At 31.6% G+C, this 72,089-nt stretch overlaps 2 protein-coding genes across 3 annotated transcripts; one reads left to right on the top strand and one right to left on the bottom strand.

Moving 5' to 3' along the window:
* The first annotated feature begins 15,634 nt into the window (after positions 1 to 15,634).
* Positions 15,635 to 21,720, top strand: LOC110654834 (uncharacterized). Of its 2 annotated transcripts, none has more exons than XM_021810959.2 (16): positions 15,635 to 15,994; positions 16,169 to 16,373; positions 16,454 to 16,551; positions 16,627 to 16,727; positions 16,835 to 16,913; positions 17,093 to 17,153; positions 17,310 to 17,356; positions 17,530 to 17,622; positions 17,753 to 17,843; positions 18,624 to 18,672; positions 19,009 to 19,128; positions 19,217 to 19,364; positions 20,625 to 20,717; positions 20,804 to 20,872; positions 21,217 to 21,259; positions 21,345 to 21,720. In XM_021810959.2, exons 2-16 carry the CDS (start codon positions 16,196 to 16,198, stop codon positions 21,443 to 21,445), a joined length of 1,371 nt encoding a protein of 456 aa, XP_021666651.2. In that variant the 5' UTR covers positions 15,635 to 15,994; positions 16,169 to 16,195; the 3' UTR covers positions 21,446 to 21,720. The 2 variants fall into 2 exon arrangements, with proteins under 2 accessions (XP_021666651.2, XP_021666652.2); XM_021810960.2 differs by having other exon boundaries at positions 15,635 to 15,940.
* A 593-nt stretch (positions 21,721 to 22,313) lies between these two features.
* Positions 22,314 to 31,816, bottom strand: LOC110654833 (alpha-mannosidase 2). Its single transcript, XM_021810958.2, has 4 exons — positions 30,979 to 31,816; positions 26,700 to 26,849; positions 26,372 to 26,404; positions 22,314 to 25,426 (listed from the first exon to the last, which is right to left on the bottom strand). The coding sequence occupies exons 1-4, from the start codon at positions 31,570 to 31,572 to the stop codon at positions 22,685 to 22,687; spliced, it is 3,519 nt and encodes a 1,172-aa protein (XP_021666650.2). The 5' UTR covers positions 31,573 to 31,816; the 3' UTR covers positions 22,314 to 22,684.
* Positions 31,817 to 72,089: the final 40,273 nt, after the last annotated feature.

Consider the following 72,089-nt stretch of genomic DNA (forward strand, 5'->3'; position numbering starts at 1 on the left):
ATCATGGAGATGATTCACTTACCTATGAAGAAGCTATATCAGATATAGACTCCTCAAAATGGATTGATGCTATGAAATCCGAGATTGATTCCATGCATAAGAATCAAGTTTGGGATTTTGTTGACCCACCTGAAGGTATTGTACCTATAGGGAACAATGGATTTTTAAGAAGAAAATTGGTTCTGATGGAAAGGTAGAGACCTATAAAGCAAGGCTAGTAGCGAAAGGGTTTCGCCAAAGGTAAGGAATCGACTATGAGGAGACTTTCTCACCTGTTGCCATGCTTAAATCAATTAGGATTCTATTAGCAATAGCTGCATACTATGATTATGAGATTCGGCAGATGGATGTCAAAACAGCTTTTCTCAATGGAAACATTGAAGAAAACATTTTCATGGAACAACCTAGGGGTTTTGAATCCCAAGATGATTCTAAAGTATGCAAGATAAAGCGATCCATTTATGAGTTGAAGGAAGCTTCAAGGAGTTGGAACATCCGTTTTGATGAAGCCATTAAGTCATTTGATTTTATCAAAAATGAGGATGAGCCATGTGTATATAAGAAGGTTAGTAACAGTGCTATCACTTTTCTTGTCTTATATGTGGATGATATTCTATTGATGGGTAATGATATAGGTATGTTGACAACTGTAAAGGTATGGTTGTCAAATACATTCTCCATGAAATACTTATGGGAGGCAACCTATATTCTTGGGATTCGCATCTATAGTGATAGAGCAAAAAGAATAATTGGTTTATCCCAAAGTCTATACTTGGAAAAGATGTTAAAGAGATTTAACATGCTTGATTCCAAGAGAGGATTGTTACCAGTGAGACATGGTATCCACCTTTCTAAAAAGATGTCTCCAAAGACACCTAAAGAAAGAGATAAAATGGTCAGGACTCCATATGCTTCGGCTATTGGAAGTTTAATGCATGCAATATTGTGCACTAGGCCGGATATCGCATATGCTGTTAGTTTGACTAGCAGGTATCAATCCAATCCATGTTTAGAACACTGGATAGCTGTCAAGAATATCCTTAAGTACTTAAGAAGAACTAAGGATTATTCTTGATGTATGGAGGTGGAGACTTGCAATTGGATGGTTATACTAATTCTGATTTCCAATCAGATATCGATGATAAAAAGTCTACCTCTGGGTATGTGTTCATTTGTAATGGAGGTGCAGTCAGTTGGAAGAGTCCAAAACAGAGTATGACTGCAGACTCCACTACCGAGGCTAAGTATATTACTGCATCAGATGCTGCAAAGGTGTTTCCTAAAGGTGCCAATCATATCCATAGTGCATCAAAGAGGTTAGTGCTCTAACTCTTTCTTTTATGCTAGGGTTTAAATGAATTAATTTGTTAATTCACAATCTTGAATGACAAACATAGATCCTAATACATATTAAAAGTGTTTTAATATACAATTAAGCATTGAAATTAATTAGGCACATAAGAGATGTGGTATGATGCAAGTAACCCTAGAAGAAAAATTTTGAAATTCAATGCCCTAATGAACAACTTTCATGCCCATCACATCTCAGGTGAGGTTCAATCCTTTACCTAGCCCCTAATGCTCAAAATCTCAGGTACATCCATTATTAACTTATCTTGCATTAGTTAAGTTGATCCCATTGAGCCAGTAATTATGCAAATAATTTTAATGTCCTCAGGTACATCCAATATTTGCCACTAAACCATTTACATATTTACAACATCTCATGCTTAACAATTATTCTTAAGAAAATCTCTTAAATTAATTGCATCTCATGCAACTATTTAAAATTTCTTTAAATAATTGCCCCAATGGAGGGCCTATGTTATAATTACTTTAATTATAGCATTTCCAACTTAATCATTTGTTTGGAAGATTTTATGGTCATTCTAATTACTATTAAGGTCTCACTTTGCACATTATCCATTTAGCATGCATATATCATATAATAGCATACATTCCCATACATCTCATGCATTCATGGATAAAAGAAATATGGTATGATCATGGACTTTCTAAGGGATTCAATTCTAAGCCACCAAGAATTGAATCAGGGCATTCCTAGGTGCATTTCATTCATTCATTTTACAAGAGTTGCTGAAGGAGTACATAATCAACACTTGATCTTGAATTCCTCCCACTGGTCCCACCAATGCTCTTAACCTCCTTGAACTTCTTGCAATCCAATATTACATGGTAATCCTTGGCATACCAAGGCGAATTTACAAGAACTTAAATAAATGAAATTACAACCCAAAAATTATTACAAACTTAATAATACATGCCCAAAATAAATTAAAATAAATTAATTAATTTACAATCCCAAAGAAACATAAAAGAAATAAATCCAATCACATTGATCTTTTATAGTCCATGATCATCCATCATGCATATCACTATTTAACAATTAAATAAAACATACATACTTAAATTAAATTGAATATCTCATATTCAACTTAAAAATTCAGATTTGAATATGATTCAAATAAATTTAAAAATTCAGATTTGAATCTCATTCAAACAAATTTAAAAATTCAGATTTGAATCACATTCAAACAACTTTAAAAATTCAGATTTGAATCACATTCAAACATTTTTTAAAAAATCAGATTTGAATCACATTCAAATATTTTTTAAAAATCAGATCTGAATTTTATTCAATCAATTTTAAAAAATCATATTTAAATATGATTCAAACAACTTTAAAATTCATATTTGAATCACATTCAAACAACTTTTAAAATTCAGATTTGAATCACATTCAAACAATTTTTAAAATTCTGATTTGAATCATAATTTAATTGTGTGATAAAAATTCTAATTAAACAATTTAATTAGACATAAAATGGATCTTAAATCATACAACAATTGCACATTCACCATCCATTTACCTTTGCACACCATTGTGATGCATCAACCATGCGCACCATGGTGTTCATCATTTGTGCCGCCACTTTGACTTTGCAACCAGCAATAAACTCTTGATCTCATGATCAAACACACAATTAAATCATATAAACATCAATCTAAATGGCAAATATAGTGGCTCTGATACCAATTGAAGGAACGAAAGCGTGAAAAACACAAGTTTATACCATTGAATTCAAAAATTTTCACCTAGGGTCACATGCATCATGCAAGATTTATTTTTATCTATTTGATTTCAATGATAAACAACATATTAAAACTCTTTTAATATGTTTTTGGATATGTATTTGCCATTTAAGATTTTAAAATTAATCAGATTAATTTTAGAACCCTAGATTAAATCAAGAACGATTACACTAACCTCTTGATGAACTGCAGCGTGTCTGCGCCTTTGAGATTCATCTTCAGGACACTAGATGTTGTCCCTCTAGCTTGTCCACACCAAGAACACCTATGGCAGCCCTTGAATAGCTTCTAAAGCTTTTTCTATTAATTAGAAAATCAAGTTCTGCCTTTTAAGAGATTAAAGATGTAAACAGGACACTAGAAACAATTTCTAGTGTTCTTAATTCAAGAGATTGATGGCTAATCTCTTTGAATTGATGAGAGATGAAGAAGAAGAGAAGAAAACCCTCAAAGTGGCATGACAAAGGAGTGTGGCTGCTGGTTATATTTTATTTTTCTCATAACAACACTTATATAGCTAGGTTAACACATTAAACCCTTGCCACTTGTCACCCTTTGATTAGCTCTAGGTTTAAGTGACCCAATCGCATTGTGCCAAGTGTCAAACCTATATTTAATCTTGATTTTAATCATCTTACATGATTAAAAAACATTTGGCAAGCTTATGTGTAATCCCATGTGTCTTAATTTTGAGTTCTCAACCCAAAATAATTATTTTTCTTCTTCTAATTAATTTATATCAAATATAAATTAATTAATTAATCTCTATTAATTAATTTCTCATTAATTAAATTCATATTTAAACACTTTAAATATAAATTCAACTTATATTATACATCCAATAATCTAGATTTGGTTTCAAGTCATGCTAGGGACTTTGCAATTTAATTGCAAACCAAAACTATTTAATTAATCAATTAAACTCTTTAATTAATTAATTAAATCATATTTAAATAGGTGATTACTTGTGTATGTGTGTGACTTACTAGGCTCATCACTAATTGGTAATGAGACATGATATCAACTCTTAATATCATCAGAACTCTTTCTTACCATAAATGATTTCTCTAAATCATTTTATAAACCTCATAGACCATGGTTAACACCTAGCATAGCATGCCATGGCCACCCAATTAGTAATAAGGTTTACCTTAAATGAACCTATAATCATATGTTACCATGCACTAGAATCTCTCTGTTACAAAATCCCAACTCAAGCTGGAGTCATGGTTTATGTCAAACTCCATTTGCTATGAATATTATGTTCTCTTTTAATTCCAGTTCTTGATTAAAAATATTTTCTCATCAGAAACTCTTTTCTGAATAAATCTATCTGTCTCTGCCAGAACTTGAAACATCAAGAACAATTAAATGAACATAGGATTTTATCTCTATTTACTTAGAGAAACAGATTCCATCTTGATCAACACCTACCTCCATATATAACTAGTAGGAGCCAACAGATGCCCATATACCCATACATAGTACAAGTATGAAAGCAGTATCAAACTCAAACTACCTATATACAAGATAATTGTGCTATCTCAGGTCTAAAGATTATATGCACTGATATGATTTATGACAAAACATTGACAAGAGTAAACTCCATGTGCTTGTCATAAGTGTCACTGGTTCGGCCTACTTATCATTTATAAGTGCCTATCATGTTTGTTATATGGCATGAGACTCACCATTCCATCTTATTTATATCTCATATAAATAACTTGGGAACAAACATGAATACAATCTTTCTGGATAAGTCATGTCCTTATTATGAAGTATCCTTGATTGTGAACCTATTTATGATACTTTGTGCTAGAAATATTGTCACTCATATTCTTAACAACTTAAGAATAATATTTCTAACAAAATATCAATGGACCTTTTCTATTACACATAAATATATTATATAAATAGAAAAGTGGAAATGCCTTTTATTAATAAAAATATGTACAAGATACATACTAAATGATATGCTCTAAGGCATACTACTAACAACCACCGACTAAGAGATCTGCTCCAGCAGCCTAGAGGAGTAGACGACCCACGAGGCCAGAAGTGATGAGTACTTCACAGAGACTAGCTTCTAAGACTATTGAGCGGCCTGAGGCCCGAGTGGCACCTCGAACATATGCTATGGTTCAGGAGGAACTAGATCCAGCAAATGTTAGTAGAGGTATATTTTCTATTATAATGCTTTAGTATATGTATTGATAGACCCTGTAAATGAGATGAGAGAAGATAGGTTTAGAATTAGTTGAGAATAAGATCATAAAATCAGAACTAGTAAGACAAACTAAAGAAATAGTAATTCCTCAACTATTTACACTGGGTAAATTTCTAGGACGAAATTTTATTAAAAGGGGGAGAATTGTAATGCCCTCACTTTAGGTAGTTCGTACATTATACTATTCCGATAACTAATGTCTGTTTGGACAGCCAGGATATCTGGAACTACACTCAAATTAGAGTAAGGAAACATAAATTGACTGAATAAAGACCAAGTAAAATTAAAGAAAAGTAAAAGAAGCGAAGTACAACTCGGTTAAACGAGCCAGGGTCACGGCGATTGGTGACCGTACTGGAAAGCAACTGTGAAGACAGTTGTTGACTCTAGACCAGCGAGGAACCCTAGGAAATAATTTTTGGGACTTAATTAAAGGTTTATTGAGGTATAAATGACATAAAAAATGTTAAAGAAAATTAGGAGAATTTATTTATCAGTACAGGCCAAAAATAACCCGATAAGCCTAATAAAGGGCATTTTGGTCATTTCTATCTCAAAGTTGAATTTTGACCTAAATGTCAATTAAAATGAGAGAGATTAAAATATACGAAATAAATTAAATCATGAATTATGTGATGGAAAAATGAGAAAAGAAAAGAAAAGAAATAATATATATTGCACAAGCATGATGTCAAAATGACATCATAAAAAGTGGCAACCAATGGGAACATAACAAATTCTTATAAGAGATAAAGAAGAGCTTAAATGGAGACAAATTTCATTAAAAATCAATTTTCTTCTTCTTCTTCAAGAGTGGCCAAACCATACTTCTCATCTCCTCCATTGATACTCTTCCTTATAAGCTTCAAATTCCACCAATTCTCAACATAAAATTTCCTAATCCCTTCATTAAAACTTAATTTTATACCTTGGAGAGTCTACTAGTAGCAACAAGAAGTAGAAAATTTGAAGTTTTACAAGCTTGGATATCTCTTAAACAAGGTTAGTGCACTAAACAAGTTTCTTTCCTTCTTTAACTAGTATAAGCATGCAAAATTAAGTGTAAATTTCATGAAATTAAAAGAAAACCTTGAGTATATGGAAACTTGAATTTCAGCAACCCTAGGAAGTGAATGGAATTTATGGTCTTGATAGTTTGATTTGGTTAGTGAAGATGATTAATGAAGTTTAAAGTAGTAGAAATTGATTTGCATGGATGAATGCATGAGATTAAAAATTTGAAATTAGGGTTTGTGATCATAATTTGGGGATTTTGTCTTATTCTTGAAATTAACCTAATTGAGATGAATTATCGCTTATAGAAGTACCATGAATGCCATGTGTAGTTTGGGAGTTGGAGGAAATTGAAAATTGGGAGTGCTTTCTTATGGAGGTTGTGTGACTCAGTGAGTCCAGTTTGGTTTTTGACATATAACTGAAATTGTGTGGCTCCAATTGGTATGAGGTCGATTAGAGGTGAAACCAGACTCAAAACACTTCATTTTTCATGAAGAAACTATTCCCAAATTCTGTCCAAATCTTGACCAAATTACTGTTCCAATCCGACTGACCATACAATGACTCAAGAAAAATGATTAAATGAATAGTACACATTCATTTGGCCATAACTCCTTCTAGACAAGTCCAAATGACTTGAATTTTATACCATTGGAAAGCTTAGACATAGGACTACAACTTTCATGAAGAAAATAGAGCCAAGAAATGCCTCAAATCAAGCCAAATTGCTGGCCCAAATTGGGACACAAAACTGTCTAGAATCATATTGTCCAGAAATTACTGGACATAGGCTTACCTGACCAGTTTTGGCAAAAAGGCTATAACTTGGTCTACGAAAATCCAAATGCAATGAAACCAATGCCAAAATTTCCATAAGACATAAATCTACAATATTGATGTTTTGACCAAAACTCAAAAAACCAAGGGAACTAGGTCAAGTTAGCATGCAAATTTTGGAAATTGCCTAAGTGACTACTTGACCCCAGAACAATTTGTATAGTATATCTCCCACTAGAAAACTCTAATTGGCATGAACGAAATTGTTCTAGAAACCTGAGAAATAGGGCTTCAATTTTGATCAGAAACTTGCCTCAAATTGTGAATGTAAGAATCCTAAAAGTTGAGTCAAAGCCACTGACCTGAACTGGAATCCTGTTGGCACAAGGTATATGAGTCTAGGCCAATTAATTGGCTATAAACTAATTCTAAAAAACTTTAAAAATTGTAATTCAAAATTCTGAGTGATCATAAGATATAGGGTAATAACTTCTATGAAGAACATTAGGTCTAAAGGTGACTGTGACGTATCCAAATAATTAGGGAAATATGGACTCCAAAATCTGCCTGAATCTGGACCCAGAAAGAGACCATGAACCAGTTGTGATTTTTTTACCATAACTTGAGTTTTAAAACTTCAAATGACATGAATCAAAAAAGAAAAAAATACAAGACATAGAGGAACAACTTCCATTAAGGAAGTGTGGCCAAACAGTGGCCATACCTTGACCAATTTGTTAGGTGAACTTAAGACATTAAATCTGGACCTTGAGAAAGGTTTATAAAATGACTTGTTATATGATATGAAGTTAATCAAAATGAATTTTTAGACATAAAAGTGACATGAATATGCATATGGGACTTATGTTTCCCATCATAAGTAACATGAAAATATTATTAAATATAACTAGCACATAATATGAAACTATTAATACTTAATAACATTAAATTGCCCAAAATATACCTAGACTTATTTATATAGCATGGATCGATTGGTATACCAATTAGGGACTACAGATTGCAGTACTGCCCACAGAAATAATTATTGATAGACAGTATATGTCTAAGATGGTTGTTCTACTGGCTTTATGCCTGCCCATTGGCTATTATGCCTGATTTTATTTCTGGCTTTATGCCTGCCCGCTAGCCTTGTGCCTGACATGATAGATGTATACATATTTAACATACGGATGTTTAACTAGTATACTCCCGTGTATCCAGTCTTTATAGTTTGTTATAGGTTACTTAGGCACAGATATCAGTAATACACTTTAAATTTAAATAATTACATGAAGAGATCACAGATATGAGTAATAAGACTGAATATGGAATAAATGAATAGAAAAGACCCTGATTAACTTAATTTGCTTCCAAAGTTCTATAAACATGTAAAAGACTCTAAACTCATGAAATCTATATTTCCTTATAAAGTTATACGTGGAATAAATATTTCAGTTATTTAATTATTTTTATTTCAAATTATTGCACCATCAAGCATAAATGCTTAGTGGAATGGATTGTTTCCTTGCGTAGGTACAAGAGACCACCAGTAGTAGTAGTAGTAGCCGTAGAGCGCAGATAGAGAGCTTATCAGATCTGTTAGAGTGTCGGTCACCTAATTTGTTATTTTGGTAGGGCTTATGTATGTATTAGATGTTGCATTTTGATTATTGTATATAAGTAAATGTTGTAAATTGTTTTAGGACATATAATTAAATTTTTGGATTGTATATGAGTGTACATTATATTGTATGCAAACTTTATATGAATGAGATGAAATTCATTTCTTAAAAATGGACATAAGTAATGAGAAATGATGTGATGAATGGATATATGAAGTGGATATAAATAGTTTTTAACAGGTAAATAATGAAACTCGCCATGCACTAATAAAAATAGAAGAGACTCTGTCTGAATCTCCATATAAATGAAATGAGATAAAAAAAAAGAATTTATACACGTGATATAATATAATTAAATAGACATTAAATTAATATTATACACAACAAGATAGGATAGGGTACTCCGGCACCGAATGTACCACACCTTATTCAACTACACTGTAGACGGGTGAAGAGTGTTACAAATATTATCCAATCCGATCCATGAACTTTATGCTATGAAAATAGTTAGTTTGAACTAATTTCAATTTCATTTATTAATAATTCATTTAGATATTTAATAATTCACTATCATAATAGCTAAGGATAAAATTGACTAATTTAAATTACATTTTAATTTATTTAATTTATACTAATTTTTTTACACTCAAGTCATATTTGATTCACAAAAATTAGTATTTACTTAAAATTCATACATGATAAAATACATAATAAATAAATTGCAACATAATCAAATTCGATATTTATGGATTAATAAATTTTCTAATAATATAAAGGTTAATTATTAATTTAGACATTTTTGGACATGATACAAATTGTGACACCCCTTACCCGACTACAGTGTAGCCGAGCAAGTTATGCCACTCAGTGTGCCGGAGCACTCTATTTTATCTGATTTCATTACAGTCCTTGATTTATTTATTCAAAAACTTTATTGAAGATTTAGGCTATTTTTAATTTTATCAAAATCTAACTAAGTTGGAAATTTCAAAAATTTTAACGATAATCCGACAAAGTGTCGGCTGTAATTTGGACTAACAGTTCTTCTGAACCTGCCAAAGACAATTTCAATATATACTCAATTTCTCAAACTTAATAGTCTCAAAAATTTTCAAACATAATGTATCTCAATACAGTATCCAGATTTCTCAGAAATCTCATTAGATTTTCTATATCTCAATATTCACAAGTATAATCTCATTATAACTCAAATTCAATTCACATACTAAAATACTTACTTTGAATAGCTTCCATAATTCATAGGTTAATTACATGAGTTTATTTTGTACAAGATATACAAATAATTTACAATGTGCTAGGAATGAACAATATACATAACATGTATAAAATGAGCCCTATCTACATGCATTGCTGAGGAGGTGACAATCTTGAACTCTTCAGACACTTCGCAGATCTGACTCCAAAAATCTCAATGATACCATCTGTTTTTACCTTTAGTACCTGCGCGAGGAAGCAATTCCATCGCGCTAAGCATTTCTGCTTAGTGGTGCAATAATATAACAAGAAATAATATATACAAATAAAGAAAGAACAGAGCATAATTTGAATGCTTAAGAATCAATTTAATTTAATACAATGTGTCTAATGTTAATTATCTTTTGTTCTCATTTGTTTCGCTTTGGAAGCGTTTAATTCCGAAATGCACAATGATAATGTACGATATACAGAATTAATAAAAATACTCAATTTATATTCATATGGCAATAGAAGGTACATTTAAAATATTTAGTTAAGTTATACCTATTTTTGCAACTCTCTTATCATTTTACTTAACAATTTTTATGTGGTTTGGATCATTTCATAATTGTAACTAATTCTTTTGAAGTCTTATTAACTCATTTATTTGATCTCTAATGTTTTTAATTACTAATAGTCTTAATTTATTTCAATAAATTACACTGCCCAAGTGACCTACGACAGGCTGACTAAACTGGATAACGGGTCGTTGGCACTGGACACCGCGGTGCCTCGGGCCGTCATACCATGGGACGCAGAACGTCAACCATGTATGCAGTCAGTATGGCTAAAAAGTCATGATATCACATAATCGGGCATAAAAGCCATGAATACGGGCATAAAAGCCATGAATACAGGCATAAAGCCTTTCGCAGTACTGCTAAAACAATACCCTATTGGCATGCCAAACTATCCAAACCAATCTGACACACATGTCTAGGCAATACAAGGGCATATAATATCATCAAATATTAATATGTTGTGTTTTATGTCTTTATTATTTCACGATAAATTTCATAATTTGTACATTGATCATAATATTCATACATTCCTTACATCATTCCTATTGATCACAATTCACAATAATGGTATTCATATACCATTGTACTCAAAATATTTCTCCTCTCTACAATAATGAGAACTAATGTCTCATTCATACATTAATATGGTTCATTTATTCATTCATTATGTTATTCATATTGATCACAATTCTAAGCAATGGTTCACATGTACCATTGTATTCAAAACATTTTTCCTTTCTCATTTATACATTCAAGAATCTACTTATGTAATTACAAATTTTATATTTCAAGTTGAGTTACTAATATTTTATAAATTCCATTTGTGATGGGCATATATGCCCTAACTATCTATTCACATCAATTAGGTGACTTATTTTTCATGTTTCAAGTAATCCATGAATATTTCATGGATTTCAAATTTATGGCCTAAATTTCTTTTTAACAATTTTGACTAGGATGCATAGTCCATATTTGTCATACAATTCTAAGCATTTAAGCTTAGAATTGGTTCTAGGTCTTCATCTTAATTCACTAATCATTTTGATTACTATTCACCATACTAGTCAACCAAAATGTTGACCTTTTTATACTTAATGGATATATTAATTCTAATTACACCAAGATCTCACATTTTGAGTTTTACATTTACTAGTATTAATTGCCAATTGCAATTTAAAGTCCCCTAGATGCATTTCTAATTTCAAATTTTGAATTTCAAGTTTTGGTGTCACTATTCACCTCATTGGTCAACAAAAATATTGACTTTTGCATAGAAAATATGTACATTGACTTTGGCACTTCAAACATACCACATTTTGCATTCAAAACTTGTTGGCATTAAGCATTAATACCATTTCTAAGCTTAAACCAAGAGAAGCAAAATTTTTAATTTTGCTAACTCAACTTTACTATTCCATTGGGCACTATTGCAGTAGGAATTTGAGGAAATGGTAAACATGAAAGTTGTTCCTTATTTTGTCTAGTTGAATTTCCTTTTTTGAATCACTCCATTTGGAGTTTTGTAGCTCAAGTTATGGCCAAAATAAGTTTACTGTTCACGTGCACTGTTCATGCTGCACTTTTGGGTTTTGGCAGATTTTGGTCCAACTTTGGTCAGTAATTTGATCAAGTTAAGTTCATAATTTGGTCTAACTTTCTTCATATGAAATGTTCTACTATGCCTTAGGTTTTCATCGGTTCAAGAATCGCCTAAATCCGAGTTTTCTAGAGAGAGTTATAGCCATCCAAACATTACTGCTCAAATGAAAATCTGCAGAGTTGCAGGTTTGAACAGTAACTGTGACTGCCATTTGGATTAGGTTCTGGTCATAATTTGGGGTAGGTTTCTTCATGAAAGTTGTTTGTCTATGTCTTAACTTGTTGCTGTAAAAATTTCAGGTCAATTGACCAGATCTACAGTGAGTTATGGCCAAATGAACAGTTACTGTTCATTTGGTCATTTCTGCAGGGGCTGTTGCAGGGTGTCCGGATTGGGGCCAAGTTTTGGTCCACTTACTTTGGTCTTTTGGGCATGGTTTCTTCAGCAAAAATGTGCCATTATAAGCCTAGTTTCATTTCCAATTGGCCAAACATCAATTGGACCTACACAGCCAAAGTTATGGCTGTGCAAGTGGACTGAATTTTCAGTCCCTCTGCTGCACTAACAAGGCAGCCTACACATTCACTTGGCTATACTATTTTTCAGTCCAATTCATTGTCAACATACCTAAAATGGTCACTAATTGACCCTTATAATGTTCTTTCACAATTCCCTAAGCTAAATCCAAGTTTCACTTCTCAAAATCCTAATGTCCAATTTAAATTACCCATAAACCTCAATTAGCACACTAATTCAACATCCATGCATATTCATACCTTAAACATCATTTCTATCCATTCTAAATTCATTAAAACAATCAACCTCATCCTTCCTTAGGGCTGCCAAAAATTAAAGATGCCCTAACACATAATTTACTTCAAACTCTTACAATTTCTTAACTTAAAATGATGCTTTAACAAGGATTAAAGGAGTGAGAGTGAAAGGATAGCACTAACCTCACTTTAACCTCTTGTAGGGCAGATTTCTTCAAGCTAAAACTTCACTTTCCTTCCTTTTCTAGGCTGCCAAAAGCTTTGTCTAGGTGTGGGATTAATTTTTGATGAAGAGACTTATGGGTTTTAGTGAGTGGATGAAGAGAAAATCAAGTTCAAAGCTTGATAAAATGGTGGAGGGAGAGGGAGAGATTCACGTCCAAATGAAGAAGAAGAAACAGAAATTTTGTGTCTTCATTTGTCATTTTTTCTCTTTTTAATTTGGCTTATTAGGTTGTGATTGGTGGAAGCCCTCCAAATGACATCATGTGATGTCATATTTAGGTTTTTCTTTCATTTTCTTTTCTTCTTTTCTCTACTCATTTTCACATTAATTTTTAGTAATATTTATTCATATTTTATGTCATATTAATTATTTACTCAACTGGACAAGTCGGCCAAAAATCACCTCTGAAGACGAAATGACCAAAATGCCCTCCGTTTGGCTTAACGGGTCAAAATTGTCTGTACTGATTGAAAAATTTTTCTAAATATTTTCTTGGCATTCTAATGCCATAGGAACCTTAATGACCCTTCTCTGGAGTCCCAAAAATTATTTTATAATTTTTCCCCCGGGTCTAGGGCTCCTCGTTGCGAGAACCGCAACTTCCCTCTGGTTACCCATCGCTTGGGCACCGGCTCATTTGACTTGGTTGTATTTTATTTCTAAAATTTTTTCCTAAATTTTTCTTATTAATATTTGAGTTAATTATGGTTATTTACCTTAGTTTAAATATTTTTCCGGACGTTCTAGCTGTCCGGACCGACACTGGTCACCGGAACAGTAGACTGTGCGGAATTGCTACAGTGAGGGTGTTACACAAATAATTACAAACATCATTCAAAAAATGTTTAAATTTTGGATTAAAAAAAATTAAAATAACTGTTAACAAAAACATATTTTAAACTCAATAATTAAGAAAAGATTAGTAAAAATAAAATTATTTATGTTCAATACTTTAACAATACGTTTAATATTACAACTAAAAATAATTTAAACAACATCAATAATAAAAAATTATAATAACTTAATAATTGACATGCTTTAAATTTATTTTTTTTACCAATATATTTTAATTATTATAATTGTCAAATTAATATTTTATTAATATTTTTCATCAATAATTATGCAATAATATTTTAATAAAAATATTTTTATTATGTTTAATTCCAGTTAATAAATAATTTTATTATTTATGTTTAATTCAAAACAATATATAAATACACATGGCCAACAGTTATTAATTTAACTATTACACAATTATTACAATTTTTTTTTTCTAAATTCAAACCTCACTTTTACACCTCATTTTTTTTACCACAAATATGTAGTGTAATCGACAAATAAATACTATAAAGTAAAAAATAAATAAATAAAAAATTCTTTAAAATCAAGGTTACCCAAAATATTAACCACTAATTATTTCAAATTTTACTATTTTTCACCAAAATATCTTATTTGTGGTAATAAATATAAAAACTACTATTTAACTAATTTTCAACCCAAGCCTGTAGCCTATTCTTCTGTTTATTTTTATTTTTTAAAAAAAAACTATTTTTCATACACACAATAAACTCATTATTAATACAAATATTTGTGCTAATAAATATGAAAACTACTATTTTATTATTTTGCCCCCTATTCTGTTTTTTGCTACATTATTCTACGGTTAACTTTTTTATTTAAACTAAATAAATTTGGTATTTATTAGATAAATAATATATTTTTAATTATTAGACAAGTTAAGTGAAATAAATATTTTATTATTTTTTTGTAAAATTCTATTTTAATTATTTCTGAAATTATCTTGGTGTATTTACAATTTTTTTCATTACTTTTATATTTCTACATAAAAAATTTTTATAATCACTTTCATCAAATTTCACAGTATATCCTTAAACCCCAGTTAAATTTTCATAATAATAAAAATTACTAAAAATATTCTTACTAAAAAAATAGAAAATAATAAAAAGTACGCAAAATTATAATTACTTACCTTTCTTGGGACCATCGAGAGGTTAGGTGGGTGATATATATATCCAACTCAAAATCAAACCTACAAAAATTAAATTTTATATTTGTAAATTTTTCTTCTTTGAATTGTAGAGAATGATTGCCTCCAAATATCACGGTTATAATTTTTTTAAATTTAAAATTTAGTATTATTAATTAATGTTCATAATTTAACTCAATTTCATAAAAAAAAAAATTTATCACTAAATTTAAGATGATATTTAATAAAATAAATTATTAAATAATTAGCATACACTCTTATTATATTTTTAAATAAAAATAATATTTAATTATCAAAACGAATAAAGATAAACCTATTTAACCAAGTTAACCATCAAGCTAACGGTGGTAATTTCATATTTGTAACTGTTACATGCAAGTTGACACAAGCAATATTTGAAAAATGAAGAGATCAAGAACGATCTGTTGGTTTTTCTAACAAAAATGCTAGAGTTTTGGGGGAGGGAAGAAATTTGTTTTGGGGACAGCTTTGTGAGGGTGCTGAGGTAAGAGCAATTTTCTGGGCTAATGAACAAGTAAATATGCCAGCAATGGCAGTGGTGCTCAACGCAAGTCGCATTGTCTGGTCATTTCAAGCAGCCTCTTTCAGCTTTTTTCACATGCCGCTCCAGAGATTCTCACAAATAAAGAATGGTCGTGTTTATTAGGGTCGTCATTTTCATTGGCGCCCAACACCCGTGAGAATCTGACCTTCCGTGTAGTAGGACTCTGTCCTTCCATGGGAAAGTGGCGTTTGTCAGCCAAGTCGTGTATTTGATCCACGACTTGCATTCCCCCAGTAAGTCGCATTTTACAAGCAGATCTTTGTCTTTGAATGGCGCTCATGTCCCTGGTAGTTAAATGATCTCAGAGCTCCCCCTTTTTTTTTTCAAACTTCAATTCTAAGTGCTTCAAATGTTGTGATCAGAATTATTGGAAAAATAAAATGCAATTCTTACAATAGAAATTTATTTGAAAGATTTGAACTTTGAGATAACCAGTGGCTAGTGGCACATGCATGTTGCAGGGATTCTTACCATGAAAGCAAAGAGCTATGATGGATGAAAAACGACGTCGTTTGATCAGGCGTAGTCAACTATATAACTGTGTATGCCTTCTTCTCGTTTTGGGTAGTCATAAGCAGTTAGGTCTTTGGGTTTCAGTCAGGGTTTTGGCAATGGCGGATTCTGAGAAGGTGGTTGCCGTGATCATGGTCGGTGGACCTACCAAAGGTAATGGAGTTACACTTTCTTGTTATTCAGATTTCTTTGATTTTTATGTTAAAAAAAAGGAAAAAAAAATTCGTGGGCAGGTACTAGATTTAGGCCTCTCTCATTCAATACTCCAAAACCCTTGTTCCCTTTGGCTGGGCAGCCTATGGTTCACCATCACATTTCTGCTTGTAAAAGGGTTAGTTTCAGAATTTTTTCTCAACTTTTTTTTTCTTTTTTGTGGTTTTGATGATTGTTTTTGGGTTTGCATTAGATATCTAATTTGGCTCGGATTTTCCTAATTGGATTCTATGAGGAGCGGGAATTTACTTTATATGTGTCTTCAATCTCTAATGAACTCAAAGTACCTGTAAGGTACATCATCTTTAACTTCAATGTGCTATATTTAATATTATGTGGTGGTTTATGGAGTTTTTGGTGGGTAATCTTGTTTGGTTTCTTGTTGATTGGTGTTACCGTAGATACTTGAAGGAAGACAAACCGCATGGTTCTGCTGGTGGTCTTTATTATTTTAGAGACATAATCATTGAAGATAGTCCGGTTTGATCTTTGCACTTGTTCATTCTTGAGTGTTTTTGTTTTGGTTTGCATATTTTTGGGTTTGATTATAAGAATCCTAACGTTTTATGTAATAGTCAATTCAAGGAAAAATATTCTTTATTTTGGTGTTTTTCCATATTTTATCTCATATGTTTATTGCCTTCAATTTTGCTTTGCAGTCGCATATCTTTCTGTTGAACTGTGATGTTTGCTGTAGTTTTCCTTTGCCAGATATGCTTGGTAAGTTTTAAAGTTTAGCACTTTGTATGATTGTTTATGGATATGATTGTACTTTCTCTAAATAATGTGTCCCACTTGCTCCACAACTTTATACATTTATGGGATGTACACAAGTTATTATTTTGTTCACTTTTGGGTTTGTTTTGCCATTTTCAGAGGCACATCAAAAATACAGTGGGATGGGAACAATGTTAGTAATCAAGGTTGGTGAATGATCTGCAGACTTATTGCAATAGTGCACCTCTGTTGCATTTTTCTCCATCCTACATCATTATATCTCTCTCTCTCTCTCTTTTTTTTTTTTTTTAAAAAAAAAGTTCCTGTCATTTTCTGAATTTATTTTATTTGTTGATTTGTTTATTTTCATCTTGCTCAGGTTTCTGCTGAATCAGCCAACCAATTTGGTGAATTGGTTGCTGATCCTGCCACTAAAGAGCTGTTGCATTATATAGAGAAACCAGAGACTTTTGTGCGTGCTTTTTTTTTTTCCTATTAGCATAATGTGAACCACTTTAGATACTAGTAGTAGTAATGATTTACGTTAATGATCTTGTTCAGTTTCATACTTCCTCTGATGTAAATATATTTTTAAAATGCAGGTAAGTGATTTGATAAACTGTGGTGTCTATGTCTTCACCCCAGAGATCTTTACTGCCATTCAAGGTGTCTTCACTAATCGAGAAGACAGAGGTTGATCTTTACCTGTTACAGGCTTTAATATTTACCATTTCATGCTTGTTTATAAATTGATGCCTGTGACTTTGCATGAGAGAGAACTTGAGTTTCCCTTTTCTTAAGGCTGTGTTGGTGTTTCATGTTCGATTGTAATTGTCTCTCTTGAGCTGCACAAGACATATTGGATCAAAGATGTCAAATTTTGTAATTTGCAGAACTGGTTTCTGGTTACAGCCAATGGCTTTGCAGCAAGCAATTATTCCATTTTTTTTATTATACAGCTGTTATTTTCAAGCTTTTCTTTTATCTGAAATAAGTTGATATTGCACCAAGAGAAGAAATTGGTTTCTTTACGGTGCAAGTCTTTAGATTTCTCCTTTATGGCTGATCCATTATAAAGAGGATTATTAAAGAGAAAAGAGTCTCCCAAGTTCCGGTTTTAGTATTTGTTTTCCATTCTGCGGAATCCAGAATCTCTCCATTGTTCGCAAATAAACTCTAAACTTCCTAATTTTACAATAAAAGATTAAATCAAAACAATCCTAAATCTAGTCTTCTTGGATTGCATCACTTGATATGGTAAAAATGGTTGTATGCTTGAGATAATCTATTCTGTTCATCACTTGTGTTTTGATTGCTGCATGGCATTTAACTTTGTAATAGGTGTCATGTCATGTATAATTTAATCATAGGCAGCATCATATAGTTTGCTGGTTTTGATAGGTTTGAATGATGTGCCATATGGAGAGATTTTCATATCATGTTAGTAACTAACTTGTACTTCATTAATTTCAGCAAATCTATTACGTGTATCCAGCTTTGAGAGCCTTCAGTCTGTAACAAGGTTGGCTTCTTGTTATTGTTTTGAAATAAAATTTCTTCAATGCTTTGCGTTAGACTTCTGAACACATGGAATTGTAAGATATTTGTTGCAACTGTGAGATGCAAGTTTCGCTTTCTGGGATCCAAAGCTGTTGTACATGTTCTCTTATAATATTTTGAATTGTATCTGCCTGAGCTTCCATTTCTATCCTGGAAAATCATCATAATTCATTTATATTTTTTGTTCTTTTGTATTGTTCTTTTCCACTTTCTGACAGACACACCATACATCTGTTTTTCCATACATTTCTTGATGTTAAAAACTGCAGTTTACATTGAAACATATTTTTCTCTGCAGAACCAGTCTTCCTACAGATTTCGTAAGGTTAGATCAAGATATTTTGTCGCCTCTTGCTGGAAAGAAGCTATTGTATACATATGAGACCACTGATTTCTGGGAACAAATCAAGACTCCAGGGTAGAGTATTGTTTTATTCACTCTTTTGGCTTGTGAATATAAACCTTGGCCACTATCTGCCCATCTAAATTTGTTGTTAATGATGCAGAATGTCTTTGAAATGTTCTGCTTTATATCTTTCCCAATATCAATTTACCTCTCCTCATCTGTTGGCCACTGGGGATGGATCTAGGAATGCGAGCATTATCGGTGATGTTTATATTCATCCATCAGCAAAAGTGCACCCAACTGCAAAGGTCTTTTGTTTTCTTCCAACATACATTAGCATGGCAATATTCTGTGACAGTATGAAGTTATACTAAACAAGTATACAAATAGTCACGCCATGTTTTGCTCGATTTTTGGCTTTCAGCTCTTGTGATTTTATCTGTAACCACCTGTCAAAATCATGCTCCCTTAGAAAGGTGTGCCAGGCTTTCCATCTTGATTGCCAGACCTGGCCTCATTTATATTCAGTGACTTTGTTTAGTTTATATTCATGCCTAGGAATTGAAACCCTCAGCCCAAAGGGCTTTGTGTCGTGCACGGTATAACTGATCTTTACATAACTGTTATAAAATTCTCTTTTCACAGTTATATCTTTCTACCATGGTTTTTATTAATTGGGTTTCCCTATTGTTCTTATGGCTAATTAGCCTAATCACTTTGGTCACTGAACTTTATGAAATTTTTTACTTCTATCATACCATTGTTTATCATGGGTTGGAATTAATTGATCGAGTTTAGTTTTAATGATTTCAGTTTCAGATCAAGTTATTGGTGGCAAGAAAGTATTGAGATAGCTGTCAATGTTTAGGGTCATAGAAACACTATTTAGGATGTTTGAAGTTTGTTTCTAAGAGACTAATGCTTGACTAGAACTCTAAAACTAGTTTATAGTTGAATTTTCCTCAAGTTCCACTCATCCAACCCAATGGGAGAAAGAATGATGAGGGTGCTGCACAAAATTTTGATTAGCTTCTGGAGTAGAACAAGTAGTTTTGATAGATATGGCAGTTTTGTCACCTAATAAATTAAACATAGATGGACTGGCAGGAGCCAGGAGGAACAAAAACAAGTTGTTGAGCATCCTTATAGTGAGACGTAATGACCATCACCATATGCCAGAACATAATGGAAATTAAAATTGTCTTCTTACATAATGATCCAATTGTTTATAATGAGTAAAGAATTCTTATCTTACTTAAATGTTCCATTGAACATTCTAGTTTAACACAAAAATCACCTTTTGGGCCAGGCACTAGGGCGAGAGATTGTGGAATATGGATGGTGAAAGCAAGGTTTGGGACCTATGATTATATAGATTAATTGTCTGTTGAGTTTATTAATATAAAGCCAGTGTCTGTGGAGTGGAGGCGGGTTAGGAAATTGCACAAATAATAGAAATCACTCAAGGGACCATTTTTCAGCAATCTCCTTTCTTCATCCATCCTTTTGTTTTTTTTTGTTTTACTCTCTTTTATTACCATCTAACTAATTAGTTGCTTATGATACAGATTGGTCCCAATGTCTCTGTTTCAGCAAATGTTCGTGTAGGAGCAGGAGTGAGGCTTATAAGTTGCATTATTTTAGATGATGTTGAAATTCAGGTATGGAACTGAAACCCTGTAAAGAAATCGAAACGAGAGTTCTTTTTTGTAGAAACAGCTAAATTGTTGTATTTTTCTCCTGACAGGAAAATGCAGTTGTTATGCATTCTATTATTGGTTGGAAATCATCTCTAGGAAGATGGTCAAGAGTCCAGGCAAGTCCATTAATCAGATTTTAGTTTCATGTTGTGTATGTACTTAAGCCTCTCTCTATATATAGTAATTGATGAAATCATAGGTAATCTTGTAACAAATTAAAATTAGTTAAGGGCTGAAAACTTGCCAATGAATCAGACACTTGAGTCAGAAAATAAGAAGATATTTTCCTCTCTTTTTTAACCCTTCTTTACAAAATTTTATCTAAATCTGAATTCCTCCAAATTTGTGAAAAATTGTGGTTTTACCAATCTTATCTGACAATACTTGATTGCCATCAGCTAATATAAAGTAGAATTTTTTTTACTCATTGTGGCTGATTAAAGTTAAATTTACTGTTCAGGCTGATGGAGACTACAATACAAAGCTTGGAATAACCATTCTTGGTGCTTGTCCATACCTTCTAATTTTTATCTGTTCTAGGAAACCCCAGTGCTTTGGAACGAATCTCATTGTTCTTTTCTTGTGCAGGAGAAGCTGTGACAGTTGAAGATGAAGTTGTTGTTACTAACTGTATTGTTCTTCCAAATAAGATCATTAACGGTAGTGTGCAGGAGGAAATCATCTTATAACAAGAAGAGGCTATAAGAGGCTACCCAAATTGTAGCCGTTAATTTTTGGATTTTTGTTGATTTCCTTCATTGAGATTATCATGGAATTGAGATCTCCAAAGATGGGTAGGGAACTACCTTGTGTGACTCGGCCTTGGATTGTTGGGCCACGTTTGGTTTACTCTGAAAATAGAAATTGAATGTAAGTTTTGGAATATAATTTATTTTTCTTTGGGATATAATTTATTTTTCTTATTTGGTATATAAGCAATCCAGATTTTTATAGCGTTTTTATATTTACGTTGAATTTGGATAAAATTTTATTGCTTTAGTAGAATATATTTAATTATGTCAAAAATAAAAGGGACATCTATTTCAATTCTCATTCCATTTCCATAACAAATGAAAAAGGTGCTAAAGAACTTCATATGGTTAAATTTTGATTAGCAATCAACATAGTAGAAATTTCCCAAAAAGATGCAAAATATTTTCCGCAAATCTGCAACCCAATCTTCAATAAAACAATCATTGATTGCTTTGATCATCTGTACGAGCATTTTTTATTAGTAGTATATTAAGATATCAATATGCACAGATTTATGAAAGCAATGCTCCTCTATCTCCCTCAAGTGAAATATCTGACGGAATTTCCTCAATGAACCATTTCTCCTGAAACTATACATTCTCCTAAACAAATCGTCCTTGTCAATTTTCAGTACAATGGAATTGCTTAATGGCCTGGTAGCATCACTTTTCATCATCCTTTGTCGGAGTGATTCACTCCAAAGCATTATGAAAACGGTTTTTTTGGGACATCCTTCAACTGCCAAACTACAGTTCAGAATACTGGTGCACTTTAATGATCCAACTCGCAATCAAGCTAGCAAAATTCAAAAATCATAAAATATTAATCTATGATTCTGGCAGGACAACACAAGTTTCCCACACTAATGTCCACAAAAGTTCTCATGTAAAATATCAGCATTTGTATACAAAATATGTGCCAATTCGTTACATAGAACTCAATAGTGAAGTCTCCCATAAACAGTCTTGCCCTTCAACATTAAGTGTCAGCCCGAGCAGCTGCCATGTCCTTAACGTCATCAGATATCATATGAGTTTGCGTTAGACAGCTAATTACTCTTGAATTTTAAGCTTTGGTTATATTGACAAATGACAATGGGACATGGAAAATCACTGCTTTGCCACTAACCCATACCATCATCATCCACATAGAATAACCAAATTAACCTTTTCTGTTTACTGGTGCGGCCGCAACTCCAGCTTGTACGCTTGTATTTCCATAGGAGAAATTAGAACATGTCCCTCCTGAGCTGCATCTCCAACCTGCTCAGCGTACCCTAGCATTTCCACATCATCATGCAGAAGGTTCAATGAAGTTGCTCTTGCATTCAATACTGCAAGCCCCTTGAACATGTTGAAAAGACTTAAAGGCTCATTTGCAACAATAGCGCACTGCTGCAATCTGCCCTTCAGGCAATATGAAGTATCCCAATGGCGCCTCTGTAAGATTAAAACAAACCTAGAATCTTCTATCAGCTGCTGTGAATATTTTGATGGCCGGGGAACTTTGAAATTAACTATGTGCAAGTCACATGGTAATGGGGCAGCTAAAGGAGAGAAGGATCTTGCAAGTGGCTGCACAGATAATTCCTGAGGGTTCTTTGCAATAAATGCATGTAGAGGATAGTTCAAATGAGCTCCAACACAATGCGAAAGAAGAGAGGGGATCAGAGGAAGAGGATTGGAAACAGGATCTGAAGTGGAAGAAATGTTGGACTCAACAAGGATGTGGAAGATCACATTCATCGGACGGTTATCCATCACCCCTTGTCCAAGACCTCGTCCATCATCCCTTACCAAACGGCGGTCAAGCATAATCTCCAACCATCCATCTTTAAGGCTTGCCACACCCAACGACTGTCTAGAATGGACAGAAAACCTCTGGCCATTGGATCCTTGCAAGAAAGCTAGAGAGGGCATAGGATAGTAATTACCCTGCAGTGGAATCTTACCATAAGTTTCTCTCCTGCTCATCTGAAAGCCATTTAAATCAGAATAGAGGATCCTTTTATTATCAAGATCTGTCTTGTATCTAACTATCAATTCCCTGTCATTAAATTCCTTGCCTAGAAGCTCCACATGATATTCTTTCTCAATGAGAAACTCTTGAATAGTACCATCTCCGTTATAAATTCTAGTACTGTGGGAGATGGGCGTCTGTTCCCAAGCTGTTTTAGGATAAACGAACACTTCCTGCATTAGTGGGCCTTCGGAGATCACCATGTTCCCCCCTGCCTCAACAATAGGCTGAGCATCCCCCTCAGGTTTAAACAGGTAGGCCCCACTTCCTGGACTAGTGTACATACCTATTTCCTCACCCACAACAATCTTGGAACCATTGTTATGGCTAATTTTCTGTAACAAACCGAGCTTGACATCAAAGGTGAGAGTTTGATGTTGAGTCTGGATTTCAGCCATGTCACCTTCTACTTTAGAGCAAACATATGGAGTGGGGCACGAAAATGAATTTGACGTTGAGAAGTACTTCAATTTAGCTGGTATGGCTTTTTCACATCCGGCAAAACCATTGGCAATATAATATGTTTGCAACCCCAAGGCAGGAACAGAAGCCTTCCAATGGACACGATGCCTCCCAGTAAAAATCTTGTTTCTATCATGCTCCAGTTCAGGAGAAACCTGGCTTTGAACGCAAGTCCAGTTTGAGTCCAAAACAGCAACATCTAGCCTGTTAACTATAACCATCACAACCTCTTCTCTAGTTTGCTCCAAAGAATTAAAAAGGATCACTGATTGCCATGTCCCTTCATGTGCATTGATTGCTTTATGCACAGGCTGAACATCATATTTAGATCTCACCTGTTCTGGCTCAAACTGGGATGGGTTATGATCAGATTTTTCATGGCGGATACCAAGAAGTACTTCAGTAGCTTTAGACATGAAAATCTGCAAGTCTTGCAATGAAGTATGCATCCGAATTCCATAGTCGCGAACAACGTGATCCTTGGCAGTACCGGTGACCCCGTCATGGTGTTGAAAAAGAGCTAAATTCCTCCTGGCAGCAGTCAACTTATAGCCAAATCCTGTGGCCAACTTTTCACATTGTGCTCTCTGACAATAACCAAGTAACAAAGCCATCATCATTTCAGTAGCACGAAGAGTTTCCTCTAGTACCCGATCAACAGCCTTGAAGAAAGGCCTTGAAACATAATAGCCACTCCAGTAGTCTTGTTGCCTATCAGCATAAGTAAAGAAGTCACCGGATAGAGATGGAAAACCTACAATCTGACCGGAGCCAACCTCACCAGGAAGAGAATAATTTATTCTATCAGCCTCCTCACGAAGTGTTTGGAAGTAATCTTCCAGAGTACCAAATTTTGCCTCTGCATTTAAACTAGGATTAGAGTTTATATAATCAAATAACTTCTGGTAATTCCGAAACTGAGCCTCTGCTTCATCAACACTGATATAACGGAAATCATCTCCTAGAGGAACAAGGAGAGTATTAGTCCGGTACAGTGTTGATTTCTTCCTGTATTGATCTAGTAACTTTTGGGCCCTTTCCCGTACATTTTCCGGGGTGGTCTCCACTGGATGTTCCCCCCATGGGCACATCTCATAATAAAAGCCATGTACTCGAGCAAAATCAAACTGACAACAAATAGCAGGCTCTGGCCCACAAGTATGAGGAATATCATATGAATAGAAGGGCATCATGTGCACAAAAATATCAGTTGTTTCCTCAGCATCCCAGCTTTGACGCCATGCATATTCTAAATTCTTTTTCAGAGCAAGTTCCTTCTTTACCTCATAATGAGTCCTTTGAATAAGCATGTTCTCAAAACCCATACGACGGAGTAGATATGCCATTGTAGCTGAGTAGCCAAATGGATCTATTGCCCAAGAATTTTTAGGAACAAACCCAATGGTGTCATTCAACCACATATTCCCCTCTGCAATCTGACAGTGAAATTCCAAAAAAAGGTTCAAATACTTTACCAATGGCTAAAACTATATATACACACACATATATATATACACATATTTTTGCATATCCAAAACACATGAATAACTAACTTGCTAACCAGCTCAAAAATGAAATGCAAAAATATTTATCACAAGTAAAATCAAATGAATCGAATCACTAACTAAAAAATATGCAAGGCAATTTTTGATCAGTGGATAACATCATAAGATTCACACCAATATAAAGAGCCAAGTAAAAAAAGCAAAAAAGTGGCACTGTTTAGATTGAGGCTCATACTAAAGAAGATGCTGCATTCTAAAAGCTCCAGGGAAAGAAAAAAGAGTGGGGAGCGGAGGAGTTCATGAGGAGGAGCTAAGTTCATCCTATCCTTGCATGTAGAAGTAAAAGTCTAGCATCTATAAATAGCCACTTGTAATCTTTTCCTTAATAGTGAAAAATTGCAGGTGGCTCTCCATAAGCCATGACACATTGCTGAACCACATAAAATTCCTTATTTCTTGTTATTCTCTCTCTTTCTACATTTATTATTCTAATCTCTCAGTGTGTGTGCTGCATGGGTTATCATTCCACATGCCTAAGACTACAAAAGAAAATTAATCACACCCATAAACCCCTGTCGAATGTATCTATGAATGCACTGATTGAATCTTCCACAAGTCTATGTGTCTTCAATCTTCATGTTACTTGAAAAGTACAAGCCAAATTTATTGTGGAATTTAATTTGTTCATTAACTCCCACAGTTCCACCATAATCCTTTAATTCATTAGCAATCAAGAAAATAACACAATTGAATAATTATTTGACAAAGATCCAAAATCTAAAATCCATCACAGTTACTTATTAAGTTATGAGTGCACAACTTCATTAAAGTAACCACCAAATTCATCCAAGTAAAAGGAGAGATTCCAAAGTATACCTGTTCAATTATGGCAAAATAATGTGAATTGGCCTACATCAAGAAAAGAAAACAAATATTGATTATTAAATGATCTTAAAAGCCGTGCATTAAGTTGTTCAAAAATAAAAAGCCATGCATTAAGCAATATTGGAAAAACAATTTTAAAAACTGGGTGGCATATAGAATTACGACATAAATTTGAATCAAGATATCAGACCATAAGGATATCCATAGGACCCATACCCCAAAGGGTGTTGGAAAAAAAAAAGAACCAAGTTAAAAATGCATGAGCATTTTCACAACAATTAATATAGTGAGCTATGCAATTATGAGCTCATTAAAATACCTCATCATTCATAACCCAACCACCTCCAACAATTTCTAACTGGCCATTCTTCACTAAACTGGTAAACAATTCTCTTTTGTTAGCTGCTGCATCTCTCCACCATCTCTCCAGATAAGACATTTCTTCCCATATGAACTTCCGCCGAACATCCTACAAATCCAAACACAAGTAATCTTTATCATTATCGTAACTCAATACAATCTTCCAAATTTTAATCCAAACAAAACCACTCCAAATTTGTGTTATTTTCCCAAATAAACTGCGTAGATAAAAAATGAAATTTAAACAGCAAAAACACTCATAGACTATCCTCTTTAGGCTACACAAAGGTTGAAGGTTTGAAAGAAAAGGCAATTCAAGGAGCTCATAGACTCCCATTCCTTTGAGGGGGGGGGAAAAAAAAGACTCCCATTCCTTTAGTCTTGTTTTTCTATCCGAAACAGAAGTGACATACAAATGGACAGGATTCAAAAAGAGTTGCAGTTTAACATGAAAGAATGTGATAACTAGGAAAGGATGCTGACATGTCAAAAAAGGATATAAGTTTGAAGCTAGAAAGTTGAAAGAGAATGCGACATGAACCTGGCAGTTGTTGGGAATCTATACATGCAGAGATACATTATATATTATATTTCTAAACTGATACAAATATATTTAATTTCTAGCTACATTTTCATCAATATTTTGAGATATCTATATTTTTGCAAATATATATATATATATATATATATATATATATATATATATATATTGCGGCTCACAATTCAAATTTCAACAAGATTTTGGAAATCACAAGTTCGATGCACCAGGTGGAAAGTATGCAGCGTGAAGATGTATGAATAGCCCAGAAAGAGGAGAGCATTTAGCAACAAACGTTGCAAAGTTAATGTGGAAAAAAAGAAAAAGAAAGAAAAAGGAAAGCTCATTAAGACAGAGAAGAGCAAGCAATTGCATCTCAAGCTCAAGAAATTGACAGCTAAAATCCTAGCAAAAATTCCAGAAGGTAGCAATGCAGAATCCTATAAGGAAGATTGAAAGGAGCACAGAAAAGAAAAGGTAGTGTCGGAACACAATGGCAAGAATTGCTTGGCTGCAAGCAGATGACAAAACACTGCATTTTGCTTATCAATCGCAAACAATTCAACGTAGAAAGCAAGGTAAAAATTTATGTGCTAAAAATAGGGAGTGACTTTGGACTATTTTAAGATATTTACACAACCAGGAAATTCAGAGATGAGTTGAATGACAACCTGACATGAAGCACCAAAAATGTAGATAAAGCAGGCTGCCTTCCATTTTCACTCACCAAAGACTCCAGGCCAAAGGTACGGCCATGGTTTCAAATCGTGATCCCTCATGGTCGTGAATAACAGAAACAGGCCTGTAATGGCCATAACGTAATGATAACGGCCTAGTGCTTTTTTTCGAAAAATTTCCTAAGTTCATAAAATTACCATATATTGGCAGATACAAGTAAAACTAAGATACACGGTTATATAATAAGCACAAATACATCAAATATTAAATCTATTAGGTTTAGACATTATTAGTATTAAACAATTTATAGCTAGAATAGAGAATATATAATGATGATCTTAGCTTAGCAAACAACAAGAGAGAGAGAGAATTTGTAGAATAAAGGAGAAATTTGGGTGAAACTTTGAGAGAATATGAGAGATATAACAGCTGTGGAAGAGAGAATATGCAAACAAAGAAAAGAGAAGCAAAATAAAACTGTTTCCATGAGATTGCCATATAGAAAGTAACAGCCGTTATCGTTACATAACAGCAAACAACAGTCGTGATCGTTATGTAACGATCGTAACGGCCGTTACACCTGCAACTCCAGATTTGCCTATAAATAACGATGTATCGCATAACGGCTGATGGCTGCTACGTTACATAACAACTGTTATTTGAAACCATAGGTATGGCACCCTTTCCCCTAAAAGTTAACCATACATCATGAGCAAAGTAATGAGATATTAAAAAAAGCATAAATTATCAATACCACATTAGTTGCAAGAAAATTAATGGCCCTACGAAATTGGTTCACTTTTGCCTTCAATAGGGGTTAACAGATAGTAGAAATGGCGACTTGATCACATATCACTTGCAGTTTGGTCTTCAATAGGCAAGAAAGTGTATATGCATGGTACAAAGAAAACAAGAAGCAAGTACACAGGCACACTTTTGTTAGAATTGTACAATTTGATTCGATTCCCCATCCCAATGTGATAAAAGCAGCCCATTAGTGAATCATGAAGATTTGGGCCAAGATCAAGCACCAAAGCCCTTAAGGGTATATTACAGAAAGAAGTTGGGAAGGAAGAATGAGCTGGCAGGAATGGAAGGTTTCTGTCAATGAGCTGTCACCCGAGAATCATTGGGAGGTAAAGCAGTTAGAGGAAATTGCGGATGAAGAATCACATGGCAATTAGTACTGTTGAAGGGTTTTCTTTTGTATATAAATAAAGAAATTGCAGAGAGGAGAGGGAGGAGAAATTTATGTATTTAGTATTTTGCTAAGGGCTAGCTTGAAGCTGGTTCGGGAGAGTGCCCCCTGGTTTTGTTTTATTTTAAAGGAATTGAGTCTTGTATTTGCTGTTTGAGCATTCTATGTTTCATAATACTAACTCAGTTCCATTTCTATTCTGATTGTTTATAATTGCTGTTCTTCACTCTATCACAATGATTCAAGTCTATGGGGTAAATCCCAAATGTACCTGAATCGTGATCGAATCTTACAATTTGATAGTGAATCAGGAGAATCGATACAAATTGACCGATTCGGTCGATTCTTTTTCTAAAGGGTTGTTACTTGTTAGACCCTACAGCTTTAAAATTTAAGGATTTATTTTATTTTTACGATGAGAAGTGCACCTAATACTTCGCATAACTATTTTTCTTCCACCGGTCATTCTTTGTCTCCGTCCTTTTCTTTCTTTTTTCTTTTTTTTCTTTTTGGTTAATTTACTCCTCTTATTATAGTTGTCAGATTATGACATTTTATATTAATATATTCTAACCTTTTAATTTAACCCGCTACCCCTTTGTATTATTTAATTTTTTCATCAAATTTAAGTGAGTTTCAACACATGCACAATGATAATGATTGTCTACAAGTTCATAATTTATAACATAAAACTATACTATATAATAAGAATATATTGTTCAATTATAAAGAATATTTCTAATTAGTTAAATGATAATTTTATATTTATCAAAATATGTTATTGTGACATTTTTTTTACTTATTTTTTAGAACATATATCATTTTTAATTAATTTTGAGAATTTTTATTGAATCTTACAATTCGATTCGATTCAATTCTTGATTCACAAAATGAAGATTTTGATTCTCGATTCCAATCTTAATTTGACAACTATGCAAAGGCACTAGCTTAGGCAGCCTATTAAGCTTTTGAATTTACATAATTAATGTGATGGAGGACATTTGACAGCACACAAACATTATATTCAGCCGGTACTACAGGCACTAAAATTTTCTCTACCAGTCCAAAGTAATACTAAGGAAAATTTTGATGCTGCACCTGTAATGACATCAAAAAACAGGCAGTGTTGGTGTTATATCAGAAACAAGAACAAGTTTCTTCCTGGAAATAAAGGCTGTTGAGCTCTTGCCCAACTATGCATGAATTTGATTCAGTACGGATAGGATGACTACATATCTCCAATCAGGAAGTGGTTGATACTCTTTAGAGTGTTGGAAAAATTAGAATAGCCCTGGATTAACTGATTTTGGAAAATAAATATTAAGATGAAGATATGAGTTTTTGGCATGGAAACCGATTGGGTGAGAAGTAGAAATTAAAATCAAATATATTGAAGGCACATAAACTAGCAGATACTGGAGTGGGTGTAATGATAAATTAACTTTGGTGTATACCATCCAAATTGATAGGAACCAATCATTGGTGAGTATATGATTTGGTGTGCCTGGTTGGAGTCTTTCACATTTTAACAAAATAATTGTGCTATGTGTTGAAAAAAAAAAAAATCCTTCGTAACACAATGAGTTCATTTTAATAACAAAGAAGAAAGAAACAAACAAACAAAAAGTCTCCAATATTCTAAAAATGGCAGCTAAACATTCACATTTATATTACCAAAACATATCTATCGCATATTCCACTGCATTTAATAAGAAGTTTCCAAAATTCTCACTAAATCAAACCACTCCACCGCAGTCCAACCAACGAACAGCCACCAAAATTAATACCATATGAACGAAAAAACCACCAAAAAGAAAATCATACCTTAGAAAGTGTTTCCACAATTGTATCGAGTATGTGCCTAGATTGCCTCTCATAATACTCATCAACAGTCAATTTCCACCCAGGATCATTATGCGAATGAGGCACCACAAATACCTTCAACTTCTCAGTATCCCACTCATTTCCTCTATAGCTCACTCTCCACCCTTGCTTCCAAGGCCCGCCATCCACATCCAAGAATTCGATCTTATCATACAAACCCGTTGTGGTTATATCCACTACAGCGCCAAAAACGGCATCTTTGTTATCGTTATCGTTTTGGGGCTTCCTAGGAATCGTCTTGCGAGGCTTCGGAAGGCGAAAAGTGGGCTTGGGTCTAGATTTAAAGGGAGAGGAAAGAGGCTTAGGGACGCCAAAGTGGAGGATGGTGATGAGAAGGAAGATGAGAGAGATCGAGAGAGCTATAGTGAAGAAGTTAGTGAATAAGAAGTTGATCAGAGCCGTCCGCCTGCGAGACCTTCTTGGAGGAATCTTTGATTTAGCGGTGGAGGAGGGGAGGAGTGATTGAGCCCAGGTGGTGCCGGCTCCTCCACCTCCACGGCGAGTGTTGCCGCCAATGTAAGAGGAGAAGGGCATGTTTGGTTTCGTTCTCCTCAGTTATCGCTATGGCTGGGCATTGTTGAGGAAAGGTCGATGAGATCTATGCAGAAGGAAGGATATGAATGAAACAAATGAAATCAGACTTGAAAGTTTTGGGGTGGAGTCTTCTAAGTCAAGCTTAGAATTTTCATCAAATTTATTCGATTGGACCTCTTCAATTTACCTATTCTTGCTTAGCAAAGCTGCAATCCCTGTTGAATGTTTGTCTGTTTGTCTAATGCCCCTGGGGGCTTTTGAGGCTCTTTTAGCCATTAAAACCATTTTCATCTTTTTTTTATTCTTTATTTTTTAAAATATTTTTGGAGGTCTAAAATAAATATAAATTTTACACTAAAAATGATAAAATTGAAAAATAATTTTTTTTTAACATCTCTGATTTTTAAATAATTATATATATATATATATATTTTTTTTATTCTAATCTTGGTATTGTAGACTTCGCGTATGTACTTTCATTTCGTAGAAATTCAATCGTCGCTCGGATCTATAATTTCGGACCGAGCAGATAAGCTGCTAGAACCATTTTAGAACCAGATCAAGATTATAGGCTACCCACCATTTTCAGACGTTCTGGACGCGTTCCAGTTGTCAAATTTGGCAAAGGTAAACTCGAACTCTATATTACTCAATTTTTGTCTTGTACTGGGTTAGAATAAAATTTATAAAATATTTGTGGATGATAAAAAAATTACGATTCGTATTGCAATAGCCTTATAATATTGTTAAGGACCTCGGGGCAGGTTTATAGAATTTTTAAAGTTAGTTTAGATAGTTTTTAAAAAATATTAGTTTTAAAATCTTATAATTGAGTTATCTGATGTTGTGATTATTGTTTGATTTGGAGGGCCTAGGAGGGGCCATATAATGATGATGAGATATGGGTTGAGATATGGGTTGAGTTTAGAAATGTTATTTAAACCATTTTGCAGGTTAGGTAGGTCATAGGTATAGGGGAGACTGTCGGATTTTCGGCACGACTTAGGACATCTTTGATCTTTTCTTAGTTTTTATTGAGTCAAATATATTAAATAATTGCAATGAAATTGTCAGGTGAGCCGAGACAGCCTTCCTCCTCCGCCCAACCGCCGCAGTGACCTCGGTTCAAGTTTATGAGTAAAATATTAATTTTAATTGTAATTTCAATATTATTATATGTTCAAGCATGCCCATGCATCATTTATAAATATGTATCTACGTAGTTAAACACTAGGCACGTTTTATATCACATTCGTAATTGTTGAAGTGCCATGGATGTTGTTTGTGGTAATTTGTGAGTAAAATATTAATTTTAATTGTAATTTCAATATTATTATATGTTCAAGCATGCCCATGCATCATTTATAAATATGTATTATGTAGTTAAACACTAGGCACGTTTTATACTACATTCATAATTGTTGAAGTGCCATGGATGTTGTTTGTGGTAATTTGGAGTAGTGTATGTGTATTGGCATGCGTGTGGTATGGTATTGGATATGGACAAGATGGGTAGACACGGCTTGAGAGACACTCGCTGGGACCCGGTCCTTCGGGGTAGACACGGTTTGAAGACACTCGCTGGCAGAGGTTGGATTAAGAGGGTTGTATAGGGGATCAGCTCCCATATATGTATTGCTTGACAGTGTTGGGTGTGTGAGTGCTCTAAATTACCTTTTTGCTGTTATGATGTAAATTGTATGAAAATTATGATGATGTTGCATTTCATTCCACATGATGCATTAGCTTTAGATAGCTATAGAAATTGTACTTAAAATTGGTATTTTACTCTCTGAGTCGAACACTCACTCATGTTCATCTATTTTTTCAGGCTACAAGAGGATTATTTGTTGTCGCTAACCCGTTCTTCTTCTTCGTAGGTCCATTGATAGTATTTAATGTATTTTATACAATCGAGTTAAATTTTAGACTCCGTATGTGTTAGAAGTACTTGTTTTTATTTTCTGTCTGTATTATAAAAGTTATGTTGGACCTGTAAAATTATTAACTGTATGTATGACTGGATGGGATGAGGGAGCTGAGCTCCCATTGGACTTTTGATATTATACGCATGTAGAGGGTGAGCTGAGCTCCCCAATTTATTATATATTGTGTTCACAGGTCGGGCGAGTTAAAAACTCTCCGTTGAACGGTCCATTTTATGGCTGGACTATATCCAGTTGAATTCTTGAAATTGAGCCCAAATAGGCCTTAGGATTGGGTTCAGGAATAGTTAGGCTTACTACGGGCTTCGGGGGCTTTAGGCTGGCCCAGGTCCTAGTGCCGGTCCGGCCCATAGGCTGGGTCGTGACAAATGTGGTATCAGAGCTTAGGCTTTAGATTCATGGGAAAGTGTGCACCTAGTATTGTCACATACGGAGTATAGGATTATGTTTCGTCTTTTTTCTATAATTCTTCGTTTTTAGATTCTGCATTATTCCTCGGTTAATATAAGAGTGCTTCAGTTTACCTTAGTTTTGTGAAGTACATAGAAGTGTGAAATAGAGTTAGCAGACATGTTGAGGTCTGTCATGGAAATACGTTCTCCAAGAAACACTATATTTCTATCAGTATGGGTCTAAGTGTTGTGCCTATCTGGTGCTAGGCACGAGTACATAAATGTGAGTTTTGATAGTATAATTGCACTAGATAAGGGCGAGGATACCATTGCTGGCAATCGTCAGTGGATGACCCAGTCAGAGTAAGTTTATGATAATAGTAGATTCAAGAGAGATAAGAGATTAGGAGACCTAGTCTGTCAGGACGTATCATAGTAACTATACAATATTCTCGATGTCTGCTCTGTAAGCTGTAGATTACAGTACCGACTTGAGATTATTATGTAGTACTGCGTGCATCCTCGTGGTGCTCCATAATGAGGGTGTTTGCGGATAGCCTCTGTTTTGGTTCAATTATGCCAGAACAGAGTTCTATATCTGCAGAGGAGTTGGAAACTTCTGGTTAGGGATCTAGAGCTAGAATATCGAAAGGTCACAGTTAGGTGATAACTAGAGTCAGTAACTCGATTACCCTAACATGAGCTCGAGTTACATCAAGAGTTGCCATCAGACCAGAGGTTGCGGATTAGTTGCAAAGTAAAGGTGACATCTATAGAGTGAGACCATCTGGTCTTCGGTATGGAATTTTGGATGGTTTTTGCAGTACGACAGACGTTTTGCTTAGAGCTTAGTGAGAATAGTATACCTTGTATTTATCAGCAAGGTGTAAAGTACAACCCTACTACCTAGGAAGGTCGAAACTATGAATTGATGATTTACAAAGCTATGATATGATAAGAGAGTCATTAATTTGACATGGTTTTGGCAAGGTAGTAAATGTAGTACCTTTGTTGCAGTAAGTTAAGGTATAGTTCTATCTTTTCAGAAGGGATTGAAGGTTATTACTGATAATGATGACTTATGGAGTAGAGTCCCAGATGGGATTGTAGCATGAGATAGAGAGTTGTTAGCTCAGGTGTTCTAGAGAGGGTACAAGTTCCATGTAGGAATTATAAGATGTAAGATTAAGATGTATATAAGCCTTTAAATTGAATGACGGGTTTGGATACCTATTATTTTAAGTTTCAGCTAATTAAATGGATATACAAAAATTAGAGTTGCTACAAATCCCCTCCCTAAGGTAGTAGGGGGTAGTATGTAGTCCAAAAGGGTAAGAATAGAGATCACGCAGGATAAGTATGACTGTTATTCCCTAAGTTCATCCTTAGCTTCTTAATGCTTAAGACTAACGTATACTCCAAATAAAGTAAAAGAAAAAGGATAAAAGTTAGCATCGATAAATCATAATGGAAATTAGGTGAGGTGTGCGACCAAAGTAGGTAGTAACTGTTGAGCGTGCTGTGGCAACTTGAATTGTATTATCAGATAAAGAAGCAAGATCAGTAGGAGTAAGTTGGATAAAAGTCAACATAAGGGATATAAATATACAAGATGAGATATAATGTCATAGAGGCTTGATATTAAAATTTAGCGTGGTGAGACCTAGAGTCAAAAATTAGAGTTAGACATATATTTTCAGTGTGATCAATAGAATAATTATGTAAAAAAAAAAGAGTAATAATAAATAAATAAATAAATAATAGTATGATAATATGTAGCAGAATGCTAATAATGGTTGGAATAGGACAAGATAGGTATAGGTGTAATTATAAGATATTGAGAAGTACATGGATTAGAGGAGTGATTATTGGTAGGGTTGGAGTAGATATGAAAGAATCTGTGAGTGCTTTTATCTTCTAGAATATAACTAAGTATAAGGAGCATTGGATAAATAATTATAAGTATGGAAGATAAATGGAGAGTAAAAGGGAAATAGTAAATTCTAAGATGATATGTCAGTGAGGACAACAGTATAACAAATGGTAGATACAACTGATATCTTGTAATAACGCACAATAATTACAAAGAAATAATGAAACTAAAAAGGGAAACTAAGGGGTATGAGCTAAATCTTGCTTATCAAACAATGGTATACCACAAATGGTGGGTGAACATTTCTTTTTCTTTTCAAATTGACTCGTGTTTCGATTCTAGGAGATTATGTTAAGAAGAGAGGTCATGTCAAAGTGACCCAATTAATTGAAAATTTGATGGGCATTAGTACATATCCAATATTTTTGAGGCGAAAATGATGATAATGGTGTACCTAATGTTAAGTATGAAAGAATGATCAGAGAGGTGACAGGAATTAAATCGAGCTAGTTACTAGGGCTTACAACCCTTTTGAACTATAAGTTAGAGGAAGTGCCATTTGCTAATGAGTTACAGCGAATGAAATTATAGCTAATGGGAAAAGTTGAGGTTGAAGTTTGGAAAGCTATGGGCAATATACGTGATTATATTAAGGAGAATGAACACGTGAAGAATCTTGTTCAGACTTGAGGCATGGCACATATTTCCCAAAGCCGTGTTAGTTCAGATGAAACTTATAATTTCTGGGGTTCCTATCCATCCAGGATAAGCAATTTCCTACTAAGGCTGGTAGGGAATGATAATGTTCTGATAGGTAAGTTGGGAAAGGGGATACAAAAAGAATTTTCTATGGTTAATTATAAGTGTTACGTAATGTGAAAAATGTGCTGGTAGGAGTCAATCATAAAGTTAGAATTCTCGAAGTAATGGAACTAGTAATCAAGATAAGACTAAGAAATTAAAAAAAAAAAAGTTAAAGATGATGATGGGATGGACATCCTTGAAGGAAAAGGTGTAAGGGTGAGATAGGACTAAGATTAAGAAATAAGTACAGCATGTTGAAAAGATATCAACGATAAGCAGAAATAGGAAAAGAAAGTGGATAAGATCCAAAGGACAAGAAGAAAGCTAGGTAGAGCTAGTTATAATGATGAGGATAAGAAGGAATAGGTATGCTAGAAACACACTAAGAGATGTTTGAAATAAGTTATTATGAGATGATAAATTAAAGGAGTAGTAGAGCCTCGATCTAAGTGCTAATGTGTCAGAAGTGGGCCACATACTAAGAAGCTTTAGGAAGAAGTCTAGATATTTCCATTCCAGAGAAGGAGTGGGAAACGATAAAGTTGCATTAACTGGGTTGTCAAGGAATACAAATACATTTGTCCTATAAGAGAGGAGACCTAGTTCACGTTCCAATATTGATAAGTGGTGTAGGGTACACTTGACACTTGGATGGAGCTCTACATAACTAGTTACATAAGATGGATAGGAGTTGGTCTAAGGATCTTAGTAATGACACAAAAGAGATTGAAAATTTGAAGTATCATGGGAGAAAGAAGATTTATAGGTATTGACCATTGAGGTCATAGGACAAGTAAATGTTTCGAACGAGATGTATATGATAGGTGCTACAGGAAAGCATTTCATAGGATACTATAGGGTATGGAATATAAGTCATGTTTTTGGGGAACAGAGATTATTGAAACAAAGGAATGAGGACTGAAGTCACCAAGAGATACATTAGGGTGTAATAAAAGTGAGGTAAGCACCAAAGTTGATTAAAGTTATCAGATATCAAGTCAAGAGCAGTGGAGTTATAATGAGTACTAAAGATAACAAAAAAAAAAAAAAAGAGGGGTAAACGAGTAGTCAGATGTGATGGTTTAGACTCAGAAGGAGGATGGTAGCTGGCATACTACGACAGGGGCAGATAGACATAAAATTTTTTAACCATCCATGCAGATCCAAGGCGAAAAGATGTAAAATTTGCAATAGGTGACCATGTTCTTGAAGGTTTCTCCTATGAAAAGAGTTATGAGATTTAGAAAAAACAGGCAGATTGGCACTTTGTTATATAGGACCTTTTAAGATCATAGACCGAGTGGGAGCAGTTGCCTATCAGTTAGAGTTGCCACCAAACGTTTCTCATGTCCACCCAGCATTCCACATTTTCATGCTTAAAAAGCATGTTCCCGATCCTTCTCATGTGCTGCGACCAGACACAGTGAAGTTAAATGAAAATTTGATCTTTGAGGAGCAATTAGTAGCCATAGTAGACTATCAGATGAGACAACTTTGGTCAAGGCAAATCCCTATGGTTAGTCCTGTGGAGGAGTTAATCTATGGAGGAATGCACTTGGAAGTTAGAGCAGGATATGCGTAGCAAGTACTCATAAGTTTAATATGCAACTATGTGTCATTGTTTTGCCTTGTATAAAATTCGAGGACGAATTTTCTATAAGGGGGGAAGAATGTAACATCCCTAATTTTCAAATAATTATATATATATATATATACACACACACACATTATTCTAATCTTGGTATTGTGGACTTCGCGTATATACTTTCATTTCGTGGAAATTCGATCGTCGCCCGGATCTGTAATTTCGGACTGAGCAAATAAGCTGATGGAACTATTTTAGAACCGGGTCAAGATTATAGGCTACCCCACCATTTTCAGAAGTTCTGGACGCGTTCCACTTATCAGATTTGGCATAGGTAAACTTGAACTCTACATTACTCAATTTTTTCCTTATACTGGGTTAGAATAAAATTTATAAAATATTCATGGATGATAAGAAAATTACGATTCCTATTGCAATAGCCTTATAATATTGTTAAGGACCGCGGGACAGGTTTATAGAATTTTTAAAGTTAGTTTGGATAGTTTTTAAAAAATATTAGTTTTGAAGTCTTATAATTGAGTTGTCTGATGTTGTGATTATTGCTTGATTTGGAGGGCCCAGGAGAGGCCATATAATGATGATGAGATATGGGTTGAGTTTAGAAGTGTTATTTGAACCATTTTGCAGGTTGGGTAGGTCATAGGTATAGGGAAGACTCTGCCGGATTTTCAACACGACTTAGGACATCTTTGGTCTTTTCTTAGTTTTTATTGAGTCAAATATATTAAATAATTGCAATGAAATTGTCAGATGAGCCGGGATAGCCTTCCTCTTCCGCCCAGCCGCCGCAGTGACCTCGGTTCAAATTTGTGAGTAAAATATTAATTTTAATTGTAATTTCGATATTATTATATATTCAAGCATGCCCATGCATCACTTAGAAATATGTATCTATGTAGTTAAATACTAGGCACATTTTATATTGCATTCATAATTATTAAAGTGCCATGGATGTTGTTTGTGGTAATTTGGAGCAGTGTATGTGCGTTAGCGTGCGTGTGGTATGGTATTGGATATGGACAGGACGGGTAAACACAGCTTGAGAGACACTCGCTGGGACCCAGTCCTTCGGGGTAGACACGGCTTGAGAGACACTCGCTGGGACCCCGCATTTGGTTTATTAAGCAAAAGTTCGGCTTGAGAGACACTCGCTGGCAGAGATTGGATTAAGAGGGTTGTATAGGGGATCAGCTCCCATATATGTATTGCTTGACATTGTTGTGTGTGTGAGTGCTCTAAATTGCCTTTTTGCTGTTATGATGTAAATTGTATGAAAATTATGATAATGTTGCATTTTATTCCACATGGTGCATTAGCTTTAGATAGCTATAAAAATTGTACTTAAAATTGGTATTTTACTCTTTGAGTCGAACGCTCACTCCTATTCATTTATTTTTCCAGGCTACAGGAGGATTATTTGTTGTGGCTAACCTGTTTTTCTTCTTTGCAAGTCCATTGATAGTATTTAATGTATTTTGTACAATCGAGTTAAATTTTAGACTCTGCATGTGTTAGAAATATTTATTTTTATTTTGAGCCTGTATTATAAAAGTTATGTTGGACCTGTAAAATTTTAACTGTATGTATGACTGGATGGGATGAGGGAGCCGAGTTCTCATTGGACTTTTGATATTATGAGCATGTAGAGGGTGAGTTGAGCTCCCCAATTTGTTATATATTGTGTTTATAGATCAGGTGAGTTAAAAACTCTCTGTTGAACTATCCATTTTATGGCCGGACTATGTCCGGTTGAATTCTTGAAATTGGGCTCAAATGGGCCTTAGGATTGGATTGAGGAATAGTAAGACTTACTACGGGCCTCGGGGGTTTTAGGCTGGCCCAAGTCCTAGTGGCGGTCCTGCCCATAGGTTGGGTCGTAACATTTTTCTTCAATGGTTAGATAATTAAAAAAATTGTTTATTATTTAATTAAAAAATAAAATTAATAATATATAACTTATTAGATAAAAATTTTGACTATATTCACCATTGTAGTTAAAATTTTAAATTGTGTGTAATATAATTAAATTTTAGATAATTTTCAAAATTATACTCAAAGGGATTAAATTAAATTTAAAAAATTTTATCGTCAATTTTTTTAACATAATAATAAATTTTATTAATTTAAATTGTAAAATTTTTTTAGTTAATAATTATGTAAAGTAATTACGTAAATTTTCAAATATATTAATATTTTTAAATTAATAAGTACTTAATATGATTTTAGAAAGATTGACGATTTTTTTTTTACAAGAATATAGATAACTGTAATGATTGATTTTATGCCTTATACTCGATCTAAAATTTTAATTTTTATTTTAATATAATATAATTATTTTGTGTAATTGACAATAAAAAAAATTTTAAAGCATAATTATTTTGTGATTATTTTATTATTATATAATTTTTTAATTGTTTATTATATTAAATATATTTTAATAAATAAAAATAATTTTTAGTATAAATTTCAATTAAAAATAAATATAAAATATATTTTATATTATAAATAAAAAAATATTTAAATATAAATTTTAAATTAATTAATTATTTAGTAATTAAATAAAACTCCAAAGACTACATTATAATTTATCATCAATTTTCTTAAATTCAATTAATCTTTTAGCTATGATTGTTACCACTAATAAAATTCGGCTATAATATATATAATTTAAAGTTTTGATTATAATTATAAATGTCTTAAAATTTTAAATTTTTTTTTCCAACAGATTATAATATTTAAATCTTTTTAATTTATATGATATTTCAAATGTTCATTTTAATTAGAGTAATTAAATTAAAAAATATAAGCTATATAAAATTAATATATAACATCATCTTACTAATACAAACAATTTATTTTTTATGAAATTACAAAAATGAAACTAATATGATGCATACAAAAATCAACATGGGATATATATAATAATATAAGTAAGCTTTTCAAAAAAAAAAAATTAAAAGAAGTTATTGCAATTAAATTGCACATACGAACTTTTAAAATTAATAAAAAAAAGATTTCTAATTTTTTTACTAAGTTTGTCTTTTATTTAATTTAATAAAAATATATTAATAAAATTTAGTCAAGTAAGCCATGAATAAATGTAAAACTTCTATTTAGAAAATTTTTTATTAAATAGAGATAAAATATAAATTTAGAATACAAAATTTTATACTAATATAATATTGTATAAAAAAATTTAAAATAAACAACTTATAAAAAAAAACAATAGCAATTATATTGATTTAAATAATCTGATCATATTGATAGAGTATTTGAGTTAGCCATTCGATGAAAAGTATAACAATTTACAACTGTATAATTTTGAAATCTTTTTACGAGTTTAATCTAAAAATTATCAAACTTTAATCTCATCTTATAAAAAAAATATATACCTGCTATCATTATACGTTTACCCCAATAACAAAGCATTATACCTAACAATCTCATAATAATAATAATAAAAAATTCTCACATTGAAGAGAACAACAAATCCTCACGATCACAATGGAGAAAATATCAAATCCTCACTAAAGGAAGATACAATAAATTCTCACAAAAAATAAAACAAAAAGTCAAGATCTATTAATAATAGTATGTTTGAGAATAAATATAAATCTATTTAAAAAGAGTATAGATAAAAAAAATTATTAAAAAATATAAATATAAACAAATAAGAAAAAAAATTACAAATTAATTATTAAAAAATATAAATATAAACAAATAAGAAAAAAAAAATGCAAACTTAAGTTTTAACTTATTTTAGGGGCAAATGTCAATCACGTTTTTGTGGAATTTAGAGGCAAATGTCAGTCAAACTTTCGTGGAATTGGACTCATTCAAATGAGTTATTTTCGTAGTGGTAGATTCAATGGATCGGGTGAGTCTTACCCTAAGATATATACACTTTGATTATATATATATATATATATATATATATATATATATAATGAGGAAATTTTTAAATGGATAAAAATATCTTTATTTTTTTATATTATTTATAATTATATATTATTTTTTATTATTTAAATTAATATTAAAATTTTAATAAATTTAAAATTTCTAATCTTACTTATATTTTCTATTACAATCTAAAATAAAATCTTTTGAAAAAATTAATCATATATTTACATTAATTAAAATCATAAATTTACGTTTCTTTAAAATAATAGTAAATTATGTTTTCAAAAAATTGACAATTTAATTTCTAATTTTTATTTTATGGGCTTTTTATTTTAAAGTCAAAATTTCTTAATTAATTATTAAAATTATTGATTTTTTTTTATAATTTGTAATCTATCTATAATATATAAAAAATATGAATATAGAAATTTTAACACAATTTTTTTTAATTTTTTATTCTTAATCATTATACAAAAATCTTATTATTTTTTTTTAATATACTATTCAAATTTAAATAAGATAAATACTAAAATATAATTATAAAATTATCATTAATGAAACTTGTTCCTTATCCAATTTGGATGTTATAAAAACTATCATGTTTAATTACTATAAAATAAAATTTGATAAATTACATAAAAATATATTTATATAATAATTTTTAACAAAATGTTAATGTGCACTAATTAAATAAAAAATTGACATGTCATCACAGGGACTGTAACATTATAAAATCCCATGGTATAAATTTAATAAAAATTCAAATTGTATTCTTCAAATGATAATGCATTAAATTACATGGTACATTTTTTTAACTAATCCTACATATTATTTATAAGACTATATAATTTTGTTTTTAGAATTAGGAAATTATTGATATAGATGTAAGTTAACAAAGATGTGAGAATATCAATCAAACTATAAATTATATGTGAATGAAAATTTTAAACTAGTGGGTATATTTATGGTCTTACTACACACAAAAAAATTATTAATTTTAGGTAAACAAAACTTAAAAAAAAAGTTTAAACAAATTTAATAATTAAAAAAACTTGCATGGAATATTATTTATCATTTTGACTTTTAAATGACATTTTCACACTTTCATATTTTTCAAAGAGTTAATATTATATTATTTTTTATTTTATAATATTTAAATTAATAATTAATTTAATATTTTATGTTGTAATGAGATTAATTATAATATGTAACTTTTTTATAAAAAAATAATAATTTCTAAACCAATGAATATTTTTACTATTGAATTAATTAAATTAACATTAAAATTAATATTTTCTTTAAATAATTAAATTTAATATTTCTATAAATATTATAATTATAAATTATTTGATGCATGCATTTCAAAGACTAGTATGAATATAAGTGGGAAGAGGAATAATAAGATTGTCAAAAATATTTTTAATTTTTTTATCTTATTTATAATATATTATTTTATATATCTATAATCCAGTTTACTTCATAGCTACAAAGGTATTTCTTATAAATTTGAAAGTAATCACCACTCGAGGTTACTCAATTTTATGAATTATTTCATAAAAGTTACTCAAAATTTTTTTTTTCTTAAAACTCATTCATCTTTGCACAAGTCACTGTAACAAAATATTGTAAGTTTCTGATTTAATATGGGCTAATTTTCACTCTAGTCACATAAATTTAGGATTTTTGTTTTAGTACTGCTATTCAACTTTAACTTATTTATTAAAATTCAAAATTTCCTTAACTTCAATTTAAATAAACTTAAAGTTCCTATTATGTGTAACTGCAGGTTTAAAGTTTACCATAAATAAAAAATTTTCTCTCTACACATCTCTTTTAATTTAACCTTTTATAATCAAAATTGAGTAAATTTCAAATATTTATACTAACAACACTATATATAAAATAAATCTCAAAACATATTAAAAATATTACAATAATCAAATCAATAATTATATGTATTTTAAATTTTTAGGTATTACATGATGTCAATAATGTGTGTAAATATTTCAAAGTTATTAAATTTTGATTAGAAAATATGGAATTATAAGAGATATAAGAGATATAAGAGAAAAAAAAATATTTATGATAACTTGTAAAACTGCAATCACAGGCAATAGAAACTTTAAATTTACTTAAATTGAAGTTGAGAATGTTTTAAGTTTTAAGAGAGAATTTGATGTTGAATGGTGGTACTGAATAAAAAAAAAAAAAAAAAGAGTTGCTGCAAATGAAAAAGAATTAACCCGCAAACTTTGAATATTTGGTTGCAGCGACTTTAATGGAATTCAAATTTAAAATGGATGAATTTTAAGAAAAACATTGCCGTTGAATATTTTTATAAAATTTGTATAATATATAAACGGAGGGCATTTATTTCACTCAAAATGTCTTTTATTATTTATAATATTTATTTAATTTAATTTTAGAGTTTATATATATTTAAAATTCTTAGGACTTATAAATTCATGGGATTATCAAATTAATTTATCTACAGTTAAATATAATAATAACAAATTAACTTCTATTTTGATTGGCTAAAAAATAATATAATAATAATAATTATTATTATTTTAAAAATTTAAATTTAATTGATTAGATTGTTTTTATTTAAATTTAAATTAATTAAAATTTAATTATCTACATAAATTTAGAGTTATATAAATATAAAATTTATAATCCTACTTGTATTTAAATTATACTTAATTAATAATTGAAAATAAAATTTTATAAAACAATAATTATATTGTAAAATCAATTTTTTTGTCAAAATGGTTATTTTATTTTTTGTCTAAAAAAATTTGATCGCTTTTTTTTTTTTTAATAATTAACTAAACAAACAAAAATTTAAAATTTATATTTTTATAATAACTTGTGAATTTCCAACTGAAATTCAAAGTGTTTAACTTTACTTTTTATGGCAATTTTCCTTTAAGGCCAATTTCTAAATTAATTAATTGTAGAATTTATAATTTAATTTTTATTGATAAATTATTTTTTTTTAATAATAATAATAATAATAATAATAATAATAATAATAATAATAATAATAATAATAATAATAATAATAATAAGATTGACAAAAAAGGATATGGTTAAATTTGATAATAACAATTTGCCATTTATTTTGAGTAGTTTTATGTTCAATATGTGTTGCACATTATTATATATACTCATTAGACAAATACGTTATTATATATACTCTTTATATAGACTCATGATTTAATTTTTTTACATAATTTTCAATTAATTTTTTGCATATGATATAATATTATCATATTTTATAAATAATATATTAATTATTTAAATTAAAATATTAATTTTAATATATTTTAATAAATTATATAAATAAAAATTTTTATCAATTTAAGAATTATTATTTTTTTATTCGATCATTTTTTTTTATGAAAGTTATGTGTTATATTATTAACATATAATATTAACTTAATTATAAACTTAAATGTAATATGATAAAAAAGAAATAACTATAAGTTTTAAAAATATAAATGGTGAAAATGTTTAAAAACTAAAATTTTTGACTTATTAATTTTTTATTTTAGTTAATTATTTCTTATAAAATTTTATATTTAATTGAAGTTAAGCAAAGATAAGACTAAAAATTTTAGATTTATAGAAACTTTAAAGTTAAGAATTTCAAATTTATATAAATATTAAAATTATTTTAAATAGTAAAATATAATTATAATTAATTTAAAAAATAAAGGTTATTTTCGGCAAAGCAAATTTGTATTAATTGATATTTTTACAAATAATATAAATTTATAAGGATATTCTAATCAGTTCAAAGGCTCCCCCTTCTCATATAGATTAATTATATTTTTTATTTTTTACTTATTAATTTATTATTTTAATTAATTACTTCTTATAAAATTTTAAAAATTTTAAATTTATACGAATATTAAAATTATTTTAAATAATAAAATATAATTATAATTAATTTAAAAAATAAAGGGCATTTTCGACAAAGCAAATTTATATTAATTGATATTTTTATAAATAATATAAATTTATAAGGATATTCTAATCATTTCAAATGTTCATCCTCTCATTATAAATTAATTATATTTTTTATTTTTTACTTATTAATTTATTATTTTAGTTAATTACTTCTTATAAAACATTATATTTAGTTGAAGTTAAGTAACAGTGAGATTAAAAATTTTAAATTTATGTAAATATTAAAATTAATTTAAATAATAAACATATAATTATAATTAATTTGAAAATTGAAAGGCATTTTTTCAAAGCTAATGTCCCCTCTCCCCTCCCCTTCCACATTTATATACACATTAATATATATAGTATAGATTGACTAAAAATTAAGATAAAAATTTATTATTATTTAAAAATTCTTTAATTTAATTATTAGACTGATTTCCCATTTAAATTTAAATTCTATTCTATTTCCTACTTAATTTTCATAAAAAGTTAAATTAATTAATTTATATTATAAATATTTTCTTAGTATAGTTACACGATTAATAGTTACTTATTTTTATTTAATGTACTCAATTATTTCTTACCACTTCTCTTATTCAATTCATTCCACTCAATCACAAATTAATGGTAAAATACAAAATTTAATTTTATTACACTAATTATATATTAAAAAAAGGAAAAAAAAATAAATTTTGATAATATGTTAAATTAAATATTTGAGTTTGAAGTTTTTAATAAATTTTAAGATTTGTACACTTCTTTTAATAAGAAAAAGGTTGTTAATTTATTTTATTGCCATTTCATTAATTTTTAAAGAAAAATTGTTAATTTATAAAAGAATTTCAATAATTATCTTACTAATTTGAATAGAGAAAATATTATTCACATTAATCACTTCCTACTAATAATTAAACTAATGAAATGTAAATTATTTGACAATTTTACTATTAATATTATCACTTCAAAAAAATTTTAGAGATAAATTGTTAAATTTATAAAAAATTTCAATAATTATGTGTATAATTTGAATATAGAAAATGTTATTCATATTAGTCAGTTTCTAATAAAATAATTAAAAGTAATCATTTGAAGATTTTACTATTAGTATGAATTTCAGCTTTCATCTTTTAAAGGGGCTATATCCTAAATTTGGATATATGTTTGTGTAGATTGTAATTAACTACTCAAACATAATTTAGAAATTCCTAAAAAAGTATATAATTTAGACATTTATAAAAATATATAGGATTAAAAAATATATATATAATATATAATATATGTAAATGTAGGAAGAGGAGAGAATAATGGTATTGACAATAAAAATATCCTTGGTTAAATATTATAATGACAAATAGCCATCTATTTTGATTGGCTAAAAATAGTATAGGAATTTATTATTATTTAAAAAAAATTAATTTGATTGGTTAGATTAATTTTTTATTTAAATAAAAAAACTAAAAATCAAACAGATTTTCTTTAGGAGTAAAATACAACTATGATAATATATTATAACAGTGAATGACTAAATTTAATTGGCTATTAAAGTTAATATATTATATCAATATTATATTTTATATAAAAAGGTAACAAAAAATTGTATATAAAATAGTTAAATCATGAATACATATAAAGAGTATAACAACGTGTAACGCATATTGGAAAAAAAAAAAAAAAAAAACTCGTAACTCATAAAGTTAGTAACTTTTGGCAATAATTACTTGAGATTCACGCGTTCTACTTACTGATAAATCTCTTGTTAAGTTTTTAGTATATTAGAAAAAAATGCTAATCTTATGTCATTAATAATTACTGTCCAAAAGTAGTGAGACTTTAATGGGCTTTAAAGTTTCCTTAACGTTGTTTTAAATTACGGAGTAAAAATTATTGGGTAATTTTTATAGTTCGACTTCACTTTCATCCCTTAATTTTAATTTGTTATTAAAAAATCTCTCAATTTTAATTTTATTTCACAAAAATACTCTAACTTGCTATAGCAGGTTTTCAAGTTAAGAAAACAATGAATTTATCTTTTTACCTCATATTTTCTCATACTAAAAAAACATCGAGTATTTCAATCATTATCTAGACCTATTATAAAAACAGCAATATTATCACAATGATCTGCTTCCTGGAAAGTATGAGGATTTACCTTTCCCCAAAAATATTGAAACTAAATTTGTATACATTATAGTTTAGAGGGATTTAGTAATATGGAAACCTATTATGGCATATTAGAGGGATTTTTTGTGAAACAAAATTAAAGTTAGGAATTTTTTTAGTAACAAATCAAAGTTAAGGGATAGCAATGAAACATGAGGTGAAGTTCAGGGACAGACTATAAAAATTACTTAGTAATCATCTACATTTCAGCCTTTAAACATTAGTACATAACTTCAATTTGGAGAATAAAGATTCTTGACTTTTCCTTTATCTTACTAATATTGTTTTAGCCAAATATGTAATGCCCTTACTTTGGATAGTTTGTACATTCTACTGTTCTGGTAACTAATATCTGTTCGGACAGCCAGAATGTTTGGAACTATATCTAAACTAGAATGAGGAGTCATAAATAACCTAAATAATGATAAGAAAAATTTAAGCAATAAAATGCACTAAGGTTAAATGAGCTGTAGCTCCGACGATGGGTGACCTAACGGGAAGCGACTATAAAGGTAGTTAGTAACTCTAGATCCTTGGAAAACACTGTGAAATAATTTTTGGGACTCCAGTGAAGAGTTGCTAAGGTTTAGATGATAATAAAATACCAAGAAAATGCTAACAAAATTTTAATATCGGTACAGACAATTTTAGCTCAGTAAGCACAACGAAGGACATTTTGGTCATTTCACCTTCAGAGATAATTTTTTATCAACTTGTCCATTTAAGTAAGTGAGTTATGTGATATAAAATGTGAATAAATATTGATAAAAATTTAATTAAAAATTGGTAGAGAAGAGAGAAAAAGAAAATGAAATTTAAATCCAAATTATTATATGGGCATAAGGTCACCATGATGTAATTGAAATTTTCTACCCAATGGAAATCAAACAAGCAATCATAAAAAGAATAAAAGGGATAAAAATTAAACCAAAAATCCATTTCATCTTCTTCCCTTCACTTGGCCGAACCATTGCTCTCTCTCTCTCTCTCTCTCTCTCTCTCTTCCATTTTTGTCTTCAAAGCAACCCTAGATCCGTGAAAAATTCTGTGAAATAATTTTTGGGACTCCAATGAAGAGTTATTAACGTTTAGCTGATAATAGAATGCCAAGAAAATACTAAGAAAATTTTTAATATTGGTATAGACAATTTTAGCTCAGTAAGCACAGCGAATGACATTTTGGTCATTTCACCTTCAGAAATGATTTTTGACCAACTTGTTCATTTAAGTAAGTGAGTTATGTGATATAAAATATGAATAAATATTGATAAAATTTAAATTAAAAATTGATAGAGAAGAGAGAAAAAGAAAATGAAATTTAAATCCTAATTATTATATGGGCATGAGGTCACCATGATGTTATTGAAATTTTCTACCCAATGGAAATCAAACAAGCAATCATAAAAAGAATAAAAGGGATAAAAATTAAACCAAAAATCCATTTCATCTTCTTCCTTTCACTTGGCCGAACCATTGCTCTCTCTCTCTCTTCCATTTTTGTCTTCAACAAAGCTTAATTTTCCTTAGCTTTCCTTCATCAAAACACCAAATTTCCAACACTAAACCTTAATATTTCATCAAGGAGAAGGATTTGGTGGAAAAAGGAAAGAGAAAAAGTGAAGATTTGGAGCTCTTGAAAACTACTACAAGAGGTAAGTGCACTTAACTTCAAAATTCGGTGTTTAAATTGTGTGAACTAGTTGAATTGAGTTGCAATTATGAAGAAAAATTAAAGAAATAATGGGTAATGGCTGAAATAGAAATTCAGCCAGCTCGAAGGAAAGGGGAATTAATGTGTTTCATTAAGTTTAAACTTACTTACTAATGCTATTTAACATGTATATGTATGAATTTTTAATAGGAGTAGCATGTATTGCAAGATTAAGAGAATTGGAGAGTTAGGGTTTGAGACCAAATTGGGGATATGTTCAATTGTGGTGGAATGGATTATGTTAAGGTCAATTAGTGACCTTTTTGGCATGGTTGGATATTAAAATGGTGTTGGTTATAGAATTGGATTGTGAATTGGATAGGCTGCCCATTTGCTGGAAATTTTGAACCTTGAGTTCAGCAGGTTTAGGTAGCCATAAGTTAATTGGTGTAGCTTTAATTGGTGCAAGGCTAATTGGAGGTGAAACTAAGGACATAATGCCACATTTTTTATGAAGAGACCATGCCCAAAAAACCAACTTAAGATTACCTAAAATTTGCCTAAATCCGGATATCCCAATTCTGGACCTAGAAAATGATCAAATAAATAGTGTTTGTTCAAATGGCCATAACTTTGTGTAGAGAGGTTCAAATGACCTGATTTTTGAACCCATGGAAACATTAGACAATGTAGAACAATTTTCATGCAGAATAGAAACCCAAATTTTGACCATAAACCATTCGAATTGTTAGCCAAATTTAGGACACTAAAACTGCCAAAACCAAATTTGTCCAGAAATTCTGGAAAATGACTAATCTGGCCAGTTATGGTAAAAATGCCATAACTTGAGCTACAAAATTCCAAATATAACACCCCTAACTAGCCTACAGTGTAGCCTAGCAAGGCATATCATACTTGGTGCTGGAGCACCCTATCTTATCTTACTTTATTCCTTTAATCATTTTCAAGTTGTTATCTTTTAATATCAATTATTTTTTGACGGAGAAACTAACGGAGTTTCCCCTATTTTATTAACGTTTAACGTGTTTCACTATTCACCTGTTTGAAATTTTCAATAATATTATTTTAAAATAAAAATCTCATCATTTCATGCATCATCTATATATTTCAATTCCGTATTCAAATCCATACAATTTCATTCATATCTATTTCCATACATTCTCATTCATGCTCAACTCATATATGAAAATTTTCAATCTTCATTAATTTGCATGATATACAATTTAATACATATGAATTAACCGATTTATTAATTTACATCACATACCTATTAATTATATTTTCATAATTTACATTACAATACTATAACTAAGCATTTTATACAACATACAAATTATGAACTATATGGGCTCTATCTACATACATTGCTGAGGAGGTGACAACCTTGAATACTTCAGACACTTCTATAGATCATAACTTCAAAATCTCTATTTAATATTCGCTGGGTTTTACCTTCAGTACCTGTGCGAGGAAACAAATCTATCGCGCTAAGCATTTCTACTTAGTGGTGCAATAATATAACAAGAAAATAATATATACAAAATATAGATGGAAATAAAACCTAATTTGCGTAATCAAGAATTATTTTCATTTCATATGGAATTCCTAATATTAATTATCTTTTATCATATTATATTGTTTTTTGGAATCGCTTGTTTCCTAAATTTATTGTAGTCGTATACAAAATATGAAATATATTAGTATATTACATTTCTATTCATGTTATTTCAAAAGATGCAGTTGTAATTATTTATTTAAATGATATCTATTTTGCCAATATTTTTACCCTTTCACTCAACATTTCCTAGGTGTTTGGATTATTTCATAGTAAATAAAATTTTAAAACTAATTCTAGTTACTTTCTTATTCATTCATTTAATTCACATTATTCTTAACAAATTTCACTGCCCAAGTAACCTATGACAGGCTAACTAAACTGGATAATGGGTTGTTGGCACTGGACATCGCGGTGGCTCGGGCCGTCATACCATGGGACACGGAACGTCAACCACGTATGCAATCAAAATGGCTAAAAAGCCATGATAACACATAATCGGACATAAAAGCCATGAGTGCGGGCATAAAGCCATGAGTACAGGCATAAAGCCATGAATATAGGCATAAAGCCTTTCGCAGTACTGCTAAAATAATACCCTATTGGCATGCCAATCTATCCAATCTGACATACATATCTAGGCAATACATGGGAACATTAGTACCATTAAATGTTAATATATTGTGTTTTATGACTTCATTATTTCATGACAAATTCCAATTGTAATTTATACATTAATTTGATCATTCACATGATCGCAATTCACATCAATGATCCTTGTATACCATTGTACTCAAAGTACTTTTCCTTTCTACAATAATGAAAAATAATGTCTCATTCATACATTAACATGGTCCATTTATTCATTACACTATTATATAACTTATCATTTGAAATTTAAGTTTTGGTCCCTTGCATTAATATTATTGAGGTTACTATTTACTTGACCATTTCCCTTCAAAGGTTGACTTTTTAATTCATAACAGATTTGTTAAGCCTAAGTTCACCAAGATACCATATTTTGTATTTTATTTTTGTTGACATCGATTGCCAATACCATTTCAAAGCTTAGTGTTGATTATTTACAATTTTTAGATTTCAAGCACTAAGGTTACTGTTTCATTGGTCATTTGTACAGTAGGAATTTAATAAAATTCTCTTTATGAAAGTTGTTCATTTATGTGTCATATTTAGTTCTCTTTTTGAATCACTCCATTTGGAGTTTTGTAATTTAAGTTATGGCCTAAATACCATAACTGACCAGATAGGGCAGTACCCAGAATTTCTGGGCAGAATCTGTAACGCCTTCACTTTAGGTAGTCCGTGCATCCTACTGTTCCGACGACTAATTTCTGTTCGGACAGTTTGAATGTCTAGAACTACACTCAAACTAGAGTGAGGAAACATAAATTGGCTGAATATAGACTAACTAAAATTAAAGAAAAGTAAAAGAAAAAAAGTGCAACTCGGTTAAATGAGCCAGGGTCACAGCGATGAGTGACCGTGTGGGGAAGTATCAATAAAAACAGATACCGACCTCAGATCCGTAAAGAACCCTAGAAAATAATTTTTGAGATTTAATTGAAGGCTTTAGGAGGTTTAAAAGGCAATAAAAATGCTAAGAAAAATAAAAAAAAATTTAATCAATTAGTACAGATAATTATAACTCGATAAGTCTAATAAGGGGCATTTTGATCATTTCAATCCCAAAGTGAATTTTGACCTAAATGTCAATTAAAATAAGAAAGATTAAAAATATCAAAAATAAATTTAAAATTATGAATTAAGTAATGGAAAATTGGAAAAGAAAAAGAAAAGAAAAAAAAAGAAAGAATTAAAAGTATAATTATTTATAATGACAAAAAAAAAAAAAAACTTAGCCAATGGGAACATGACAAAGGATTATGAAGAGATAAGAACACTTAAAAGAAGAAAAGAATTAAAAATTTAAAGCATCTTCTTCATTTTTTTTCTCCCACGGCCGGCACACCACCAAACTTCCCTTCCTCCATTGTTATTTAAAAATCAAGCTTGATTCTCCCATTTTCTCCCCCTAAAACCCTAAACACCCTTCATGAAAATTTATCCCCACACCAAGAGAAACATTTTGATTATTAAAAAGTGAAGAAATTCCAAAGTTTCTACAAGCTCAAGAATTGTTTAAAGAGGTTAGTGCACTAATTTATTTCTATTTCTTTTCTAAGCATGACAAGCTTGCTAAATTAAGTTAGATTGATATAAAATTAAAAGAAATTTGTAGGGATAGGAAATTACTAAATTTCAACAGCCATTATATGAGTTGTGGTTTGATGGTTTTGAGGAAATTATTTATGTTTATTAGTGATATTGATGAGTAATTATGATGAACAAATTTATTGACATGTGTTTACATGAATTGAAGAATTGTGAGTTAGGGTTTTTGACCTAACTTTGAGGAAATTGATGTGTGTCTTGAAATGGATGATGTTGAGATGATTTAATGACCATTAGAAGTGCTATATATGTCAAATGAAGTTTGTGGAGTTGGGAGAATTGAATTTGGGAGTGTTGATGCTTATGCAGGAAAATCAGACCTTTGAGTCCAGTGCATTGTTTGAGTTATAACTGGAGTTGTGTTGCTCCAATTGGTGTGAGGCCAATTGGAGATGAAACCTAGGACAAAATGCCCCATTTTTCATGAAGAAACCATGCCCAAATTCTATCCATAAGTTGACCAATTTACTGTCCCAATCCGGATAGAAAATTGACCAAATGAACTACATGTTCATTTGGCCATAACTCCCTCTAGACAGGTCTAAATGACCTGAATTTTAACCATTGGAAAGATTAGACCTAGGAATACAACTTTCATTGAGAACACCAAGCCCAGAAATGCCTCTAACCAAATGAAATTGTTGACTCAATTTAGGACACCAAACTGACCTGCACCATTCTGCCCAGAATTTTCTAGACTAAAGCTCACCCGATCAGTTTTGGCAAAATGGCTATAACTTGGTCTATAAAAATCCAAATACAATGAAACCAATGGTAAAAGTTTTATAAGACATAGATATACAATATTGATCTTTTAACCAAAACCCAGAAACCTAGGGAACTAGGTCAGTTGATTAGGTTAAATTAACATATAAATTCTGGAAATTTTTAAAAGAACCATTTGACCTTAGAACACACATTTAGCTATATCTCTTACTATAAAACTCCAATTAGGTTGAGCCATACAGATCTGGAACCCTAAGAAACAGGGCTCCAACTTTGTTTTAGACTTGGTCCTCAAATTATGAACATAAGAACCCTAAAATGAGAGTCAAAGTTTCTAATCTAAACATGAGTCCTGGTAGAACAGGGTACATGAGTCTAGGCCAGTGATTTGACCATAATTAATTCTACAAAACTTGAAAAATTGTAATAAAAATTTTTGAGTGACTATAAGACATAGAGAAATAAATTCTATGAAGGGAGTGTGGCCAAACAGTGGCCACATCCTAGTCAATCTGCTATGTAAATACAGTGCACCAAATCTGGACCTAAAGAAAAGTCCATAAAACAATTAGGCATATGAGATGAAATGAATTAGAATAAATTGTTAAGCATAAAAATAACATGAATTAATGAAATTATAAATACTTAATAATATTATTCTGCCCAAAGTACACCTAGACTCATTTATAAAGCTTGGATCGATTGGTATACCAATTAAGGACTACATATTGCAGTACTGCCCACAGGGATAATCATTGACAAACAACATATGTCTAAGATGATTGTTCTACTGGCTTTATGCCTGCCCGATGGCCATAGTCCAATTTTTATTATTACTGGTTTATGCCTGCCCGTTGGCCTTGTGCCTGATATGACCGTTGTACGCTTGATAGACATACGGCTGTCTAATTTGTATACTCCCGTGTATCCAGTCTTTATAGTCAGTCGTAGGTTACTTGGGCACAGAAATGAGTAGAAATCTTTAATTGAAATAAAAACAGGAGAAGATTGTTAAGGTGAATTTCATTAAATTAAACATAAGATACATGATAAAAAGATTTCGATTAATTTATTTTATCCAAAGTTCTATAAACATGTAAAAGACCTAGAAATTCATAAAATTTTATATTTCCTTATAAGAATACACGTAGAATAATTATTTTAGTTATTTGTTTATTTCTATTTCAATATATGCACCACTAAGTATTATGCTTAGCGTGTTGGTTCTTACCACGCGTAGGTACAGGAGAGCCACAGCAGCAGTAGCAGTAGAGCCTAGACAGGACTTGAGCAGATCTGCTACAGTGTAGGTTGTCACCTCACCAGTTCATTTTGGTAGGGCTCATGTATAGTTAGATTTTGTATTTTGGTTATTGTATGTAATAAATCAAATTGAGATATGTAACTAAATTTTGGATTGTATATAAAATTGTATATTATTGTGAGTAATGTTATATGAATAAAATGCAAGTTTATTTTATTTGAAGATTTTATGAGTAATGTTATGATATGGTACATGAACAATTAACATGAGAAATGATGTGACAGAATGAGATAAAAAAATTTTTTTTCTACACATAATATAAAATAATTGAATTAATATTGTACATGACAAGACAGAATAGGGTGCTTCGGCACCGAATTTAGCACACTTTGCTCGGCTACACTATAGACCGGGTAAGGGGTGTTACAGAATCCATTCTGGTAGTTTTGGTGTCCTGAGTTTGGTGGGCAATTTCATTAAGTTCTAGTCAAAATTTGGAGTTGTGTCCTCCATAAAAATTGTCCTAAATTGTCTAAGCTTTCTATTGATATAAATTTCAGATTAATTGGACATTTTTACAGTGAGTTATGACCAAATGAATGAACATTGTTGATTTGGTCATTTTGCACATGCAAAATTGGTGCTACCCAGATTTGGTCAATTTTTTAGGGTATCCTAAGTTTGTTTCCTGGACAAGTTTCCTTCACCAAAGTTGGGCCATTATGTGTCTAATTTCATGTTCAATTAGCCTTGCACCAATTGAACCTACACAACTCAAGTTATAGCTGTCCAATCTTGTTGGACTCACACCCAGCCCTGCAGGTCACTCAAGGCAGCACACCCAACCTCAAATCCAAAGCTACAATTCACTTCAATTCCTCATCATACACAGCCAAATGGTCACTAATTGACCATTAGAACTCCCATTCACCAACACATGAGCAAATCCAAATTTTTTTGCCCAAACCCTAACTCTCAATTCTAGGTTCACCCAACACTTATCAAATTAAGCAAACTAATCAATTTCTAATTTATGTTTACACATTAATCACCATTGCTAAGCCTTTCAAATCCATCAAAACTATCAAACTACCATTCCCATAAAGCTGGCCAAAAAAAATCCAATTCTTCATTCATGCATCATTTATATCATTTTTCATGAATTTCTGTCACACCCTACCCCTCTGTAAGGCATAACATGATCCCGTAGTATACCTAATGAATTACCAACTTCGCCTACTGATAACCCATTAAATACACTACAAGGGATTTTCAAAAACTTTTCTTACTTTTTTTACAGTGGTGAGCACTATTTACAGGTGTTAAAAACCTTTTTGAACTGAGGTGAATTAACTAACACATTTAGACTATTAGTAATTTCTGTAAAAAAATTTTGGCAGAGTGCCCTCCGTAATTTGGATAAAACAGTTCTTCAAAAACCTGTAAAAAGCACTTCAATATTTTTCTCAATCTCAAACTCTAGCATAATTCAACACAAATCTACAATAATTTTTCAAAGACTGAGATACAAGAAATATAATACAATTTTTACAAGTCCAAATAACTCATAATTTATTTTACAACTTTAATGTACAATTTTAATTTACAACTGCTCAAAACCAAGAACACTATATACATACAGTGAATATACATTACAATATAAAATGCAGAATATGGTATACTCAATATACCCGATGATCTCTCAATGTAGTACTAGCAGCCTAGTCTGCTGCTCTGTCAGTCTGTCTACCTGCGGCAAAGAATGAAAGCTATCACGAGTAAAATTTACTCAGTGGTGCACAATAACAATTTGAATTGCGATACATAAATCTTTTATTAACAAATCACAAATCAAATAGTTCACAATTCCATTCACAATTTACAAAGTTCATATAACATAAATTTGATCAAATAACTGAATAATACAGTTTGCCAATTAATATTACCATTTGATCAAATAACTGAAGAATACAGTGTTGCCGATCAATATCACAATTTAAGCCATGACACAATTTTTCCGCACATGCCGTGTTGTACACCACGACAAGACACACTCACCCCAATAATCGAAATCAATGAGGGAGGAAGCTAGCTGAATAATGAGTACTCATCCACACTCACCTTAGACTGGGAAGTCAATGAGGGAGGAACATAATCACACTCACCCCAGACTGATAAGCCAAAGAGGGAGGAATATATCACACTCACCCCATAAATGGAGGAGGAACATAGTAACAGTGTCATGCCAAGTGTGAATCAAAACAATTTCAAATCACAATATTTCATACAAATCATAAATCACATTTTATCTTAAAATTTCCATTTGCAAAGTTGGCAACACAATAATTTCCAAATAATATTCCCAAAACCAAAGCAATAAAAAATTATTCATAACTCATTTCTCCAAATAAATTTGCTAGTAAAAGCAGTGAATATAAAAGTATTGTGCACGGACATAATTTAAAACAATAACATATAAATAACCGTAAATTATTTCAATTGAAAAATTCAAAAGAAATACTTATTATGCACAAACACAATTTAAAATAATACAAATAATCATAATTTATTCCAATTGAAAAATTCAAAAGAATTAATTATTGTGCACAAACCTCTGATAACTGTCTCTTGGCTCTGACTCAGTGTTTCCTTCCCCTCCCTAAGTTTTTGCTAACTGAGAAACACAATTTGAAGTGTTTCAGTACTCATTTAAACTGTCTCTAACGATAATGCTTGATAATTAATTCACTGAATTCATTTATTCGCTTAGTCAACCTACTATGTCGACCCTTGGTACATTCTAGGTAATTTAGGTTTTAATGTCATTAATATGTCACATTCAATAGTCTTTTAGGGTTGGTACATGTTACCAAATTCATTTCCGTGTATACTGCATTTTCTTGAGATTTGCTGGATTCCGGGATACTAGTTTGACCTAGCCGGACGACCTAGTTCCCTCGGTTTTCGGGTTTTGGTCAAAACTACAAACTTGTAGATCTATGTCTTATTGTACGCAGGGCAAAATTTCAGGTCATTCCAAGTTATGTAGACCAAGTTATGGTCATTTTACTATTGCTGGTCAAATTGCACCAAAATTGGTAATTTTAGGTCACTTTAGGTCATTTTAGGTTCGGCCAGTTTTTGGACCCGAACTTGTGCAAGCTGTTTGACTTGCTTATGGTCATTTCTGGGCTTTGGTGTCTTCATAAGACTTGTAGATATGGGTCTTAACTATTCATGGTTAAAATTTCAGGTCAATTGGACCTGTTTTGAGAGAGTTATGGCCTAAACACTAACTGCTGCCCAAATGGTCAATTTTCAGACCTCAATTGCACTTAATCCGGATTTGGTCATTTTTCAAGCTACCTTGCAAGCAGAATTTTAGCAAGCTTCCTTCATGAAAGTTGGCACATTTTGTGCTTAGTTTCACCTCCAATTGGTCTCATACCAATTGGAGCCACACACTTAAAGTTATAGGCCTAAAACTCAAACTGCCTTATTGAAATTCTTGCATACACATCAAGCATCACTTTTAACACTCACCAAACTTAATATTTAAACCAATTCTGGTTGTACCACAACCTAAACATAATTCACAACACATTATAGGTCATTTTGGAGGCTTACAATTGCATTCAATGTGCACCAACAAGTGCATAATTTTTCAAACCTAATTTACAACAATTCAATCACCAATTTACACTCATTTACATGTCCCATTTCACACCACCATACACACACTCAAACTGCCATAACAACCAACACATTTTAACATCATTATTCCATAAACCAAGCATGAATTCCAGCATTCCTTAAGGGTTAGCAAACTGCCACAATGGTACACTTACATTCCATTACTTTCCAAGCTTTAAACTTCATTTTACATTTACATATACTAAGTATACATTACCTAAACAATTTCCTACACAATATACATTTAATCAATCATTTAATTCACCATTTACAAGCACAAATAACCTGCCTTCAAGGTATTTCCATGGCTACCAAATTACACATTCCCATTCAACATCAAACCTTAAAAATTTCTTCATAATTCAAACACCCATAACATGCTTACAAACTTTAACAAAACAATAATAAAAAACTCAAACTTACCTATTGTTGGGACTTGCTAAACCTTGAAATTTCTTCTTTTTCTTGCTGCCCAAAGCTTTCCCATGGTGTGGAGACAAAGTTTGATGAAGGGAACCTTGAGTTTTAAGTTGAAAATGGGGGAGGATTGAAGCTTGCATGATGAGTTCTCATGGAGGAAAATGGAGACCCATATTCGGCCATGGAAGTGGAATTGAAGAAAATGAATGGTTTTCCTCATAAAATCTGTCCACTTAGTGCTTTTACACGTCCATAATGCTCCACTAATTAAGATTTATGAATATAATATATGCCACTCACTTTAGGTTAATATTAGTATAATTAAACTTTTAATTATTCCCATATTTTTCCACTTAGTTTCTCTTAATTATTCTACACATGGAATTTCATTTTTCATGGCATTTTCAAAATTTAATACCACTTATTTTTAATGGACATTAAGGTCAAAAGTCAACTCAGGGTGTCAAATGACCACAATGCCCCTGTTCGGGTTGCATTCCCGATTTTTCGGTAACACCGGGTTTTGTCCATTTTTCGATTTCCCACTTTTCTTTGTACTAATTATTTAATTTTTATTTAATATTTCTAATGATATTTATACTTCAATAGGGGTCTATTTACGTCCTAAAAATATTTTCCAGGGTTCCCCGCGGTCCAGGGCTAGTCAACGGTCCACGCCGTGACTTCCCGGTGCGGTCACCCATCGCTAGAGTTCTCGGCTCGCTTAACTTAGTTGCATTTCTTTGCTATTATTTTTCCTTTATTTTTTCTTGTATTTTCTTTTCTTGTATTTCATTATTTAATGTCTCCTCACTCATATCGAAGTGTAGTTCTAGGCATTCTAGCTGTCCGGATAACACTGGTCACCGGAACAGTATAACACACTACCGAACTTAGGGGTGTTACAATTTCACCTTCATTCAACTTAGTTTCAACATATGAAAAAGAAAAGAAGCAAAAGTAAGGCACTAACCTCTTTGAGCAGAATTCTTCCCAAGCTTAAACTTCACTTTTCTTGATTTTCTTGGCTGCCAAACACCTTCCCAAGAGGTAGGGACAATTTTTAATGAAGAAAACTTAGGGTTTAGTGGTGAAAAATCAAGGTTTGGAAAAGAGAGAGATGGAAGCTTCTTCAATGGAGGTGAGGAAAAGGGAGGCTGCCGGCTGGTTGAAGAAAACCATCTGTTTTCTTTTTATTTTTATCCCTATTTATTTAGTTTTTATCCTCTTTAAATGCTTTTCAAACTCCTAGTGTTTAGTAATTTTAATTACCTCATGCATGATGTCATTAATCTACTTATATTTCATTTTTCTTTTTCTTTCTTTTTTAATAATTTTTAATTAAATCTTTATCAATATTTATTCATATTTTATGTCATTTAATTTATTTACTTAAATAGACAAGTTGGTCAAAAATCATCTCTGAAGAAGAAATGACCAAAATGCCCTCCGTTTGGCTTATTGAGCCAAAATTATCTGTACCGATCGAAAAATTTTTCTAAACATTTTCTTGGAATTCTAATGCCATAGAAGCCTCAATGACTCTTCTCTGGAGTCCCAAAAATTATTTTATGAATTTTCTCCCGAGTTTAGGGCTCCTAGCTGCAAAGATAGCAACTTCCCACTAGGTTACTCATCGCTAGGGCACCGGCTCATTTAACTTGGTTGTATTTTATTTCTAAAATTTTTCCTAAATTTTTCTTATTGATATTTGGGTTATTTATGACTCCTCACTCTAGTCTAAATATTTTTTCAGACGTTCTAGCTGTCTGGACCAACATCGGTCACCGAAACAGTAGAATGTATGGAATTGCTACAGTGAGGGTGTTACAATTCTTCCCTTCTAACAAAAATTTCGTCCTCGAAATTTACCCGGTGTAAATTGTCGAGGAGTTGCTACTTCCTTATTTCTTCACCTTACCAAAGAAAACAGATCTACATTAGCGTCACCTCGATTCATATGAATGCAATGCATGTTATGCACACAATCTTATTCTATCTATCGATGCCTAGGAATGCCTAAATCATACTCTGATACCACTAAATGTGACCCCCTCACCCGTCTACAGTGTAGCCGAGCAAGGCATGTCACACTTAGTGCCGGAGCACCCTATCTTATCTTACTTTATTCCTTTAATCATTTTCAAGTTATTATCTTTTAATATCAATTATTTTTCGACGGAGAAACTAACGGAGTTTTCCCTATTTTATTAACGTTTGAGGTGTTTCACTATTCACCTGTTTGAAATTTTCAATAATATTATTTTAAAATAAAAATCTCATCATTTCATGCATCATCTATATATTTCAATTCCGTATTCAAATCCATATAATTTCATTCATATCCATTTCCATACATTTCCATTCATGCTCAACACATATATGAAAATGATATACAATTTAATCACATATGAATTAACCGATTTATTAAGTTACATCACATACCTATTAATTACATTTTCATAATTTACATTACAATACTATAACTAAGCATTTTATACAACATACAAATTATGACCTATATGGGCCCTATCTGTCACACTTTACCCCTCCGTAAGGCATAACATGATCCCATAGAATACTTAATGAACTACCGAACTTTACCTACCGATAACTCATTAAGTACCCTACAAGGGATTTTAAAACGATTTTCTTACATTTTGGAAGTGGTGAGCATTTTAGTGAGAATTAAAAAGTCATTTATTCAAGCTTAAATACTAGTAAAAATTTTGTCCATTTTAAATTTTGTCACAATTTTTATAAAAATTTTGACAGAGTTCCCTCTGTATTTTGAGAAACCAGTTCTTCAAAGACCTGTAAAAAGCACTTCCAAAAATATTTCACAACTCCCAACCTCCAATAAATCACAATTCAACTCCAATCAATTCATTTCAAAACAGTTCTACAATCCAAACCAAATTTATCAACTCAGAATAGTTAATAATTCCCCTCACAAAGCATAAAGTAGGAATTTCATATGTACAAATATTAAATTTACAGAAGAAAGTCCAAAATAATATCATTACAATTTATTTACAACTGCTCAACTTACATTGATACAAATAACATTTCTATATTTACATCAAGATTATCTACAAGGGTATAAAATAATACCCGTACAAAATGATCAGAGTAGTCCTCGATTTAACAGCAGCTCACTTTGCTGCTTTCTCCTTGCTCTTATCTACGACAGTAAAATAAGCTATCGCTGAGTATAAAAATACTCAGTGGTGCACAATAAAAGTTTAAAATGCAATAAATAAATCATTCATTGCCAAACACAATTTAAATGTTTCTCAATCATATTTCACAAATATTAAAGTTCATAATAACATCATTTTGTCAAATAATCTATTAAACACAGTTTAGTCAAACAATTTCATAAACACAGTGTTGCCAAAGTCATACACAACTTATGCAATGACACAAAATTTCCGATCAATGCCGTGTTGTACACCACGACAAAGCAATCTCAACCCCATTAATCGAAATCAATGAGGGAGGTGGCTAGCTAGCTAATGAGTACTCATTCGATCTACAACCTCAACTGGCAAGCCAGAGAGGGAGGAAAATAAACGATCTCAACCCCATAAATGGAGGAGGAATAATAAGTAACTGTCATGCTAAGTGTGAATCAAAAATCTATTTCAAACATTTCATTCAAATATTGCATACAAAAATCAAATCAATTTCCAAAGTTACAATTTGATCACAAGGTGGCAACACAAAAGTTCATAAATTCATAATGCGTACTAAATCAAATTTTTTTTCAAGGGTAAAATGCTTGAATAGGATTTATTGTGCACAAACCTGACTGGAGTCGCCTCTAGGCCTTGACTCAGTCTTTCAGGGCTTCCAAGTCTTTTTCAGCTGAAACACATAATTTCACAGTGTCTCAGTACCATAACTTAGCATAAATCCAAAAATAAATTTCACTTTATTTTAACTGACTCTATTGCGATAAATTCGACGTTCTCGAAGTTTTTGTGTTTCGGGTTACTATTCACTACACTATTCAAGTCAAATTGTTGACTTTTTAAGGCTTAATAGGTATGGGAACTCCAACTTCACCCACATACCACATTTTGGTCATTAAACTTGTTGGTTTTGGTCATTTTCTCAAAGCTTAGGTCATTTTGGCAATTTTCGGTTTTGGTGCTCTGAAGTTGCACTGTTCCATTGGTCAATCTACTGTTGGAATTTGGCAAAACTTCCTTCATAGAAAATGTTCCTTATTGTCTTAAGTGTATTCTCATTTTTGGATCACCCTAATTGGAGTTTTGTAGCTCAAGTTATAGCCAAAATACAATTACTGTTCACGTACACTGTTCATGCTGCAATTTTGGTTTTGGCAGATTTTTGGTCCAACTTCATTCCATAATTTGATCAAGTTAAGTCCATAATTTGGTCTAATTTCCTTCATACGAAATGTTCTACTATGTCTTAGGTTTCCATCGGTTCAAGAATCGCCTAAATCGGAGTTTTCTAGAGAGAGTTATAGCCATTGGAACTTTACTGCTCAATGGCAATTCTGCAGAGTTGCAGGTTCAATAATTCAACTTTGCTCAATAATTTGACTAGGTTAATAGCATAATTTGGGGTGGTATTTTTCATGAAAGTTTTAGGTCTATATCTAATCTAATTGCTGGTAAAATTTCAGGTCAATTTGACCTGTCTAGCTCGAATTATGACCAAATGAATAGTTACTGTTCATTTGGTCGGTTTAGTCTTGATGGCACTGCTCTCATTTCACTTTGGTCAATTGGTTCACCAAGTTTTAGTCAGTTTTTGGCCATGGTTCCTTAATGAAAATTGTGCTATTTTATGTCTATTTTCATCTCCAATTGGTGGCATATCAATTGGGCTTGTAAAATTCCCATTTTGGTCCTTCAAATTAGGTTTGGTCATCTTGCAGTGACATGACCAATTGACTAAGGAATTTGTCTTCCATTCTAACACTTCCCATACATTTCCTTTGGTCATTATTGACCATTTTTCAGTTCACAATTGGTCAAAGATATCAATTATGTATTTCTCCAAAATTTGGTTCACAAACCCTAACATTCAAACCCTAACTCACTCATTCAATCACAATTGGTGCATTTCTATCTTAACACCATACTAATGTAAGTTTATTAACATCTTTAATTCCCTTTAAACACATCAAACCATACCAATCATACTCCCATCAACCAGGCCAAAATTTCAGTTTAGTCCTTCTCCCATGATTTTATTTCATTTCATAATTTCTAAGCTCATTTCAATCATCACACATGCATTTAAATGGAAGAATAAGGAGTTTAACATACTAACCTCAATTTAAAGCTTCAAATATCTCTCTTAGCCCTTCTTTCTTCTTGTAGTCTTCTTCCCAAGTTACAATATCAAGCTCTAATGAAGTGTTTATGAGGGTTATTAAGGTTGGGTAAGGAGAAATTAAGCTTAGTGTAAGCTTAAGGGAAGGATTTTCATGGAGGAAGTGTGGGAAGAAAGTGGGCGGCACCAAGGAAGAAGAAAATAAGGTTTTTCTATTTTTTTTTCTTTTTTTTAATCTTATCCCTTTTAGAAGACCATAAATTCCCAATTAATAAATAACTTAATTAATTTCTTATTGACATCATTCATGATGTCATCACCTTTGACTTTTCCATCTTCTTCTTTTTCTTTTTTTTTTTCTATTTTTCTATTAGTTCTTTAATTTAATTCTCGATTCCGAAATTTTCTTTTCTTCGATTTTATTTAGCAGTTAGGTCAGGAGTCAGCTCTCGGGGTCAATTGACCAAATTGCCCCTCGCCGGTTCAACCCGGTTTGTAAATAATTCCATATTTCTTCTGGCTCCCTGACCTAATTATTTGACTGGTTTAACAGTTCTTTTTCGTGATTTTCTCTTTTCCACTGTGTTCATAAGGGTCCTAAGGACTGCAGCGTCACATTTTACGGTTCGAAATTTGAGTTTAAAATGACTTCATGATCGTTCAGGAAGGTCACTCATCATTTGTGACTCTCGGCTCGTTTAACCTCTTATGTTCTGTTTTTCTTATTATAGTTAAATAATTAAACATTACTAATTATTTGTGTTTATGGCTTCTCTAGTTGTCTTAAGTATGGTTCTAATCCCCTTAATTGTCCGGACCGACACCGGCCACCGGAACAGTGAAATATACCAGGCTATGCAAACGGGGTGTTACACTATCTATATGCATTGCTGAGGAGGTAGCAACCTTGAATACTTCAAACACTTCTACAGAGCATAACTCCAAAATCTCTATTTAATATTCGCTAGGCTTTACCTTCGGTACCTGCGCGAGGAAACAAATCTATCGCACTAAGCATTTCTGCTTAGTGGTGCAATAATATAACAAGAAAATAATATATACAAAATATAGATGGAAATAAAACATAATTTTCGTAATCAAGAATTACTTTCATTTCATATGGAATTCCTAATATTAATTATCTTTTGTTATATTATATTATTCTTTGGAATCGTTTGTTTCCTAAATTTACTGTAGTCGTATACAAAATACGAAATATATTAGTATATTATATTTCTATTCATGTTATTTCAAAAGATGCAGTTGTAATTATTTATTTAAATGATATCTATTTTGCTAATCTTTTTATCCTTTCACTCAACATTTCCTAGGTGTTTGGATCATTTCATAGTAAATAAAATTTTAAAACTAATTCTAGTTTCTTTCTTATTCATTCATTTAATTCACATTATTCTTAATAAATTTCACTATCCAAGTAACTTATGACAGGCTGACTAAACTGGATAATGGGTCGTTGGCATTGGACACCACGGTGCCTCGGGCCGTCATACCATGGGACACGGAACGTCAACCACGTATGCAATTAGAATGACTAAAAAGCCATGATAACACATAATCGGACATAAAAGCCATGAGTGCGGGCATAAAGCCATGAGTACGGGCATAAAGTAATGAATATAGGCATAAAGCCTTTCGCAGTACTGCTAAAATAATACCCTATTGGCATGCCAATCTATCCAATCTGACACACGTGTCTAGGCAATACATGGGCACATTAGTATCATTAAATGTTAATATATTGTGTTTTATGACTTCATTATTTCATGACAAATTCCAATTATAATTTATACATTAATTTGATCATTCATATGATCGCAATTTACATTAATTATCCTTGTATACCATTGTACTCAAAGTACTTTTCCTTTCTATAATAATAAGAACTAATGTCTCATTCATACATTAACATGGCCCAGTTATTCATTACACCATTTATATAACTTATTATTTGCAATTTAAGTTTTGGTCCCTTGCATTAATATTATTGAGGTTACTATTCACTTGACCATTTCCCTTAAAAGGTTAACTTTTTAATTCATAATAGATTTGTTAAAACTAAGTTCACCAAGATACCACATTTTGCATTTTATTTTTGTTGATATTGATTGCTAATACCATTTCAAAGCTTAGTGTTGATTATTTACAATTTTCAGATTTCAAGCACTAAGGTTATTATTCCATTGGTCATTTGTACAGTAGGAATTTGACAAAATTCTCTTCATGAAAGTTGTTCTTTTATGTGTCATATTTAGTTCTCTTTTTGAATCATGCCATTTGGAGTTTTGTAACTCAAGTTATGGCCTAAATACCATAACTGGCCGGATAGGGCAGTACCCAGAATTTCTGGGCAGAATCTATTCTGGCAGTTTTGGTGTCCTGAGTTTGGTGGGCAATTTTATTAAGTTCTGGTCAAAATTTGGAGTTGTGTCCTTCATGAAAATTGTCCTAAATTGTCTAAGATTTCTATTGATATAAATTTCAGGTTAATTGGACATTTCTACAGTGAGTTATGACCAAATGAATAAACACTGTTAATTTGGTCGTTTTGCACAGGCAGAATTGGTGCTACCCAGATTTGGTCAATTTTTTAGGGCATCCTAAGTTTATTTTCTGGACAGGTTTCCTTCACCAAAGTTGTGCCATTATATGTCTAATTTCATTTTCAATTGGCCTTGCACCAATTGAACCTACACAACTCAAGTTATAGCTATCCAATCTTGCTGGACTCACACCCAGCCCTGCAGGTCACTCAAGGCAGCACACCCAACCTCAAATCCAAAGCTACAATTCACTTCAATTCCTCATCATACATAGCCAAATGGTCACTAATTGACCATTAGAACTCCCGTTCACCAACACATGAGCAAATCCAAAATTTTTTGCCCAAACCCTAACTCTCAATTACCCAACACTTATCAAATTAAGCAAACTAATCAATTTTGAATTTATGTTTACACATCAATCACCATTTCTAAGCCTTTCAAATCCATCAAAACTATCAAACTACCATTCCCATAAAGCTGGCCAAAAAAATCCAATTCTTCATTCATGCATCATTTATATCATTTTTCATGAATTTCACCTTCATTCAACTTAGTTTCAGCATATGAAAAAGAAAAGAAGCAAAAGTAAGGCACTAACCTCTTTGAGCAGAATTTTTCCCAAGCTTAAACTTCACTTTTCTTGATTTTCTTAGCTGCCAAACACCTTCCCAAGAGGTAGGGACAATTTTTAATTAAGAGAACTTAGGGTTTAGTGGTAAAAAATCAAGGTTTGGAAAAGAGAGAGATGAAAGCTTCTTCAATGGAGGTGAGGAAAGGGAGGCTGCTGGCTGGTTGAAGAAGACCATCTATTTTTTTTTTATCCCTATTTATTTAGTTTTTATCCTCTTTAAATGCTTTTCAAACTCCCATTGGTTAGTAATTTTAATTACCTCATGCATAACGTCATTAATCTACTTATATTTCATTATTCTTTTTCTTTCTTTTCTAATACTTTTTAATTAAATATTTATCAATATTTATTCATATTTTATGTCATATAATTTATTTACTTAAATAGACAAGTTGGTCAAAAATCATCTCTGAAGATGAAATGACTAAAATGCCCTCCGTTTGGCTTATTGAGCCAAAATCGTCTATACTGATTGAAAATTTTTTCTAAACATTTTCTTAGCATTCTAATGCCATAGAAGCCTTAATGACTCTTCTCTGGAGTCCCAAAATTAGGGCTCCTAGCTGTGAAGACCGCAACTTCCCACTAGGTTACCCATCGCTAGGGCACCGACTCATTTAACTTAGTTGTATTTTATTTCTAAAATTTTTCCTAAATTTTTCTTATTCATATTTGGGTTATTTATGACTCCTCACTCTAATCTAAATATTTTTTTAGATGTTCTAGCTGTCCAGACCGATACCGGTCATCGGAACAGTATAATATATGAAATTGCTACAGTAAGGGTGTTACACCAAATGGAGTGATTCAAAATAAAATTAAAGTAGACACATTAAGGAACAACTTTGATGAAGAAAATTCCGCCAAATTCCCACTGTAGATTGGTCTAATGGAACAGTAAACCCAAGTGACCAAATATGAATTTTGAGAATTACTTCCAATGAGCTTTGATTTGAGATTGGCAACCAATGCCAACAAATGTAAAATTCAAAATGTGGTATTTTGGTGTATTTAGAACTAGCATGCCTATTAATTATGAAAAATTCAACATTTTTGCATGAATAGTAAGAAGAATAGTAACCACCAAACATCAAGTGCAAAGAACTAAACAATTAACTTTGTAACATGCCCTAGTATGCCTAGAATGTTTGATTTGGATAGGTTGGCATGCCAATAGGGTTTCGATAGCAGTACTGCATATGGCTTCATGCCATTCCGTGATTTATGGCATTTCGTGCCATTTTATGGTATTATGGCCTATGACCATTTTGCTATGCTTTACACACTTGGCCTTGCGCCCGATGGTTATTATGGCTTATTAGCCGTTCTATTGCACACTTGGTAGACACTTTATAACCGATGGTGTAATAGCCCAAGGTACTTGGTACCCAATGCCAGTTTACCCGTTTATCTAGTCCAGTCAACTGGTATAGGTTACTTGGGGCAACCAAAATAAGTCTCAATAATTTATAACCAAATAATGAACATAAAAAGTGCTAAATGAATAATATTACGAATAATTGCCAAAAATTCAGTTTGCATAAAATAATACCATAATTTTTGCATATTCACTTATTTATTTTATTTTATTTTATATTGGCACCACTAATTTGTATTGCTTAACGTGTCGCTTTTTGCCACGCATAGGTACTGAAGACACAGATAGAAAGCCTAGCAGACCCCAGACTGGGTGAGAGTTCAGATCTACATTAAGTCCGGCATCACTTCCACTATAGTTTATTTTGGGTAGGACCCATTAGGCTTGTTAGTAGTTTTATATTTTGTAGTTATGTATTCATTTTGTTATGTAAATTATGGACTCATGTAATTACTTGTAAATTATGTAAATTAATGAAATGGAGTCTTTTATTTATGAATGTGAGTGCCATTTTAATTATGTATGAATGAAAACTTGAGTTTAAAAAATTGAGATGAAACTTGAAATTATAGAAAATTTATGTTATTGGAATTATTATTGAGATTTCTCTTATAAGTGGGAAAACATCAAATATTATTAAATTTAGGGGAAACTCCGTCAGTTTTCCCGGTTAATAAATTGACCCCAAATTAAATAAATTAAATGTGATTATTAATAATGAAATAAGATAAGTTATAGAGCTCCGGCACTGAGTGTGACATGCTTCGCTCGGCTACACTATAGATGGGTAAGGGGTGTTGCAAAATACATCCCTAGACACCTGAATTATTGCATTTTTGCCTAATTGATATCTGAATTTTTTTTTTCTATCTCACATCTCAACTCTAAAAAAAAAAAAAAAATATCACTTAAACATAAATTTTCATAATTAGCAAATCTGTAAATGCATGTGTGTGGAGGAGAGTGAGCCTTATAAAAATTTGTTGATGTGTAATTTATCCTAATTTAATATTATTATTGTATTTTTAAATTAAAGAAAATATTACTTGTACCCATCTACCTCCGATTGAAAATGGTGATTTCATGGAAATATAGTTTAGGTCACCCATGTGGATCAACTTGGCTCCATTAAACTTAAAATCAACACCAAGAACAATCACATGAAAAGTCATGTATATTGCCAAAAGATGTAACTGCATAAAGAGATGCAACTCTTCTTAATAGTATATATATAAAGTGATGCAACTATTAGTAAAAAGGTGCCATGACTTTATAAATAGTCAAACATTTGTTCTTCATTAGATATAGAAGAAAAAGGAAAAAAAATGTGAAGTATGTGCACTAAGTGGTGGTGCATTTGTTTTTTCTTGACATCTTTAAAAGACTCGCTTGATTCATTTGTGGAGCATTGATTATTCTGTAAATAAGGTACACATTTAAACTATGAACTAATCTATATAGATCATGTTATTCATATGATTATATGGTAGACTTGTGAAATAAATATGGTAGAGATCTTAGGGTTGTATGAACATGGGTTAAGATCTATGTATTTGAATCTATGTGTTGGGTTTTTATAATTTTTCTTCATTGGTATCAGAGCCCTAATTATTTATTTCCTAGTGTAATTAACATGTATATTCTAATGATAGCATGTTGTATTACTACAATTGACTTGTGAATCAATTTAAGAAATTTGCCTCTTCTTCTTTTGTCTAGAAATGTTCTGGAATAGTTTTTATTTTTTCTAGATGTTTTTGAAAATTAATTTTCAGATATGGAAGATCTGATTTTAAAAATTTTCTTTTTTTTGGTCAAATTTTAGAATTGTTTTGGAATATTGTTTTTTTGACTTTCAAATCCATGTTTTCTTCTAATATTGGGAGATGAAGGAATTTGGTACACCCATGAAGGTTAATCCAATTCCTTGTACCCTTTGACTTTGGTCAAAGAAATATGAAAGGATACAATGATTATCATAGACATGTATACATGGAAGGACACAGTGATTCACTGTGGACATGTATATATGAAATTGATACAATGGTTTACCATGGACAAGTGTATATAGAAGGATACAATGGTTTAGACATGGACTATATATATGTATGAGTGATTGCAAAGCCAAGTACTCTAATGATGTGCGTTAAAACTATACATATTCAAAGAATTTATTTATGATGTGAGTCTCTCTTTGTTGCCAAAGAACTAAAGTTAAATGAATAAAAAAAAATGCAATAAGTTGCTTTATTGACTTTAACAGGTGGTCTTGAACTGTCGCTGAACGTCTTGCTAATGGTGGCGCTACATCTTGGGTGGTTAGAATTTATGATCTGGAAATCATTTTCAAATCTGCCATGTTGCATGAAACATTGAAGAAGAGGTAACGAGTGTGGTTGTTGGCATA

This window comes from Hevea brasiliensis, chromosome 15 (assembly GCF_030052815.1).
Source record: "Hevea brasiliensis isolate MT/VB/25A 57/8 chromosome 15, ASM3005281v1, whole genome shotgun sequence".
In the NCBI taxonomy this organism is placed as follows: Eukaryota; Viridiplantae; Streptophyta; class Magnoliopsida; order Malpighiales; family Euphorbiaceae; genus Hevea; species Hevea brasiliensis.

Excerpts from the sequence above, each read along its gene's own strand:
- LOC110654834 (XM_021810959.2), top strand. The coding sequence starts at position 16,196 with ATGATGGATGAAAAACGACGTCGTTTGATCAGGCGTAGTCAACTATAT. Across the intron at positions 19,365-20,624 it reads AAGTGCACCCAACTGCAAAG|ATTGGTCCCAATGTCTCTGT; the intron begins GTCTTTTGTTTT and ends CTTATGATACAG. Across the intron at positions 21,260-21,344 it reads GCTTGGAATAACCATTCTTG|GAGAAGCTGTGACAGTTGAA; the intron begins GTGCTTGTCCAT and ends TTTCTTGTGCAG.
- LOC110654833 (XM_021810958.2), bottom strand. The coding sequence starts at position 31,572 with ATGCCCTTCTCCTCTTACATTGGCGGCAACACTCGCCGTGGAGGTGGA. Across the intron at positions 26,850-30,978 it reads TTGTGGAAACACTTTCTAAG|GATGTTCGGCGGAAGTTCAT; the intron begins GTATGATTTTCT and ends TTGGATTTGTAG. Across the intron at positions 25,427-26,371 it reads ATTTTGCCATAATTGAACAG|ATTGCAGAGGGGAATATGTG; the intron begins GTATACTTTGGA and ends TTTCACTGTCAG.